Consider the following 70731-nt stretch of genomic DNA (forward strand, 5'->3'; position numbering starts at 1 on the left):
ACCCTACTACTACGTCCCCTGTCCCTGCTCTCCCTTTAATTCCTAAACCCATAACTCTCAGTCGGGACCTCATTCGTCCCCAGGTGCAGCTCCATGCACTCCAGCTGGTATTTGACATAGAGGACAACCCCTCCTCCTCTTCTCCCCTGCCTATCCTTCCTAAAGAGCCTGTACCCTTCTATTCTGGCACTCCAGTCATAGGATTCATCCACCACATCTCTGTGATGCCAATAGATGATATCCCAACAGGCGTGCACACACCTTCTAACTCCTCTTGCTTGTTCCCCATGCTGCATGCGCATTGGACATAAAGGCATTTAAGTTGGCCCCAGATGAATCTCACTTCCTGGCTGGAGCAGCTGAATTCCCCTTCTTCTGTTCTTCAGGTACTTCCAGTATATCTTTATCATTCTTGATATTATCCCCCTCCCCCTTGAATCTAGTTTAAAGCCCTGTCAATGAGCCCTGCTAGCTGTTGCGCTAAGACCCTCGTTCCCCTCTGAGAAAGACAAGTCCTATCTGGTGCCAGTAGAGCCTGGTGCCATGTGACCCATCCATTATCAAAGAAGCCGAAATTGTGGCGATGACACCAAGCATGGAGCCACGTATTAATCGATGAATGCACTTGCTTCTTCCAGTGTCATTGCTCGCAACTGGAAGGATGGACAAAAAGATTACCCGTGCCCCAGATCCTCCTATCAGCTGTCCAGGGTCCCGAAATCCCTCTTGATCGACCGTGGACTCCGTGTTTCACTTTCATCTCCACCCACATGGAAGAGCAGTAAAGGATAGTAGTCCATGGGCTGTACCAGGCTAGGAAGTTTCCTAGCGACGTCTTTAACCCAGGCTCCAGGGAACAGCAGACTTCCCTCAGAGCAGGGTCAGCCCAGCATATTGGACCTTCTGTCCCCTTCAGATGGGAGTCGCCTGTAACTACTACCCTTCTTTTCTTCCCTGTGCAGGCGGTCTTGATACAACGGGTAGTCCTCTCTGACCCTGGTGACACCTCCAGTGCAGATGGTCCCTCAGCTACACCACCCATCAACGGGCCTTCCACCTTCAGAGCCTCATACCTGTTGTGCAGGGGCACCTGGGGAGCTGAGGTAGGCAAGGAGCAGGGGAGTTGCCTGTTGCCCCGAGCACGGACTTCTTTCCATTCCTGGCTCACCTTTGACTTACTGTCTTCTGCCACGTGGGGTGAGGAATCAGAAGGCCCTTTGTTTTGGTTTACCTTTCCTGGGTCTTCCTGGTTTGTTTTTGCTTCACGTTGGGCAGTGCCCGACAACCTCCGATCTTTCTCTTTCTCAGGCGCCTTGACACTTCTCAACCTTTCTACTTCCTCCTGCAGCTCTGCGACCATGATAAGCAGATCATCCACCTGGTCACACCTCACACAGCTGTTCTCACCACTTACCATGGAGAGGCTCAGGCCACTCCCCACAGCCTGAGACCTGGACCAGCCAGGTCTTCTGTGGGAGCTCTGTCTGCGCTCCCAATCCCTCTTGCCAGGTGTGGAGGGCTTCATCTTCCGCCGGCTGGTCACCATGGCTGAGTTTTTTCTGAGAGGGTGACAGCTGACAACTAAACCTCCCCTCTCAAGCAGCAGCTCGACGGCGCCCTTCTCCCGCGCCCTTCCTCGCCAACTGCCGCGCCACGCCCTGGCTGACGCACCATGCCCTGTTTGCCCGTCCTGGTCGCTCGCGCTCCCTGGGCGGGGCTTTATAGGGGTGGGAGGGATCGCCGTTGCTCTGGCAATGCCCAGGCCATGACAGCGTCTCCCGCGAGAGCTGCTGGCTCCTGGGGGCGGTCCCTTCACTCCCTCGGCATCTCCCGACTTTTCGAGAAAAGCCCGTCTCCGCAGCGGGTTGGTCCAGCTCCGACGCATCTCCTTTGGCAACTGACCTGGTCCAACAGGACCTAAAGATGGTACCTAAATCCATGCTTACTCCTCCCAGCCACCTTCCTGTGCTACCTATGCTTGGATTGAGGGATTGAGGACTGGCTGACCGTGCTTATGATTTCCCTGAGCTTCCTTCTGTCCCTTCTTGTTCCTCTTGCCCATGTGCAGACAGCATAGGGTTGAGGTGTGTCCTGAGTAAACTTCAAAACCTTGCAAGTTCTTTTCAGGACACTCTTATCTCAAAACGAAGGCTTACTTGGGAGCACACATCGAGCTGCTCACACTCACGCACCTCTGGCCATTATTGATGGCTGAGCGACGAGGATGGCATTCGAATCCCTGCGTGCAGAGCACAATGGATTATCGGTCCATCGCCTTCACCACTCGGCCACCTCGTCAGCATACTGTTCCTGCTGCTCCTGCCACTGCTGCCAATGCCTCCTGCTGCCACTTCTGCTGCTCCTGCTGCTGTTACCGCTGCCACTGATCCTGATCTTCCAGCTCCTGCTGCTCCAGCTCCTGCTGCTCCAGCTCCACCTCCAGCTCTAGCTACTGCTGATGCTTTTAACATCTACATCTTTATACTCTTTGTCATGGGAGAGAAGGAGCCAGCCTCCAGCTTTTGCCTTTTGCGACTGGTTCTGCTCTCCTGACAGCTGACCTCTGGGGACCTTGGCACATAGCTCTCAGCTTCATGTCTGAAAATGACTGAAGAGCAGAGCTCCAGCGCTCCTTCCTGGTAGGCACATGGGAGAGTGACCTCGGAGTGGCTCAGCACCCCCCAAAGGGCTTGAGCCTGACTTTGAGACTGAATTGTCAGCAGCCGCGTTCCCCTCACATACTGAAAGGATGCCACCAGCTCATATGGACTGGCGCACTTCCCACCTCGACAGAGCATGTCCTCAGGCTCGGCCTGTGGACGCCTCTGTGCTGTTCCTCCTGGTGCTCACCCAGGATCTCATCCCAGGGCTGCTTCTCTCCCGGCACAGCTAACAGTCAGGAATGAAGAGGGAGCTGAGGGGCACCAGTCTCACTGCACACAGCCCCTCTTTTTACCTGCCAGAGCTCCAGTACTGCAGAGAGTTGGCAGCACTGCACTGGTCCCTTGAGTCCAGACCTCTCTGTGCCTGGAAGGTTGTGGAATTATACACACAGTTACAGTTAGGCTCTGTGTTCTTGACAAGTTGGGAAACACCAATAAAGAGGATAAAAAAGAAAGGGAACGTGAGAAGCTGGCATAGGGAGTGTGAGAAGCTGACAATTAGCTTAGCAGATAGATAATAATGCTTTTTTAGGCATAGCCAATAGTAGAACTAAAATAGATGGGTTCGAATCCCATCCTCGTCACTCAGCCATCACTAATGGCCAGGGAGTGTGAGTGTGAGCAACTCGATGTGTGCCTCCAAGGAAGCCTTCTTTTTGAAGCCTGAAAAGTGTGGGTTGTGCACATCCTTGCTGGGGAACGTGACTACCACTCAGTCAGGCTTTCAGCTGTGCAGCACTCCTGATGAAGACTACTCACGTGGGCCTGCTGTTGAAGGGCTGAGGCTGACCCTTAGAAACACAACTTTGGTGAGGGAGAAATCACTGGACATTTAAGAACTGGGAGCCGGGCTCTTGTGCGAATGTGTCCCGGTGATGTCATAGGCGCCAGAGCATGTAACAACCTGGTGCCCCTGCTCACTGCTCCACATGCACTTGTCCCGGTGATGTCACAGGTGCCAAAGCTCATCCCAGCCTGGCACCCCTAGTCACCGCCCCACGGGGACTCGTCCCGGTGATGTCATAGGCGCCAGAGCACGTGCCAGCCTGGTGCCCCTGCTCACCGTCCCAAGGCGACGCGTCCTGGTGATATCACAGGTGCCAGAGCGTGTCTCAGCCCGGCGTCCCTGGTCACCGCCCCAAGGGGACTCGTCCCGGTGATGTCATAGGCTCTAGAGCACGTAACAGCCTGGCATCCCAGGTCACCGTCCCACGACAGCTCATCCCCGTGATGTCACAGGCACCAGAGGGCGTCACAGCCTGGCGCCCTGGTCACCGCCTCACAGGGACTCGTCTCAATGATGTCACAGGCTGCCGTGGTTTTATAATAAAGGGACTGAGGGTCGAGACAAGAACAGAGGGAGCACCCACCAACCATGGTCCCGGGCAAAACAGACTTGGCTTTCTTAAACAAAAACTATTTATTAACAGTTGCTTAAAAAGGACAAAAGGAACAAAACCGGTTACTTGAGAGGATAAAGAGAAAACAAGGCCAGATCTTAAAAACAACATCTCCTCACTCCCTATTTTCCTTTTGTTCCCAGCTCTACCTCCCCCGCAGCGGTGGCAGGGGGACAGAGAATGGGGAGTGCAAGTCAGTTCATCCATGTTGTTACTGTCGCTCCTTTTGTAAAGGAGGAGGAGTCCTTACACCATTTTCCCTTGCTCCAATGGATCCCCTACTCACGAGGGAAACTCCACAAACTTCTCCAGCGTGAGTCCTGCCCGCAGGATGCAATCCTTCCCCATCGGATCACTCCAGTGGGAGCTTTACCACAGTCTCGGATTCTTAGGGAGTTGTGGCCACTCGCTTCGGCGTGGATCGTCCCACAGACTCTAGATGCCTCACGACCTTGTTGTGCATCCCAAGCTCCATTATTAACAGTTACTCGTCATGCATCCCATGCTCCACGACCTCTCTCAGGCTCAGGCATCTCTTCCCCGACGTGGGTTTCTCCACGGGCCGCGAGTGGGTCTCTGCTCCGCCGAGCCCATCTTGGCTGCAGGGGTCCACCTGCCATCTTGCCACCAGTTGCAAGGGAAAACTCAACTCCAGCACACCTCCTCCGGCTCCATCTTCGCTGACCTGGTGTCTGTGTGGCCATTTCTCTCAGGTCTTAGTCCTCTCTGAGTGAACTCGGCCCAGCGGGCACCCCAGGAGCAGGGTGCTCCCCAAGTTCCCCAAGCAGCTCCGTCACAGCCACCTTGAGCATGTGGCGCTGGCACGGCACGGGCAGCCGCCCGCTGGGGGCCAGGGAGCGAGGGCCGAGACCTCCTCCCTTCTGCTCACTCCTGGACAAAGCACCTTTTCTGTTCCTTTGTCCCAACTTAAATAGAGCAATTCGCAGAGGTGCCAATGATTAGCTCACACCAAGGGGTATGGGAATCTGGTGGCACAGGGAGCAAATCCCTTCTCGAACCACCAGAACCCCCTCCCCTACATCGAACTATCGCACAGGCGCCGGAGCGGTCCCCTGGGGACTCATCCCAGTGATGTACCAGGCGTCAGAGCACATCACAGCATGGTGCCCATGTTCATCACCCCACAGGGACTTGTTCCGGTGATGTCACAGCGGTTAGAGAGTGTCCCGGCCTGGCCGCCCTGGTCACCGCCCCACAGGGACATGTCCCAGTGATGTCACAGGTGCCAGAGCACGTAATAACATGGTACCCGTGGACAGCACCCCAAGGGGACTCGTCTCGGTGATGTCACAGGCGCCAGAGCGCGTCCCAGCCTGGCTCTCCTGGTCACCGCCCCACGGGGATTCATCCCGTTGATGTCACAGTCGCCAGAGCACGTAACAGCTTGGCGCCCCTGCTCACCGTCCCACGGGGATTCGTACTGGTGATATCACTGGCGCCAGAGCTCGTCCCAGCCTGGCGCTCCTGGTCACCGCCCCACGTGCACTTGTCCCAGTGATGTCACAGGCGCCAGAGCACATCACAGCCTGGTGCCCATGGTCACCACCCCACAGGGACTCATCCTGGTGATGTCACAGGCACTAGAGCACGTAACAGCCTCCTGTCCCAGGTCACCGTCCCATGGCAGCTCGTCCCAGTGATGTCACAGAGGGCATCACAACCTGTCGTTCCTGCTCACCGTCCAACACGGAGTCCTCCCGGTGATGTCACAGGCACATGACCGTGTCCCATCCTGGCGCCCCGATCAGTCCCCCACAGGGACTCGTCCCGGTGATGTCACAGGTGCCAGAGCATGTAACAGCCTGGTGCCCCTAGTCCCCGCCCCACGGGGACTCATCTTGTTGATGTCACAGGTGCCAGAGTGCGTCCCAGCCTGGCACTCCTGTTCACCGCCCCGTGGGGACTCATCTTGGTGATGTCACAGGCACCAGAGCACGTAACAGCCTGGCGTCTGATGTCACTTTCCCACTGGAACTCATCCCAGTGATGTCACAGGCACCAGAGCACGTAATAGCCTGGCACCTCTGGTCACTGCCCCACGAGGACTTGTCCCGGTTAATTGTTATCCCACAATAAGGGGTTAAAGTTTTTGTGTAAGAGTTTCATGAAGGGTTTAGCAGACAGTAGGTGCTTTACTCATACCTATAGAAACTAACGAGATGTCCATCCTTGAAGCTGTCAAGAGTGATTAAAAAGGAGACTCTTTATCAAGAACTGTCTGCCCTTGGAGGGAACATCCCAGAAACTGCATAAACTTTGTTCTCTTGTTTTTCTGAGCTGTGAACATGCAGTGACTTGGGGGAAAAGGTAATGCCGGCAGGGGGAGATCGCGACCACCAATTCTCAGACCACCTACCCTAAATACACCCCAGACCCAAAAGAAAGTGGCGGAGGAGGAAAACTGAGCTTGTGAAGTAATTTACATGTAAAGCGAGAGAAAATTAACCAATTGTTTATGTAAATATGTTATGAATTATGCATGATTGTAGTGTATAACTAATTTTCTATCCAGAAACCGGGGTGCGCACGCTAGGAGGAGAAATCCCCCGTGCACCCAGCGCTGCAATAAAGAATATCTGCTTTCTAAAACTCCAAAATGAGCCTTGGAAAGTTCAGTTTCCTTTTCAGGCATCAAGAGCTCTTGCGGAAGGAGCCCCGTTACTCATCAGCACCTCGAAAGCCACAAAGCAAAGTCTAATGCTGCACTGATTACAGCAGGGACTCAAGAGACTTCTGGATTAATGAGAGCCAATGATGGCCCTGAATACTTCATGAGGAAAGTTTTTGTTAAAATAAGTCACTCTCCCGTGTGCCTTCCAAGAAAGGAGTGTGGGGTTCTGCTCTTCAGTCATTTTCAGATGTGAACGCAGAGAGCTATGTGCCAAAGGTCCCCAGAGGTCAGCTGTCGGCAGAGCAGACCAGTTGCAAAAGGCAAAAGCTGGAGGCTGGCTCCTCTCCCATGTCAAAGAGTTTTATACATTTATAAAATGGTGTAGATGTTAGAAGCATCAGCAGTAGCTAGAGATGAAGCTGGAGGTGGAGCTAGAGCTGGAATAGGAGCTGGAGAAGCAGCAGGAGCTGGAAGATCAGGATCAGTGGCAGCGGCAGCAGCAGCAGCAGGAGCAGCAGAAGCGGCAGCAGGAGCATTGGCTGCAGTGGCAGGAGCAGCAGGAACAGTATGCTGACGAGGTGGCCGAGTGGTGAAGGCGATGGACCGATAATCCATTGTGCTCTGCACGCAGGGGTTCGAATGCCATGCTCGTCGCTCAGCCATCAATAATGGCCAGAGTGCGTGAGTGTGAGCAGCTCAATGTGTGCCCCCAAGTAAGCCTTCGTTTGAGATAAGAGTGTCCTGAAAAGAACTTGCAAGGTTTTGAAGTTTACTCAGGACACACCTCAAACCTATGCTGTCTGCACATAGGCAAGAGGTACAAGAAGGGCCAGAAGGAAGATCCAGGGAACTCATAAGCACGGTCAGCCAGTCCTCAATCCCTCAATCCAAGCATAGGTAGCACAGGAAGGTGGCTGGGAGTAGTAAGCATGGACTCACGAAGCAGAAGTCATGCTTGACCAAGCTGATAGCCTTCTACAGTGAGGCGACTAGCTTGGTGGAGAGGGGAAAAGCAGTGCATGTTGTTTACCTTGCCTCCAGTAAGGCTCAACCAGCCACGGGGACGAAAAAACTGCCCTGAGGAGCGCAGCGACCCGGAGCGGGCAAACAGGGCCGTGTCGCGGCAGAGTGAGGGGCGCGGCAGTTTGCGCGGCAGTTCGAGCAGGCAGAGCGTCGAGCCCGGTCGGAAGTCCCTGACTAACATGGTGGTCACTAGGCATAAAGCGAAGGCTGCCCCCAGCCCGGTGCCAGCCATGACCGACGCAGCCTCCCAGACGGACCCCCGCTGGGTGCACGCTGCTTGTCCCCCAAGTGTATTGGCTTAGGTCGCCACCGGGGAAGTCACTTGTGGGAGCTGTGCCAGGGTGGAGGAACTCCTCCACCTGGTGACAGAGCTCAGAGAGGAGGTAAACAGGTTGAGGGCCATCAGGGAGTGCGAGAGGGAGATTGACCAATGGCCAGTACCCTGTGCTCCCTCCCGCAGACCCAACAGGCTACCACAGCTTCTCAGACTGAGGAGCCCCCACCCTCTCCTCGCCTGGCCAGGAAGAGGAATCCAGGTGGGAATGAGCAATGGCAGCAGGTCCCTGCCCGGCGCGGCAAGCCTGCCCCCTCTGCTCCCACAACTACCTCCCAGGTTCCGTTGCACAACAGATATGAAGCTCTGCAAGTGGAACCGACCCCCAGGGAGGATGACGATACACACATGCTAGTATCCTTCCCAAGGACCGCACATAGCATTAAGACATCCTCAGTTAAGAAGAAAAGGCGGGTGATTGTTTTAGGCGACTCCCTTTTGAGGGGCGTGGAGGGCCAGATTTGTAGACCTGACCTTTACATAGGGAGGTCTGCTCCCTTCCTGGGGCAACAATCAGGGATGTGATAAAAAAAACTCCCGTCTATAGTCAGGCCCACGGATTACTATCCTCTTCTTATTTTCCAAGTTGGTATTGATGACTTCAGGAAAACAAACATCCGGACTATTAAGAAGGATCTCAGGGTTTTGGGAAGAATGTTGAAGGGATCAGGGGCCCAAGTAATATTCTCTTCTATCATACCGACTTCGGGACATGACACGGGATGGAAAACAAAGATTGAGGATTTAAATAATTGGCTACATAAGTGGTGTGAGGAACACAACCTAGGCTTCTTTAACCACGGGCTGACCTTAATGCCAGACCTTCTATCCAGGGATGGGGTGGGTTTGTCTCCATGGGGGAAAAGGCTTCTTGCTACAGAACTAGCTGGGATCGTCAATAGGGCTTTAAACTAGATGTGAAGGGGGTGGGGGGTATTGTCAGACTTGGAGGATTAACAGCCAAGGACGGCCCTGCAGTGTCTGACGAGAGGTGTGTAGGCAGGTACCTTCGGCCTGCCGCCTCCGTGAAAGTAGGGGGTGATATGTGTAGTCAGGAGCAACACACAAGTTGCCTAGAGGTAAAAGAAAATCCCCAAAATAACGGCTCAGGAAATAAAGCTTCCCCCACTAGGGGTGCAGTGGGGTCGAGAGCCCAACTTACCTGCTTCTATACGAACGCACGCAGTATGGGCAATAAACAAGAGGAACTGGAAGCCCTTGTTATCCGGGGAAACTATGACATAGTTGCCGTCACTGAAACATGGTGGGATGACTCGTATGATTGGAGCGCTACCATGGATGGCTACAAGCTCTTCAGGAGGGATAGGAGAGGTAGGAGGGGTGGCGGGGTTGCCCTTTATGTAAGGGAAGGTCTAAACTGCTTAGAATTGAATGTTGGGGATGACTTGGTAGAATGTCTGTGGGTGAAAATCAAAGGGGGGCCTATGAAGGCGGATATTGTAGTGGGAATCTGCTACAGGCCACCCTATCAGGACGGGGAGGCTGATGAACTATTCTTTAAACAACTGGGGGAAGTCTCGCGCTCACTAGCCCTTGTCCTTGTGGGTGACTTTAACCTACCTGATGTCTGTTGGAAGTATAACACGGCAGTCAGGAAACAGTCTAGGCAACTCCTGCAGAGTGTGGAGGACAACTTCCTATCACAACTGGTCAGTGAACCGACTGGAGAAGGTGCTCCCCTAGACCTGCTGTTTGTGAACAGAGAAGGTCTCGTGGGAGATGTGAAGGTTGGAGGACGCCTGGGGCATAGTGACCACGAGATAATAGAATTCTCAATTCTAGGGGAAGTTAGGAGGGGGAGCACTAAAACGGCCAAGCTGGACTTTGGGAGAGCTGACTTTGGGCTGTTTAGAAGTCTGGTTAACAAAGTCCACTGGGAGACAGCTCTCAAGGGTAAGGGGGCGCAGGAGGGATGGTTACTACTCAAAAAGGAAATTCTGGAGGCACAGGAGCGAGCTGTCCCTGTGTGCCGGAAATCGAGCCGCCGAGGTAAAAAACCAGCTTGGATGACAAAGGAGATTTGGGAACATCTCAAAAGAAAAAGGGAAGTCTATAAGTCTAGGAAGAATGGGCAGGCATCCAGGAATCAATACAGGGAGGAAGTCAGGGCATGTAGGGAGATAATCAGGGGGGCAAAAGCCCAAATGGAACTTAGACTAGCCAGCTCCGTAAAGGACAACAAAAAGTCCTTCTATAAATACATTAATAACAAAAGGAGGGCTAAAGATCACCTCCAACCCCTACTGGACACAGGGGGTACGTTAGTCACTAGGGATGAGGACAAGGCTGAGGTCCTTAATGCCTTCTTTGCCTCAGTCTTTAATAATAAGGTCAGTAGTTCCCAGGTGAGCTGGCCTATGGTGTCTGAGAGCAGGGAGGGAGAGCAAATCGAAGCTCCTGTGATCCAAGAGGAACGGGTCAAGGATCTGCTTCATCGGCTGGATGCCCACAAGTCTATGGGGCCTGATGGTATCCACCCGAGAGTCCTGAGAGAGCTGGCGGATGTCATTGCCAAACCCCTGTCCATTATCTTTGGGCAGTCTTGGCTCACTGGGGAAGTTCCGCTGGACTGGAGGCTGGCGGATGTTACCCCCATTTACAAAAAAGGGCGGAAGGAGGATCCGGGGAACTACAGGCCTGTCAGTCTGACCTCGGTGACAGGGCAAAGTCATGGAACAGGTTATCTTGAGTGCTATTAATGAGCACATACAGGTTAACCGGGTGATCAGGCCCAGTCAACATGGGTTTATGAAAGGCAGGTCTTGCCAATCAAACCTGATCACCTTCTATGACAGGGTGACCCCCCTGGTTGACGAGGGAAGGGCTGTGGATGTAGTTTTCCTTGACCTCAGTAAAGCCTTTGATACAGTTTCTCATAGTGTTCTGGTTGAGAAACTGATAACTGCTGGCCTGGATAGGCACACCCTCCTTTGGGTTAAAAACTGGCTGGATGGCCGGGCCCAAAGAGTGGTGGTAAATGGGGCTAAATCGGCTGGAGGCCGGTCACCAGTGGGGTTCCCCAGGGCTCAGTGCTGGGTCCAGTTCTGTTTAACATCTTTATCAATGACCTGGATGAGGGGATTGAATGCACCCTCAGTAAATTTGCGGACGACACCAAGTTGGGAGGCTGTGTCAATCTGCTCGAGGGTAGGGAGGCCCTTAGAGGGATTTGAACAGACTGGATCGTTGGGCTGAGGCCAATGGCATGAGCTTTAATAAGGCCAAGTGCAGAGTCCTTCACTTGGGGTATAAAAACCCCAAGCATCGCTATAGGCTCGGGGAAGAGTGGCTGGAGAGCTGCCTGGCGGAGAAGGACCTGGGGGTGTTGGTTGACTACCGGCTTGATATGAGCCAGCAGTGTGCCCAGGTGGCCAAAAAGGCCAATGGGATACTGGCGTGTATCAAGAATAGTGTGACCAGCAGGAATAGGGAAGTGATCCTGCCCCTGTACTCGGCACTGGTGAGGCCGCACCTGGAATATTGTGTCCAGTTTTGGGCCCCTCGCTTTAAGAGAGATATTGAGCTCCTGGAGCGAGTCCAAAGAAGTCCCTTGAGAAGGGATGGTGGGGAGGTGGGGGAAGGGCTCTTTACATTAGTGATGGGTGACAGAACAAGAGGAAATGGGTATAAGCTTAGTCAGGGGAGGTTCAGGTTGGATGTTAGGAAGTATTTCTTCTCTGAAAGGGTTGTCAGCCACTGGAATAGGCTGCCCAGGGAGGTGGTCGAGTCCCCATCCCTGGATGTGTTTAAGAATAGGGTGGATGATCTGGTTTAATGGGGATTAGGGACGGTTGGACTCCATGATCTCTAAGGTCTTTTCCAACCTAGAAATCTATGAAATCTGTGAAAACAAAATACGCGTAAACGACTTGCTGTCACAGAACAATTCCAGGAAGGTATTTTTTTACTTGTTCACAGAATCTGAGAATCCTTTGGTTTGGAAGAGACCTTCCAAGATTCTATAGCCCAGGACAATCGCTCCAGCAGGGCCGTCTTAGCTGGTTGCTTTAGACATAGTACAGTTGGGTTTGGAGGATCTCCAAGGATGGAGACTCCACAACCACTCTGAGCAACCTGGTCCACTGTTTGACCCCCCTCACGGTAAGAAAGTGGTTTCTTGCCTTGAGGTGGAATTTCACGTGTTTTAAGTTGTGCCCACTGCCTCTTGTGCTGCCAGCTGGTAGTACAGAGAGGAGTCGAGTTGCCTCTTCATTCCCTTCCACCAGATACGGGAAGAATCCCAGCTCTCACAGCCTCCCCTCATATTTCAGATACTCCAAGCCTTTAACCAGTTTTGTGACAAGCAGGGATCTGCAAGGAGGAGCCATGTGGAGGCAGGAATAGCAGGCAGGCAGCCATGCCACCAAGGAACGTGCTGTCCCAGGTGATCAGGAGCGACTTGGCAGGGATCAGAGGGGCAGGGACGATACAGCGTAGTTATGAAAGCCACAGAGGTGGCTGGAGCCTCTTCCTGCCCACACGACCTCTCCTCTCTCCCTGGACATCTGCCTCTTGCTCTTCCAATCCCTGGAAGTTTCCTTAGGATAACGCTTCACCACGACCATGGGCCTCTTGCTCTCCCCACCCTGCTCTCCTCTGGATGCACTCCCCAGTAGTTCTGCGCTCCCAAGGATGCCTTTTTGCTCGTGGCGCTCAGCACCTGTGAGCAGCGTGCCTGGACACACGAGCAGGCAAACAAGATGTGAGAAGAAGAGACTGGGGTTTGGTGAAAGGGCTCAGAGCTCAGAATGCTGCTGACCCCATCCCCCTTCCCACCCCGCTGCCAGCCTCGCGTATCCCTAAGGCCTGCGAGCCAGGTAGAGGGGACCACTGCCAGCCCAGCTGGCTCTGAATCCAGAGGGAGAGCATGTGGGAGATGAGAAAGAGGCTGCCGGCCGCAGAGAGGTCAGCATCCTCATCGGCACCTTGATCTTTACCTGCACAGCCTCAGGGTGGAGAACAAGAGTAGATTTCATCAACAGATGAGTGTGGTGGTTTGGACAATGCCAAAGGTTCTCTTTCTGTTTGGTGGCTGCTGAATCCAGGAGCCCAGCAGAACACAGGTTGCCAGAGCTCCATGCCGCCAGGTCCAGCCCGCAGCAAGGCTAAACATGCCGGCCAGGAGGCATACGCTCACACATCCATGCCTGTGAGACCCTAATGAAGTTCAACAAGGCCAAGTGCAAGGTCCTGCACGTAGATTGGGGCAATCTCAAGCACAAGTACAGGCTGGGCGGAGAATGGATTGAGAGCAGCCCTGAGGAAAAGGACTTGGGAGTGCTGGTTAATGGGAAGCTCAACAGGAGCCGGCAACGTGTGATGGCAGCCCAGAAAGCCACCTGTATCCTGGGCTGCATCAAAACAAGTGTGGCCATCAGGTCGAGGGAGGGGAGTCTGCCCCGCTGCTCTGCTCTCATGAGACCCCATCTAGAGTACTGCTTTCAGCTCTGGAGTCTCCAACACAAGAAGGACATGGAGCTGCTGGAACGAGTCCATAGAAGAGAAGGCTCCAGCGTGATCTTATAGCAGCCTTCCAGTACCTGAAGGGGGCCTACAGGAAAGCTGGAAAGGGGCTTTTCACAAGGGTATGTGGTGATAAGACAAGGGCAATGGCTTTAAACTGAAAGAGAGTAGATTTCGATTAGATATAAGGAAGAAATTTTTTACATTGAAGGAGGTGAGGCACTGGAACAGGTTGCCCAGAGAAGTTGTGGCTGCCCCATCCCTGGAAGTGTTCTAAGCCAAGTTGGATGAGGCTTTGAGCAACGTGGTGTAGTGGGGGGTGTTCCTGCCCATGGCAGAGGGGTTGGAACTACGTGATTTTTGAGATCCCTTGCAACCTGAACCGTGCTATGATTCGATGATTCAATGATACAACACATATACACTTGACCAACCACCCCAATCAACCCACACAGGAACACACAGCACTCAACAAATTATGATATTTAGAGGTCCCTACCAATCAAGGCAATTCTACGGTTCTGTGAATATTCGAGCTACTGTCAGACTTTGCTTTGTGGCTTTCGAGGGGCCGATGAGTAACGGGACTCCTTCCGCAAGAGCTCTCACCCCAGACTGGCCTTGTCTCCATTGCTATGGGTAGTCAGGGGTGAAAGACGAGGTGCTCTCAACCCAGGAACTATGGAGAAACCCGTAGTTTTACCAAGGGAGGAACTCTTTGGATGCTCAGCTGGTTGGGCATGGAGAAGAGGGGAGAATGAAATGCGACTCTCTTGCAAAGCTGATGCCCAGAGTCTTTATTGAGAAAATCAATGGAAAATGGAAAAGAGGAGAGCTTGAGCAATGCATTTTGGAGGCTGAGTGACGCTCAGAGAAGCACGGCCATCTGAAGGAAATCCTCCATGCCAGCGATGCTGCTTTTCCAGTTCCCCTGAAAGGCTCTGTCAATCAGGTGCCACCTAGGCCCATTGCTACAGAAGCAAGGAGGAGGTATTTCCTGGGGAGCATAAGGCAGAGCAAGAGGGGAAAAGAGAGAAGGTTCGTTGGAAAGAGGCGGAAGGCCAGCACAGGCCCCTTCCTAGAGGCGGAACGGTGGGAGCTCGGCTCCTCTGCAGACCATGGCCGCGCTCCCAGGCCCGGCTCCAGGGCTTTCCTCTAGGCTGCTGGCGCTCGACTAGGGGCAGACAATCCACGGGCTTCAGCATAAGAGATTGCCCCGTCCCAGAGGCCCGCAGAGCCCACGGCCCAGTCCGGACCACCCAAAGCCCCCCAGCCCCAGGGAGCCCCCAGAAGCAATGGGCACACTGCCAGCGCTGAGAGAGCTCCCCACGGCAGCCGACGCGGTGGATCCCACGGCTGTGCTCTGAGGGAAGGAGCTGAGGATTGGGCCCGGCAGCGTCACCAGGACTGGCGAGGGCTGGATCGCAACGCTGGAGTCAGCGCACCGGATGACGCACGGCTCGTTGCAGCTGTTGGCAAGCGGGGTTGGGCCACAGGTGGCTGGCAGGCACGGGCTATAACACGACATGTCTCGCGGAGGGAGGCGACCCTGCAAGATCGGGAGAGAGCAGAGGGCATTAGCTGCCGGGCCCTTTCAGAGCCCCAGCTTGGCTCCTCTGAGAACGGGCAGTGCCTGGGAGCTCAACGGAGAGAGATTTGAGGCGGGGAACAAGTCAAGAAAGCTGTGTCCACCAGGACGACCCACAGTGGTGCCCTGCTCTGCCTTTGGCAGAACGCCACAATGCACCCTCACCTCCGCCACTTTATCCTCCCCGCTGCCTGGTCACACCCTGCTGTATCTGAAGCCCTCTTCTCTCCCCCGCCTGTCATGTCTCACCCACAGGGACCTGGCCTCACCTGGCCAGAGTTACTTGTAACAGCCCCAGGAAATCCAGGGTCCCACTTGGCAAACCTTCTCAAAGGTGCAAGCAGTGGCATGGCCCAACTGTTGATGGACCTCCAACATCTGCAGAGAGGGGGTTTCTGGGCATTTTGGTGGGCCTGCGGTGGGTATTTATAATGGAAGGGTGATCCAAGAGGGTCCGTCCAAGTGCAAGGAAAATCCTCCTCTTCAAGTCAAGCTCCTTTGCAGCCTGTACCTTGGCCAGCCTTGCCACACTCTGGCAAGCCTGCTCCACGGAGGCACTCTGCTACCGCCAGTTGCTCCGTTACCAAGGGTGCGTCTGCAGGATGCAAGGATATTTCACAACAGCCCTTCTGCTCGGCCTTGAAGGCTTGGTAGGGAAGGCTCCCCAGAGAGAGTGCTCAGTAAGCCCCTTCCCAGTATGAGGAAATGAATGCCAGGTTTTTCTGATGAGTAGAGCATAGCCTTCATGCTGCGGCCTTAGTCAGGGAAAGATTTCTACTGCAGATCAAGAGGCTCCCCCTTCTCGTCATCGGGCTGTGTACGTCCTGATCATCAGCCCTTGTACCAGCCTCAATTTGTTCACTCAGCCAAACAAGTCTCCTGCTCTCCCCTCGCCCTCAGGGGAGCCTGGTCTTGTCAGGTCAGGCTCCTCTCACCCACCTCTCAGGACAAGACATGTCTGAGTAACATGGAACAGGGTTCCTGAAGAGAGCAGCCACTATGGAAGAAGGCATCTATGGCAGCGCTAGCTGTCCTGAGGAAGATCCCCATCATGCCAATAATGCAAAAGGAGCATTGCCGAACCACAGATGGTAGAGGAATTGCCTGGTGGTCGGTTAGAGAGTGCTGGCTGTGTGTCCTGAGCCTCGGAAAGAACCGTGGCCAGTAAAGAAACCAAGCAATGCCCTGTTTTGCATCCTAGACCATTCACTGAGGACAAGGGAGGCAAAACGCATGGAGATCTCTCCACAAAAACTGTTCTGCCAACCGAGAAGACAAGAGGCAACATGAACTGAGACTTACCAATTTCACAGAGCAGTGGAGGGCACGAGGAGAGGATAGAAGAGCTGGGAGTTGGACACACATTTATACTGCGGCTCAGAGCCCCAGGGGAGCTGAAAAATGACACAACCATGAAGCGTGTTGAGAAACAGCAATTTTGGCTTCTCAGAGCTCTGCTGGTAGATGAAAGACATGCCTCCTTTGCCTGAAAAGCTTGCCTCCCTTTTGTCCTGGGTAGCACTGAAGTGGTTTTGTTGATAGCAATTATGCTTCTTGCCTAGACCAACGCTTGTTTGAGGTCTCCTTCCAGTCACTGTTGAAGCCGTGCAGCAGATTCAGGCCATGAGCAGGTGTTGTGCACGTCCTGCCCTTCCTGGGGAACATGGCCACCACTTATTTCGAGCTTTGCCTGTGGAGCAGGCCTGAAGGCCACTCAGTGGGTCTCTCTTTGATGGACTGAGGCCAACCCTGAGCAACACCAGTGCCTGCGGGCTACGGAGTTGCTCAGAGCCCAGCCAAGACTCTGCAGGACAGCTGTTCCTCTGAGGGACAGAGAATGGAGGAGACTCAGATCCCCAGGGTGGTTGGAAGGTGATGGTCAAACAAGGCCCTCCAGTGGTCTGGAGAGGAAGCCCTTTGTGTGCAGGTAGGAGGACACCGAGGCCATTGCTGGAGCAGATCAGGCTACTCGTTGGCAGGTCTCTGCTCCCCTCGGGCCTGGGTGATGCGCAAACTATCCCGCCATGCAAAGGGAGCCCAGCAGTTCAGCTGTAGTCGTCACTCAGGAAAGGCCAGAGTGTTTTCTTTGCGACCTGCACAGCCCTTGCCTTGCCTGCCAGGACTTTACTCATGACTCTCCTGAGGAGGCGCAACGGCTCAACGTGGCCCTGGAGAGCAATGAAGGAGCCTGCTGACTCATGCCTGAAAGTGAGCCGTCACCAAGTGGAACTGTTTGCTTTGGCACAGTCTTCCCAAAAAGCACTCATCTTTGCGACGTTGCCGGGTGACTTGTTCGGGTCACTGACCCAGAGGGTCAGGGACGGATTGGCACATTCAGGGCCCTTTAATTGTAAGGTGGCACCAGCAGACAACCTTGCAGTCACCTGTGAGTCACCAAAAAGTGCTGGGACACCATGAGAGACCTCCGCTCCACCTCGGTGCGAATCATCCATGCACTGATTCAAACGTTCAGAGGACCCTACGTTCAACCTCACGTCCGCATTCCTGCAGAAATGCAGCTTTTTGTACAGGGTTGTCATGGCTGTTAGCGTCTTGCCCAACCACTTGGTGACCCCTTCAAATCCTGTCATGCTCCTTGGTGAAACAGCAGCCAAAGGAGGACAGCACGGACATGCCCTGACTTTCCCACTCCCATACGTTTCTGGCGCACAGACCAAATGGAGGAAAGTTGCCGCCCCAATTTGTCCAGGGCCTGGGGAGCCTGCTTTTTGGACAGAGCGGTGTGACAGCCCACCGGACTGATGCTGCAGCCACTGAGCGGCACCAGATGGCGCTCCCTGCTACGTTGTGAGACACAGAGGAAACTGGGTGGGTCTGGAAAGGTCTGTGGGGAGCTGGAAGGTCAGGCGCGTGCAACCAGCCCTGAGAGCTGCCTGGAAAGCCTTCTGACTGCCCGTGCTGCTTGGGAAGATGGGCCATGCTCTCACCCTGGCAATCGTGCTGTTTAGAGGAAGGGTCTTGGAAGGGAGATGTTGTCTTCTGCTGCGAAGGATCGATGGCTCTGTCTCACTTCTTGCCTTCTTGCCTTTGTTTCCAGCAAGGCCATGCTGTGGGGTTGTTGTGCCATCCTGCTGGGACGATCAACCCAGTGCCACAGCTCACAGCAGAAATGTGATGACTAAGCACAGTCAGAAACAGGTCCCAGGATTCAGTGTGGCACCAAGGTGGGAGGCACCCACTCGTGCCTCTTTTGCAAGTGGAACTGGAAGTGCACTGACAAAGTGGCCAGGGGTGCTCCTCTGGAAAGGCTCTGAGGCTCCGTGAGGAACTTGCGAGGCACTCGACCCCCCGCGTGTCTTCAACTGAAGGGCAGGGAGGTGGCTGCCTATCTCTTCCAGACCCCAAAGCCCCGAGATGTGACCCTTTGAGACGTGGCTCAGGCCCGCAGAAGAGGCACGCGTTGCCCACAGCAATCTCCGCTGGGGAAGCTGCCAGCAGGAACCAGCCCCAAGGGAAAACTCCCCAAATGGGACCACCTGCCCTATGGGCTGCTCTGTTCACAGCTGATGCACTAATGGACGAGCGCTCAAACTACTGGTGTGCGCCAGCAAACGCCAAAGGTTGCGGTGGGTAAGGAGAGAAGTTGAGTACAGCCCTGCTGCTCTTCTCTCTCCGCTCTCCCTTCTGGCAATTGAGAGGTCACGCAAAGAGGAGCAGACGCCTGGACAGAAGCTCTGCGCCTCACGTAGCCGCCTTTGCCACCAGACAGGAGCAGGACACGGCCCGTCACGGCTCTGCTACAGCAGGCAGTGAGTGCCATCGCTGGGCTGCTCTGCTCCTCGGCCTGCCACCCTGCCCCACTACTGGATGCAGGAAGGGTGGGGAGACATTCCTCTACCGCATGAGGAGCCTGGCATTTGCTGAGCCTGAGCAAAGCTGAGGCAGCGGCAGAGGGCACATGCATCCTCCTGCCTCAGCAGGCGTGTGGTAACACCTGAGGGCAGGAAGCGGACAGCACAGGCCCATCCTTGCTCCGCAAGATGCCTTATGCTTTGAACTGCAGCCACAAGAGGACATGTCCTTGCCAGGGCTGGCAAGGCAACCGAAAGTGAAAAGCACCTATGAGGTTACTCCTCAGTCACTTTGACCTTGCACCCGTGGGTGCATTCTGAAAATGACAATTTTGAGAATGACACTTGACAGATTTCCATAGAGCAAGACCTTCCCCTCCCACCCCCTTCCCCTTTTTTGCTTTGTTTTGAGGCCACCACAGAGCCACCTGGCAACCTCCAGGTCTGGTCGCAGTGCCCCATCCCTTCACGTAGTGGCACTTCTCTCCGTCTCACAGAGGGTCCTTCTTTGGCCTTCACCTTCCAACCACTGCTGGGGATCTGAGTCCCCGCCTTTCCTTGTCCCTCAGCCGGACAGGCATCCAGCCAGGGCTGGCTGATTGCTGAGCCCTTCCATAGCCCTGTGGGGCCTTGTGTTTCTCAGGGTCAGCCTCAACCCTTCAACATCAGACCCACGTGAGTAGCCTTCATCAGGAGCGCTGCACAGCTGAAAGCCTGACAGAGAGTGATAGTCACGTTCCCCAGCAAGGACGTGCACAGCCCACACAAAGGGCCTGGAGCTCCTGCAACCCTTTCCTGGGAACTGGCGTGGGACCTCAAACGACCATTGCTTTGAGGAGGCAGCATCTAATGCGTCACTGTGCTCTCACCCAATAGGGAAACGCAAGCCAGACCTTTCAGATGAAAGAGACAAGTTCTTCATCTCTTGGCTGTGCTTTGCAAGCCTCAAATTACTGTTTGTTAACATGCTTCACAAAGAAGGCATGTGCCACATGTCCTGAGGAGCTGGCTCACCATATAAAAAGCCTGTGCCACTCCAGGCCCTTCCATTAACATCTATCTCTTCCCTTGCGCTCCACAGTGAACTTGGTAAGTCTGAACGCACTCCTTCTTCTCCTGCTGGTAGGATTACTGTCATGGGACCTGCTTCTCTTCTGTGCGTAGTCTTTTTGATACATGGTCCAGGGTTGAAAACACACGGTGCTCCCCGTTCTGGGAAGTGAGTTGGTGAGGGGAGAGGGAAGGCTTTGTTCCCTTCCGAGAGAGAGTCCGTTGGGCTCTTTTATAGCAGTGGCTCTACTGAAGTCTGAGGCTGGATGACAGGTACCATCTATGTGGTCACCAGGTGCTTTCTCTCCCAACCATCGAGCAGTGACCTGCCTCTTGACCTCTTGGTCACTCTTGGCAAAGGAAGGAACTTTCCAGGGAGATGTGGCTCTACCCAGGCACTGCCCGTTCTCAGAGGAGCCAAGCTGGGGCTCTGAAAGGGCCCGGCAGCTAATGCCCTCTGCTCTCTCCCAATCTTGCAGGGTTGCCTCCCTCTGCGAGACATGTCGTGTTATAGCCCGTGCCTGCCAGCCACCTGTGGCCCAACCCCGCTTGCCAACAGCTGCAACGAGCCGTGCGTCATCCGGTGCGCTGACTCCAGCGTTGCGATCCAGCCCTCGCCGGTCCTGGTGACGCTGCCGGGCCCAATCCTCAGCTCCTTCCCTCAGAGCACAGCCGTGGGATCCACCGCGTCGGCTGCCGTGGGGAGCTCTCTCAGCGCTGGCAGTGTGCCCATTGCTTCTGGGGGCTCCCTGGGGCTGGGGGGCTTTGGGTGGTCCGGACTGGGCCGTGGGCTCTGCGGGCCTCTGGGACGGGGCAATCTCTTATGCTGAAGCCCGTGGATTGTCTGCCCCTAGTCGAGCGCCAGCAGCCTAGAGGAAAGCCCTGGAGCCGGGCCTGGGAGCGCGGCCATGGTCTGCAGAGGAGCCGAGCTCCCACCGTTCCGCCTCTAGGAAGGGGCCTGTGCTGGCCTTCCGCCTCTTTCCAACGAACCTTCTCTCTTTTCCCCTCTTGCTCTGCCTTATGCTCCCCAGGAAATACCTCCTCCTTGCTTCTGTAGCAATGGGCCTAGGTGGCACCTGATTGACAGAGCCTTTCAGGGGAACTGGAAAAGCAGCATCGCTGGCGTGGAGGATTTCCTTCAGATGGCCGTGCTTCTCTGAGCGTCACTCAGCCTCCAAAATGCATTGCTCAAGCTCTCCTCTTTTCCATTTTCCATTGATTTTCTCAATAAAGACTCTGGGCATCAGCTTTGCAAGAGAGTCGCATTTCATTCTCCCCTCTTCTCCATGCCCGACCAGCTGAGCATCCAAAAGAGTTCCTCCCTTGGTAAAAGTACGGGTTTCTCCATAGTTCCTGGGTTTGAGAGCACCTCGTCTTTCACCCCTGACTACCCATAGCAATGGAGACAAGGCCAGTCTGGGGTGAGAGCTCTTGCGGAAGGAGTCCCGTTACTCATCGGCCCCTCGAAAGCCACAAAGCAAAGTCTGACAGTAGCTCGAATGTTCACAGAACCGTAGAATTGCCTTGATTGGTAGGGACCTCTAAATATCATAATTTGTTGAGTGCTGTGTGTTCCTGTGTGGGTTGATTGGGGTGGTTGGTCAAGTGTATATGTGTTGTATCATTGAATCATCGAATCATAGCACGGTTCAGGTTGCAAGGGATCTCAAAAATCACGTAGTTCCAACCCCTCTGCCATGGGCAGGAACACCCCCCACTACACCACGTTGCTCAAAGCCTCATCCAACTTGGCTTAGAACACTTCCAGGGATGGGGCAGCCACAACTTCCCTGGGCAACCTGTTCCAGTGCCTCTCCTCCTTCAATGTAAAAAATTTCTTCCTTATATCTAATCAAAATCTACCCTCTTTCAGTTTAAAGCCATTGCCCTTGTCTTATCACCACATACCCTTGTGAAAAGCCCCTTTCCAGCTTTCCTGTAGGCCCCCTTCAGGTACTGGAAGGCTGCTATAAGATCACGCTGGAGCCTTCTCTTCTATGGACTCGTTCCAGCAGCTCCATGTCCTTCTTGTGTTGGAGACTCCAGAGCTGAACGCAGTACTCTAGATGGGGTCTCACGAGAGCAGAGCAGCGGGGCAGACTCCCCTCCCTCGACCTGATGGCCACACTTGTTTTGATGCAGCCCAGGATACAGGTGGCTTTCTGGGCTGCCATCACACGTTGCCGGCTCCTGTTGAGCTTCCCATTAACCAGCACTCCCAAGTCCTTTTCCTCAGGGCTGCTCTCAATCCATTCTCCGCCCAGCCTGTACTTGTGCTTGAGATTGCCCCAATCTACGTGCAGGACCTTGCACTTGGCCTTGTTGAACTTCATTAGGGTCTCACAGGCATGGATGTGTGAGCGTATGCCTCCTGGCCGGCATGTTTAGCCTTGCTGCGGGCTGGACCTGGCGGCATGGAGCTCTGGCAACCTGTGTTCTGCTGGGCTCCTGGATTCAGCAGCCACCAAACAGAAAGAGAACCTTTGGCATTGTCCAAACCACCACACTCATCTGTTGATGAAATCTACTCTTGTTCTCCACCCTGAGGCTGTGCAGGTAAAGATCAAGGTGCCGATGAGGATGCTGACCTCTCTGCGGCCGGCAGCCTCTTTCTCATCTCCCACATGCTCTCCCTCTGGATTCAGAGCCAGCTGGGCTGGCAGTGGTCCCCTCTACCTGGCTCGCAGGCCTTAGGGATACGCGAGGCTGGCAGCGGGGTGGGAAGGGGGATGGGGTCAGCAGCATTCTGAGCTCTGAGCCCTTTCACCAAACCCCAGTCTCTTCTTCTCACATCTTGTTTGCCTGCTCGTGTGTCCAGGCACGCTGCTCACAGGTGCTGAGCGCCACGAGCAAAAGGCATCCTTGGGAGCGCAGAACTACTGGGGAGTACATCCAGAGGAGAGCAGGGTGGGGAGAGCAAGAGGCCCATGGTCGTGGTGAAGCGTTATCCTAAGGAAACTTCCAGGGATTGAGAGAGCAAGAGGCAGATGTCCAGGGAGAGAGGAGAGGTCGTGTGGGCAGGAAGAGGCTTCAGCCACCTCTATGGCTTTCATAACTATGCTGTATCGTCTCCATCCTTGGAGATCCTCCAAACCCAACTGTACTATGTCTAAAGCAACCAGCTAAAGACGGCCCTGCTGGAGCGATTGTCCTGGGCTATAGAATCTTGGAAGGTCTCTTCCAAACCAAAGGATTCTCAGATTCTGTGAAAAAGTAAAAAAATACCTTCCTGGAATTGTTCTGTGACAGCAAGTCGTTTACGCGTATTTTGTTTTCACAGATTTCATAGATTTCTAGGTTCGAAAAGACCTTAGAGATCATGGAGTCCAACCGTCCCTAATCCCCATTAAACCAGATCATCCACCCTATTCTTAAACACATCCAGGGATGGGGACTCGACCACCTCCCTGGGCAGCCTATTCCAGTGGCTGACAACCCTTTCAGAGAAGAAATACTTCCTAACATCCAACCTGAATCTCCCCTGACTAAGCTTATACCCATTTCCTCTTGTTCTATCACCCAACACTAATGTAAAGAGCCCTTCCCCCACCTCCCCACCATCCCTTCTCAAGTATTTGTAGGCTGTAATCAGGTCTCCCCTCAGCCTCCTCTTCTCCAGGCTAAACAGCCCCAACTCCCTCAGCCGCTCCCCATAAGTTTTATTTTCCAGCCCCTTGAGCAGTTTAGTCGCCCTTCTCTGGACTCGCTCCAGGAGCTCAATATCTCTCTTAAAGCGAGGGGCCCAAAACTGGACACAATATTCCAGGGGCGGCCTCACCAGTGCCGAGTACAGGGGCAGGATCACTTCCCTGTTCCTGCTGGTCACACTGTTCTTGATACACGCCGGTATCCCATTGGCCTTTTTGGCCACCTGGGCACACCGCTGGCTCATATCAAGCCGGTAGTCAACCAACACCCCCAGGTCCTTCTCCGCCAGGCAGCTCTCCAGCCACTCTTCCCCGAGCCTATAGCGATGCTTGGGGTTTTTATACCCCAAGTGAAGGACTTTGCACTTGGCCTTATTAAAGCTCATGCCATTGGCCTCAGCCCAACGATCCAGTCTGTTCAAATCCCTCTGAAGGGCCTCCCTACCCTCGAGCAGATCGACACAGCCTCCCAGCTTGGTGTCGTCCGCAAATTTACTGAGGGTACATTCAATCCCCTCATCCAGGTCATTGATAAAGATGTTAAACAGAACTGGACCCAGCACTGAGCCCTGGGGAACCCCACTGGTGACCGGCCTCCAGCCGGATTTAGCCCCATTTACCACCACTCTTTGGGCCCGGCCATCCAGCCAGTTTTTAACCCAAAGGAGGGTGTGCCTATCCAGGCCAGCAGTTACCAGTTTTGAAACCAGAACACTATGAGAAACTGTATCAAAGGCTTTACTGAGGTCAAGGAAAACTACATCCACAGCCCTTCCCTCATCAACCAGGCGGGTCACGCTGTCGTAGAAGGTGATCAGGTTTGATTGGCAAGACCTGCCTTTCATAAACCCATGTTGACTGGGCCTGATCATAGAATCATAGAATCATAGAATGGTTAGGGCTGGAAGGGACCTTCAAAGGTCATCTAGTCCAACCCCCCTGCAAGGAACAGGGATATCTCCAACTAGATCAGGTTGCTCAGGGCCTCATCCAACCTGGCCTTGAACGTCTCCAGGGATGAAGCATCCACCACCTCTCTGGGCAACCTGTTCCAGTGTTCTACAACTCTCATGGTAAAAAATTTTTTCCTAATATCCAATCTGAATCTACCTCCCTCTATTTTAAAACCATTACCCCTTGTCCTATGACAACCGCCCTCCTGAACAGCCTCTCCCCATCTTTCTTGTAGGCCCCCTTGAGGTACTGGAAGACCGCTATAAGGTCACCCCGGAGCCTCCTCTTCTCCAGGCTGAACAGCCCCAACTCTTTCAGCCTGTCCTCATAGGAAAGGTGCTCCAGCCCTCTTATCATCTTCGTGGCCCTCCTCTGGACCCTCTCCAACTGGTCCATGTCCTTCTTATGTTGGGGACTCCAGAACTGGACGCAATACTCCAGGTGAGGTCTCAGAAGGGCAGAGTAGAGGGGGAGAATCACCTCCCTCAACCTGCTGGCCACGCTCCTCTTGATGCAGCCCAGGATGCGGTTGGCCTTCTGGGCTGCAAGAGCACATTGACGGCTCATACTGAGCTTCTCGTCCACCAGTACTCTCAAGTGCTTCTCCTCAGGGCTGCTCTCGATCCATTCACCACCCAGTCTGTATTTGTGCCTGGGATTGCCACAACCCAGATGTAGGACCTTGCACTTGGCCTGGTTAAACTTCATGAGGTTGGCACGGGCCCACCTCTCCAGCCTGTCGAGGTCCCTCTGGATGGCATCCCCTCCCTTCCAGCGTGTCAACGGCACCACACAGCTTGGTGTCATCGGCGAACTTGCTGAGGGTGCACTCCAGGCCACTGTCCACGTCACCGACAAAGATGTTGAAGAGGGCCGGGCCCAACACGGACCCCTGAGGGACGCCACTCGTGACCAGTCTCCACTTGGACATTGAGCCATTGACCACTACTCTCTGAGTGCGGCCATTGAGCCAATTCCTTATCCACCGAGTGGTCCATCCATCAAACCCTTGCCTCTCTAGTTTAGAGAGAAGAATGTCGTGCGGGACAGTGTCAAAAGCTTTGCACAAGTCCAGTGCATGATCACTCGGTTAACCTGTATGTGCTCATTAATAGCACTCAGGATAACCTGTTCCATGACTTTGCCTGTCACCGAGGTCAGACTGACAGGCCTGTAGCTCCCTGGATCCTCCTTCCGCCCTTTTTTGTAAATGGGGGTAACACCTGCCAGCCTCCAGTCCAGCGGAACTTCCCCAGTGAGCCAAGACTGCCCAAAGATAATGGACAGGGGTTTGGCAATGACATCCGCCAGCTCTCTCAGGACTCTCGGGTGGATACCATCAGGCCCCATAGACTTGTGGGCATCCAGTCGATGAAGCAGATCCTTGACCCGTTCCTCTTGGAACACAGGAGCTTCGATCTGCTCTCCCTCCCTGCTCTCAGACACCGAAGGCCAGCTCACCTGGGAACTGCTGACCTTATTATTAAAGACTGAGGCAAAGAAGGCATTAAGGACCTCAGCCTTGTCCTCATCCCTAGTGACTAACGTACCCCCTGTGTCCAGTAGGGGCTGGAGGTGATCTTTAGCCCTCCTTTTGTTATTAATGTATTTATAGAAGGACTTTTTGTTGTCCTTTACGGAGCTGGCTAGTCTAAGTTCCAGTTGGGCTTTTGCCCCCCTGATTATCTCCCTACATGCCCTGACTTCCTCCCTGTATTGATTCCTGGACGCCTGCCCATTCTTCCAAGACTTATAGACTTCCCTTTTTCTTTTGAGATGTTCCCAAATCTCCTTTGTCATCCAAGCTGGTTTTCTACCCCGGCGGCTCGATTTCCAGCACACAGGGACAGCTCACGCCTGTGCCTCCAGAATTTCCTTTTTGAGTAGTAACCATCCCTCCTGCGCCCCCTTACCCTTGAGAGCTGTCTCCCATTGGACTTCATTAACCAGACTTCTAAACAGATCTCAAAAATCACGTAGTTCCAACCCCTCTGCCATGGGCAGGAACACCCCCCACTACACCACGTTGCTCAAAGCCTCATCCAACCTGGCTTAGAACACTTCCAGGGATGGGACAGCCACAACTTCTCTGGGCAACCTGTTCCAGTGCCTCACCTCCTTCAATATAAAAAATTTCTTCCTTATATCTAATCAAAATCTACCCTCTTTCAGTTTAAAGCCATTGCCCCTTGTCTTATCACCACATACGCTTGTAAAAAGCCCCTCTCCAGCTTTCCTGTAGGCCCCCTTCAGGTACTGAAAGGCTGCCATAAGATCACACTGGAGCCTTCTCTTCTCCAGGCTGATCATTCCCAACTCTCTCAGCCTGTCTTCATAGCAGAGGGGCTCCAGCCCTCGGATCATCTTTGTGGCCCTCCTCTGGATTCGTTCCAGCAGCTCCACGTCCTTCTCGTGTTGGGGACTCCAGAGCTGAAAGCAGTATTTCGGGGGGAGTCTCACGAGAGCAGAGCAGAGGGGCAGAATCCCGTCCCTCGACCTGATGGCCACGCTGCTTTTGATGCAGCCCAGGATAAGGGTGGCTTTCTGGGCTGCCAGTGCACATTGCCAGCTCATGTTGAGATTCTCATCCACCAGCACTCCCAAGTCCTTTTTCTCAGGGCTGCTCTCAATCCATTCTCTGCCCAGCCTGTACTTGTGCTTGGGATTGCCATGACCCACGTGCAGGACCTTGCACTTGGCCTGGTTGAACTTTATGAGGTTCTCACAGGCCCACCTCTCCAGCCTGTCAAGGTCCCTCTGGATGGCATCCCTTCCCTCCAGCGTGTCCACAACACCACAGAATTTCATGTCATCTGCAACCTTGCTGAGAGTGCACTCGATCCCATAGTCCAGGTCACCAACAAAGATGTTAAATAGCACTGGTCCCAGTACCGACCCCTGAGGAACACCATTCGTCACTGGCCTCCACGTGGACATTGAACCGTTGACCACAACTCTTTGAGAGTGACCATCCAGCCAATTCCTTATCCGCTGAGTGGTCCATCCATGAAAACCATGTCTTTCCAGTTTAGAGACAAGGATGCCGTGTGGGACAGTGTCAAATGCTTTGGACAAGTCCAGGTAGACAATGTCAGTTGCTCTTCCCCAATCCATCACTGCTGTAATCTCATCATAGAAGGCCACCAAATTAGTCAGGCAGGATTTGCCCTTAGTGAAGCCATGTTGGCTGTCACCAATCACCTCCTTGTTTTCTATGTGCCTTAGCATAGTCGCCAGGAGGATCTGCTCCATGATTTTGCCGGGCACAGAGGTGAGACTGACTGGCCGGTAGTTCCCTGGGTCTTCTTTTTTTCCCTTTTTAATATGGGGACTATGTTTCCCCTTTTTCAGTCATAGGGAACTTCACCAGATTGCCACGACTTCTGAAATATGATGGATAGTGGCTGAGCAACTTCATCTGCCAGCTTCCTCAGGACCCACGGATTCACCTCATCAGGTCCCATGGACTTGTCCACCTTCAGGTTCTTTAGATGGTCTCGAACCTGATCTTCTCCTACAGTGGGCAGTTCTTCATTCTCCCAGTCCCTGCCTTTGCCTTCTGTGACTTGGGCTGTGCCGCTGGAGCTCTCGCCAGTGAAGACTGAGGCAAAGTCATTGAGAACCCCAGCCTTTTCCATATTCCAGGTAGCCAGGTCCTCCGTTTCCTTCCGGAGAGGGCCTACCTTTTCCCTAGATCTCTTTTTATCACTGACATATCTATAGAAGTCTTTCTTGTTGCCCTTGATGTCCCTGGCCAGATTTAACTATCAGGGCTTTAGCTTTCCTAACCTGATCTCTGGTTGCTCGGACAATCTCTCTGTATTCTTCCCCGGCTACCTGTCCTTGCTTCCACCCTCTAGAGGCCTTCTTTTTGTGCCCGAGTTGGTCCAGGAGCTCCTTGTTCATCCATGCAAGCCTCCTGGTGTTCCTACCTGACTTTCTCTCTGTTGGGATGCACCACTCCTGAGCTTGGAGGAGGTGATCCTTGAATATTAACCAGCTTTCTTGTGCCCCTCTTCCCTCCAGGGTTTCATCCCATGTACTTTAGCGAGGATATCCCTGAAGAGGCCAAAGTTCTGCTCTCCTGAAATCTAGGGTAGGGAGCCTCCTGTGCACCCTCCTTGCTTCCCTAAGTATCTTGAATTCCACCATTTCACAGTGCTCTTCTTGAGCATCACGTTCCCCACCAGCCCTTCTTTGTTAGTGAGAACAAGGTCCAGGAAAGCACCTCTCTTCGTTGGTTCCTTTTCCACTTGGAGAAGGAAGTTATCATCCATGCATTCCAGGAACCTCCTGGATTGCCTATGCCTTGCTGTGTTGTCCTTCCAACAGATATCGGGGTGGTTGAAGTCCTCCATGAGGACTGGGGCTCGTGAACGTGAGGCTGCTCCTGTCTGTCTGTAGAGGGCCTCATCCAGCCGGTCCTCCTGGTCAGGGGGTCTGTAGCAGACCCCTACTACTACGTCCCCTGTCCCTGCTCTCCCTTTAATTCTAACCCATAAACTCTCAGTCGGGACCTCATTCGTCCCCAGGTGCAGCTCCATGCACTCCAGCTGGTATTTGACATAGAGGACAACCCCTCCTCCTCTTCTCCCCTGCCTATCCTTCCTAAAGAGCCTGTACCCTTCTATTCTGGCACTCCAGTCATAGGATTCATCCCACCACATCTCTGTGATGCCAATAAGATGATATCCCAACAGGCGTGCACACACTTCTAACTCCTCTTGCTTGTTCCCCATGCTGCATGCATTGGCATAAAGGCATTTAAGTTGGGCCCCAGATGAATCTCACTTCCTGGCTGGAGCAGCTGGAATTCCCCTCTTCTGTTCTTCAGGTACTTCCAGCATATCTTTATCATTCTCAATATTACCCCCCTCCGCCTTTGCATCTAGTTTAAAGCCCTGTCAATGAGCCCTGCTAGCTGTTGCGCTAAGACCCTCGTTCCCCTCTGAGAAAGACAAGTCCTATCTGGTGCCAGTAGGCCTGGTGCCATGTGGCCCATGCATTATCAAAAAAGCCGAAATTGTGGCGATGACACCAAGCATGGAGCCACGTATTAATCGACTGAATGCACTTGCTTCTTCCAGTGTCATTGCTCGCAACTGGAAGGATGGACAAAAAGATTACCCGTGCCCCAGATCCTTCTATCAGCTGTCCCAGGGTCCTGAAATCCCTCTTGATCTGTCAGGGAAGTTTCCCGGCTGCTACATGAGAAGCACCTGTGCCTCATCAAGACAGGTGCTGAGTCACGTTGGTTGGCCGGAGGCCACGTGACCTATGGGAAGCTTAAAGGCGGGGCACACCCAAGAGGGAGTGGGGCATTTCCCTCCTGGAGTTTGGAGTGGCAGGAGCCTCCGAGAGAGTGAGAGCTCTCTGTTGGACTAAGATAGCAGTGAGTTTAGAAGAGCCTTCTGATTGTGGAATACGTTGTGGTCGCAACAGCTGTTTGGTTGCGACCCATTGGAAGAAGACACAGGCAGTCCGCGACATCTGGTGACCCCGACGTGATTTGTCGAAACGCGAACTGCCTGAACCGCAGGGTGAACTGCGGTGGAGATAAAACCCAGCGAAGCTTGAGAGCAGCAGGAGCTGCGGATTGACCAGTTTTGACCTAGACACCTGGAACAAGGTGAGCCGCTGGGAATGGACATGAGACAGAACTCTGTAAAGGAAGGCCAGACTTTTGCATTTCTTGAATCTGCGATAATGGCTGCGGGGGCCAATATAAGAAGCAAGGATCTATATAATTTACTTAACTGGGTGGCGGAGCAGTGAAGACCTAGTGAGTCTCAATACGTCCTTTAGCCTTGAGCTATGGAAGAAGTTGGGGGATAAGTTGCTTTATGAAGTAGTCTTTGAGAATAAGGACTCGACCAAAACTGACCTGTTGCGTACATGGGGGGCCTTGGATAATATAATTCAAGCAACAGATTATGTATCAATGGGCAAAGGTTTTGAGGAAGACGACGAACTGTCTGAGGGAGGACTGGCCTCAGACAGCACGGACAGTGAATTGGGTCTATCTTCACTGTTCAAGGAGATCAAGGAAGTTGCGGGGACTGTGCAGGGACTTTGCCCCACCCTGCAGGAGGTGTTAAAACGTCCCCCACCCTTTGCCCCAACAGCCCCCCCTTCCCCCATTATTATGCCTACGGCTCCGCCATTTGAGCAATTGGCCCCACCCTTGGCAACTTCATATCCCGCGGTGTCTGGTTATCCGGCCCAGGTACGCTTGGCGCAGCCAATAATACTACAGCAAGTTATGATAATGCTGCAAGGTATTTCCCAGCAGTTAGTAACCGTAGTGAAGACGCTGCAGCAGGCCATGACCCACCCTGCAGCAAGAGAGACTGCAGGAGAAACCTTTGAAGCAAGTGATAGTTCTGCTGGGAAGTTACCAACCGCACCTAGACCAAGGAGAAAGTCGCCAGAATCCGCCTGTTTATTGGAATCAGACCCCTTGGGAGCGACTACAGTAACAGTTCAGCCTCATGACCCAGTTCGCTTCTGGGACGAGGTTAGAACAAAAGCAATAGAGGCCAGGGACTGGGACCTGGCTAAAGCTCTGGGGGTACCAGTTAACAATAAAGAATCGTCTATAACAGAAATGAGGGGAGGGCCTAGTGCGTTCCCCGTGGCACTAGCCCTTCTGGGTTCCCTGCGTGTTAGGAAGCAGAAGTGTTATAGATGTGGAAACCTGGGACATATAAAATCGGAATGCCCAGGACGAAAGGGTCAAAGGCGGACAATAAATACCGGAAAAGTTAATGGCTTGGTTAATTGCCATAAATATGGAAAACAGAGATGTTACAGGTGCGGGAAAATAGGCCATATTGCTAGGCAATGCAATTCAGAGTTTTACACTAACGGCTGGCTGAGAAATAAAAGAATGAGAAAGTCTATGCAGATGCATAATGGTTTGGACAAAACTTTTGTGGGAGCGTTATGGCAGCCACAGGTTGATCAACAGAAAAAGCAGCCACAGCAGCCAAGGTGGATGTATCCGTCGTCGCCGGATCAATGGATATACCCGCCGTCACGTTACGACAAAAAATGAGAATGACTTACAAACGGCGACAGAAAATGGAATTGAAATGTTGGAAACCCCCAAAGGCTGCGAGGCATTTTTTTTTAAAAAAAGAAAAGGGGGAATTGTCGGGGAAGTTTCCCGGCTGCTACATGAGAAGCACCTGTGCCTCATCAAGACAGGTGCTGAGTCACGTTGGTTGGCCGGAGGCCACGTGACCTATGGGAAGCTTAAAGGCGGGGCACTCCCAAGAGGGAGTGGGGCATTTCCCTCCTGGAGTTTGGAGTGGCAGGAGCCTCCTAGAGAGTGAGAGTTGGAGCTCTCTGTTGGACTAAGATAGCAGTGAGTTTAGAAGAGCCTTCTGATTGTGGAATACGTTGTGGTCGCAACAGCCGTTTGGTTGCGACCCATTGGAAGAAGACACAGGCAGTCCGCGACATTGATCGACCGTGGACTCTGTGTTTCACTTTCATCTCCACCCACATGGAAGAGCAGTAAAGGATAGTAGTCCATGGGCTGTACCAGGCTAGGAAGTTTCCTAGCGACGTCTTTAACCCAGGCTCCAGGGAACAGCAGACTTCCCTCAGAGCAGGGTCAGCCCAGCATATTGGACCTTCTGTCCCCTTCAGATGGGAGTCGCCTGTAACTACTACCCTTCTTTTCTTCCCTGTGCAGGCGGTCTTGATACAACGGGTAGTCCTCTCTGACCCTGGTGACACCTCCAGTGCAGAAGGTCCCTCAGCTACACCATCCATCAATGGGCCTTCCACCTCCAGAACCTCATACCTGTTGTGCAGGGGCACCTGGGGAGCTGAGGTAGGCAAGGAGCAGGGGAGTCGCCTGTTGCCCCGAGCACGGATTTCTTTCCATTCCTGGCTCACCTTTGACTTACTGTCTTCTGCCATGTGGGGTGAGGAATCAGAATGCCCTTTGTTTTGGTTTACCTTTCCTGGGTCTTCCTGGTTTTGTTTTTGCTTCACGTTGGGCAGTGCCCGACACCTCCGATCTTTCTCTTTCTCAGGCTCCTTGATACTTCTCAACCTTTCTACTTCCTCCTGCAGCTCTGCGACCAGGATAAGCAGATCATTCACCTGGTCACACCTCACACAGCTGTTCTCACCACTTACCATGGAGAGGCTCAGGCACTCCCCACAGCCTGAGACCTGGACAGCCAGGTCTTTCTGTGGGAGCTCTGTCTGCGCTCCCACATCCCTCTTGCCAGGTGTGGAGGGCTTCATCTTCCGCCGGCTGGTCACCATGGCTGAGTTTTTTCTGAGAGGGTGACAGCTGACAACTAAACCTCCCTCTCAAGCAGCAGCTCGACTGCGCCCTTCTCCCGCGCCCTTCCTCGCGAACTGCCGCGCCACGCCCTGGCTGACGCACCATGCCCTGTTTGCCCGTCCTGGTCGCTCGCGCTCCCTGGGCGGGGCTTTTATAGGGGTGGGAGGGATCGCCGTTGCTCTGGCAATGCCCAGGCCATGTCAGCGTCTCCCGCGAGAGCTGCTGGCTCCTGGGGGGCGGTCCCTTCACTCCCTCGGCATCTCCCGACTTTTCGAGAAAAGCCCGTGCTCCGCAGCGGGTTGGTCCAGCTCCGACGCATCTCCTTTGGCAACTGACCTGGTCCAACAGGACCTAAAGATGGTTACCTAAATCCATGCTTACTACTCCCAGCCACCTTCCTGTGCTACCTATGCTTGGATTGAGGGATTGAGGACTGGCTGATCGTGCTTATGATTTCCCTGAATCTTCCTTCTGTCCCTTCTTGTTCCTCTTGCCCACGTGCAGACAGCATAGGGTTGAGGTGTGTCCTGAGTAAACTTCAAAACCTTGCAAGTTCTTTTCAGGACACTCTTATCTCAAAACGAAGGCTTACTTGGGAGCACACATCGAGCTGCTCACACTCACGCACTCTGGCCATTATTGATGGCTGAGCGACGAGCATGGCATTCGAACCCCTGCGTGCAGAGCACAATGGATTATCGGTCCATCGCCTTCACCACTCGGCCACCTCGTCAGCATACTGTTCCTGCTGCTCCTGCCACTGCTGCCAATGCTCCTGCTGCCACTTCTGCTGCTCCTGCTGCTGCTGCTGCCGCTGCCACTGATCCTGATCTTCCAGCTCCTGCTGCTCCAGCTCCTGTTCCAGCTCCACCTCCAGCTCTAGCTACTGCTGATGCTTTTAACATCTACATCTTTTTATACTCTTTGTCATGGGAGAGAAGGAGCCAGCCTCCAGCTTTTGCCTTTTGTGACTGGTCTGCTCTCCTGACAGCTGACCTCTGGGGACCTTTGGCACATAGCTCTCAGCATTCATGACTGAAGAGCAGAGCTCCACGCTCCTTCCTGGGTAGGCACATGGGAGAGTGACCTCGGAGTGGCTCAGCACCCCCAAAGGGCTTGAGCCTGACTTTGAGACTGAATTGTCAGCAGCCGCGTTCCCCTCACATACTGAAAGGATGCCACCAGCTCATATGGACTGGCGCACTTCCCACCTCGACAGAGCATGTTCCTCAGGCTCGGCTGTGGACGCCTCTGTGCTGTTCCTCTTGGTGCTCACCTAGGATCTCATCCCAGGGCTGCTTCTCTCCCGGCACAGCTAACAGTCAGGAATGAAGAGGGAGCTGAGGGGCACCAGTCTCACTGCACACAGCCCCTCTTTTTACCTGCCAGAGCTCCAGTACTGCAGAGAGTTGGCAGCACTGCACTGGTCCCTTGAGTCCAGACCTCTCTGTGCCTGGAAGGTTGTGGAATTATACACACAGTTACAGTTAGGCTCTGTGTTCTTGACAAGTTGGGAAACACCAATAAAGAGGATAAAAAGGAAAAGAGAACGTGAGAAGCTGGCATAGGGAGTGTGAGAAGCTGACAATTAGCTTAGCAGATAGATAATAATGCTTTTTTAGGCATAGCCAATAGTAAAACTAAAATAGATGGGTTCGAATCCCATCCTCGTCACTCAGCCATCACTAATGGCCAGGGAGTGTGAGTGTGAGCAACTCGATGTGTGCCTCCAAGGAAGCCTTCTTTTTGAAGCCTGAAAAGTGTGGGTTGAGCACATCCTTGCTGGGGAACGTGACTACCACTCAGTCAGGCTTTCAGCTGTGCAGCACTCCTGATGAAGACTACTCACGTGGGCCTGCTGTTGAAGGGCTGAGGCTGACCCTTAGAAACACAACTTTGGTGAGGGAGAAATCACTGGACATTTAAGAATTGGGAGCCGGGCTCTTGTGCGAATGTGTCCCGGTGATGTCATAGGCGCCAGAGCATGTAACAACCTGGTGCCCCTGCTCACTGCTCCACATGCACTTGTCCCGGTGATGTCACAGGTGCCAAAGCTCATCCCAGCCTGGCACCCCTAGTCACCACCCCACAGGGACTCGTCCCGGTGATGTCATAGGCGCCAGAGCACGTGCCAGCCTGGTGCCCCTGCTCACCGTCCCAAGGCGACGCGTCCTGGTGATATCACAGGTGCCAGAGCGTGTCTCAGCCTGGCGTCCCTGGTCACCGCCCCAAGGGGACTCGTCCCGGTGATGTCATAGGCTCTAGAGCACGTAACAGCCTGGCATCCCAGGTCACCGTCCCACGACAGCTCATCCCAGTGATGTCACAGGCACCAGAGGGCGTCACAGCCTGGCGCCCCTGGTCACCGCCTCACAGGGACTCGTCTCAATGATGTCACAGGCTGTCGTGGTTTTATAATAAAGGGACTGAGGGTCGAGACAAGAACAGAGGGAGCACCCACCAACCATGGTCCCGGGCAAAACAGACTTGGCTTTCTTAAAACAAAAACTATTTATTAACAGTTGCTTAAAAAGGACAAAAGGAAACAAAACCGGTTACTTGAGAGGATAAAGAGAAAACAAGGCCAGATCTTAAAAACAACATCTCCTCACTCCCTATTTTCCTTTTGTTCCAAGCTCTACCTCCCCCGCAGCGGTGCAGGGGGACAGAGAATGGGGGAGTGCAAGTCAGTTCATCCCTGTTGTTACTGTCGCTCTTTTCTTAAAGGAGGAGGAGTCCTTACACCATTTTCCCTTGCTCCAATGGATCCCCTACTCACGAGGGAAACTCCACAAACTTCTCCAGCGTGAGTCCTGCCCGCAGGATGCAATCCTTCCCCATTGGATCGCTCCAGTGGGAGCTTTACCACAGTCTCGGATTCTTAGGGAGTTGTGGCCGCTCGCTTCGGCGTGGATCGTCCCACAGACTCTAGATGCCTCACGACCTTGTTGTGCATCCCAAGCTCCATTATTAACAGTTACTCGTCATGCATCCCATGCTCCACGACCTCTCTCAGGCTCAGGCATCTCTTCCCCGACGTGGGTTTCTCCACGGGCCGCGAGTGGGTCTCTGCTCCGCCGAGCCCATCTTGGCTGCAGGGGTCCACCTGCCATCTTGCCACCAGTTGCAAGGGAAAACTCAACTCCAGCACACCTCCTCCCGCTCCATCTTCGCTGGCCTGGTGTCTGTGTGGCCATTTCTCTCAGGTCTTAGTCCTCTCTGAGTGAACTCGGCCCAGCGGGCACCCCAGGAGCAGGGTGTTCCCCAAGCAGCTCCGTCACGGCCACCTTGAGCATGTGGCGCTGGCACGGCACGGGCAGCCGCCCGGCTGGGGGCCAGGGAGCGAGGGCCGAGACCTCCTCCCTTCTGCTCACTCCTGGACAAAGCACCTTTTCTGTTCCTTTGTCCCAACTTAAATAGAGCAATTCGCAGAGGTGCCAATGATTAGCTCAACACCAAGGGGGATGGGAATCTGGTGGCACAGGGAGCAAATCCCTTCTCGAACCACCAGAACCCCCTCCCCTACATCGAACTATCGCACAGGCGCCGGAGCGGTCCCCTGGGGACTCATCCCAGTGATGTACCAGGCATCAGAGCACATCACAGCATGGTGCCCATGTTCATCACCCCACAGGGACTTGTTCCGGTGATGTCACAGCGGTTAGAGAGTGTCCCGGCCTGGCCGCCCTGGTCACCGCCCCACAGGGACATGTCCCAGTGATGTCACAGGTGCCAGAGCACGTAATAACATGGTACCCGTGGACAGCACCCCAAGGGGACTCGTCTCGGTGATGTCACAGGCGCCAGAGCGCGTCCCAGCCTGGCTCTCCTGGTCACCGCCCCACGGGGATTCATCCCGTTGATGTCACAGTCGCCAGAGCACGTAACAGCTTGGCGCCCCTGCTCACCGTCCCACGGGGATTCGTACTGGTGATATCACTGGTGCCAGAGCTCGTCCCAGCCTGGCGCTCCTGGTCACCGCCCCACGTGCACTTGTCCCAGTGATGTCACAGGCGCCAGAGCACATCACAGCCTGGTGCCCATGGTCACCACCCCACAGGGACTCATCCTGGTGATGTCACAGGCACTAGAGCACGTAACAGCCTCCTGTCCCAGGTCACCGTCCCATGGCAGCTCGTCCCAGTGATGTCACAGAGGGCATCACAACCTGTCGTTCCTGCTCACCGTCCAACACGGAGTCCTCCCGGTAATGTCACAGGCACATGACCGTGTCCCATCCTGGCGCCCCGATCAGCCCCCCACAGGGACTCGTCCCGGTGATGTCACAGGTGCCAGAGCATGTAACAGCCTGGTGCCCCTAGTCCCCGCCCCACGGGGACTCATCTTGTTGATGTCACAGGTGCCAGAGTGCGTCCCAGCCTGGCACTCCTGTTCACCGCCCCGCGGGGACTCATCTTGGTGATGTCACAGGCACCAGAGCACGTAACAGCCTGGCGTCTGATGTCACTTTCCCACTGGAACTCATCCCAGTGATGTCACAGGCACCAGAGCACGTAATAGCCTGGCACCTCTGGTCACTGCCCCACGAGGACTTGTCCCGGTTAATTGTTATCCCACAATAAAGGGGTTAAAGTTTTTGTGTAAGAGTTTCATGAAGGGTTTAGCAGACAGTAGGTGCTTTACTCATACCTATAGAAACTAACGAGATGTCCATCCTTGAAGCTGTCAAGAGTGATTAAAAAGGAGACTCTTTATCAAGAACTGTCTGCCCTTGGAGGGAACATCCCAGAAACTGCATAAACTTTGTTCTCTTGTTTTTCTGAGCTGTGAACATGCAGTGACTTGGGGGAAAAGGTAATGCCGGCAGGGGGAGATCGCGACCACCAATTCTCAGACCACCTACCCTAAATACACCCCAGACCCAAAAGAAAGTGGCGGAGGAGGAAAACTGAGCTTGTGAAGTAATTTACATGTAAAGCGAGAGAAAATTAACCAATTGTTTATGTAAATATGTTATGAATTATGCATGATTGTAGTGTATAACTAATTTTCTATCCAGAAACCGGGTGCGCACGCTAGGAGGAGAAATCCCCCGTGCACCCAGCGCTGCAATAAAGAATATCTGCTTTCTAAAACTCCAAAATGAGCCTTGGAAAGTTCAGTTTCCTTTTCAGGCATCGAGAGCTCTTGCGGAAGGAGCCCCGTTACTCATCAGCACCTCGAAAGCCACAAAGCAAAGTCTAATGCTGCACTGATTACAGCAGGGACTCAAGAGACTTCTGGATTAATGAGAGCCAATGATGGCCCTGAATACTTCATGAGGAAAGTTTTTGTTAAAAATAAGTCACTCTCCCGTGTGCCTTCCAAGAAAGGAGTGTGGGGTTCTGCTCTTCAGTCATTTTCAGATGTGAACGCAGAGAGCTATGTGCCAAAGGTCCCCAGAGGTCAGCTGTCGGCAGAGCAGACCAGTTGCAAAAGGCAAAAGCTGGAGGCTGGCTCCTCTCCCATGTCAAAGAGTTTTATACATTTATAAAATGGTGTAGATGTTAGAAGCATCAGCAGTAGCTAGAGACGAAGCTGGAGGTGGAGCTAGAGCTGGAATAGGAGCTGGAGAAGCAGCAGGAGCTGGAAGATCAGGATCACTGGCAGCGGCAGCAGCAGCAGCAGGAGCAGCAGAAGCGGCAGCAGGAGCGTTGGCAGCAGTGGCAGGAGCAGCAGGAACAGTATGCTGACGAGGTGGCCGAGTGGTGAAGGCGATGGACCGATAATCCATTGTGCTCTGCACGCAGGGGTTCGAATGCCATGCTCGTCGCTCAGCCATCAATAATGGCCAGAGTGCGTGAGTGTGAGCAGCTCGATGTGTGCCGCCAAGTAAGCCTTCGTTTTGAGATAAGAGTGTCCTGAAAAGAACTTGCAAGGTTTTGAAGTTTACTCAGGACACACCTCAAACCTATGCTGTCTGCACATAGGCAAGAGGTACAAGAAGGGCCAGAAGGAAGATCCAGGGAACTCATAAGCACGGTCAGCCAGTCCTCAATCCCTCAATCCAAGCATAGGTAGCACAGGAAGGTGGCTGGGAGTAGTAAGCATGGACTCACGAAGCAGAAGTCATGCTTGACCAAGCTGATAGCCTTCTACAGTGAGGCGACTAGCTTGGTGGAGAGGGGAAAAGCAGTGCATGTTGTTTACCTTGCCTCCAGTAAGGCTCAACCAGCCACGGGGACGAAAAAACTGCCCTGAGGAGCGCAGCGACCCGGAGCGGGCAAACAGGGCCGTGTCGCGGCAGAGTGAGGGGCGCGGCAGTTTGCGCGGCAGTTCGAGCAGGCAGAGCGTCGAGCCCGGTCGGAAGTCCCTGACTAACATGGTGGTCACTAGGCATAAAGCGAAGGCTGCCCCCAGCCCGGTGCCAGCCATGACCGACGCAGCCTCCCAGACGGACCCCCGCTGGGTGCACGCTGCTTGTCCCCCAAGTGTATTGGCTTAGGTCGCCACCGGGGAAGTCACTTGTGGGAGCTGTGCCAGGGTGGAGGAACTCCTCCACCTGGTGACAGAGCTCAGAGAGGAGGTAAACAGGTTGAGGGCCATCAGGGAGTGCGAGAGGGAGATTGACCAATGGGCCAGTACCCTGTGCTCCCTCCCGCAGACCCAACAGGCTACCACAGCTTCTCAGACTGAGGAGCCCCCACCCTCTCCTCGCCTGGCCAGGAAGAGGAATCCAGGTGGGAATGAGCAATGGCAGCAGGTCCCTGCCCGGCACGGCAAGCCTGCCCCCTCTGCTCCCACAACTACCTCCCAGGTTCCGTTGCACAACAGATATGAAGCTCTGCAAGTGGAACCGACCCCCAGGGAGGATGACGATACACACATGCTAGTATCCTTCCCAAGGACCGCACATACCATTAAGACATCCTCAGTTAAGAAGAAAAGGCGGGTGATTGTTTTAGGCGACTCCCTTTTGAGGGGCGTGGAGGGCCAGATTTGTAGACCTGACCCTTTACATAGGGAGGTCTGCTCCCTTCCTGGGGCAACAATCAGGGATGTGATAAAAAAAACTCCCGTCTATAGTCAGGCCCACGGATTACTATCCTCTTCTTATTTTCCAAGTTGGTATTGATGACTTCAGGAAAACAAACATCCGGACTATTAAGAAGGATCTCAGGGTTTTGGGAAGAATGTTGAAGGGATCAGGGGCCCAAGTAATATTCTCTTCTATCATACCGACTTCGGGACATGACACGGGATGGAAAACAAAGATTGAGGATTTAAATAATTGGCTACATAAGTGGTGTGAGGAACACAACCTAGGCTTCTTTAACCACGGGCTGACCTTAATGCCAGACCTTCTATCCAGGGATGGGGTGGGTTTGTCTCCATGGGGGAAAAGGCTTCTTGCTACAGAACTAGCTGGGATCGTCAATAGGGCTTTAAACTAGATGTGAAGGGGGTGGGGGGTATTGTCAGACTTGGAGGATTAACAGCCAAGGACGGCCCTGCAGTGTCTAACAAGAGGTGTGTAGGCAGGTACCTTCGGCCTGCCGCCTCCGTGAAAGTAGGGGGTGATATGTGTAGTCAGGAGCAACACACAAGTTGCCTAGAGGTAAAAGAAAATCCCCAAAATAACGGCTCAGGAAATAAAGCTTCCCCCACTAGGGGTGCAGTGGGGTCGAGAGCCCAACTTACCTGCTTCTATACGAACGCACGCAGTATGGGCAATAAACAAGAGGAACTGGAAGCCCTTGTTATCCGGGGAAACTATGACATAGTTGCCGTCACTGAAACATGGTGGGATGACTCGTATGATTGGAGCGCTACCATGGATGGCTACAAGCTCTTCAGGAGGGATAGGAGAGGTAGGAGGGGTGGCGGGGTTGCCCTTTATGTAAGGGAAGGTCTAAACTGCTTAGAATTGAATGTTGGGGATGACTTGGTAGAATGTCTGTGGGTGAAAATCAAAGGGGGGCCTATGAAGGCGGATATTGTAGTGGGAATCTGCTACAGGCCACCCTATCAGGACGGGGAGGCTGATGAACTATTCTTTAAACAACTGGGGGAAGTCTCGCGCTCACTAGCCCTTGTCCTTGTGGGTGACTTTAACCTACCTGATGTCTGTTGGAAGTATAACACGGCAGTCAGGAAACAGTCTAGGCAACTCCTGCAGAGTGTGGAGGACAACTTCCTATCACAACTGGTCAGTGAACCGACTGGAGAAGGTGCTCCCCTAGACCTGCTGTTTGTGAACAGAGAAGGTCTCGTGGGAGATGTGAAGGTTGGAGGACGCCTGGGGCATAGTGACCACGAGATAATAGAATTCTCAATTCTAGGGGAAGTTAGGAGGGGGAGCACTAAAACGGCCAAGCTGGACTTTGGGAGAGCTGACTTTGGGCTGTTTAGAAGTCTGGTTAACAAAGTCCACTGGGAGACAGCTCTCAAGGGTAAGGGGGCGCAGGAGGGATGGTTACTACTCAAAAAGGAAATTCTGGAGGCACAGGAGCGAGCTGTCCCTGTGTGCTGGAAATCGAGCCGCCGAGGTAGAAAACCAGCTTGGATGACAAAGGAGATTTGGGAACATCTCAAAAGAAAAAGGGAAGTCTATAAGTCTAGGAAGAATGGGCAGGCATCCAGGAATCAATACAGGGAGGAAGTCAGGGCATGTAGGGAGATAATCAGGGGAGCAAAAGCCCAACTGGAACTTAGACTAGCCTGCTCCGTAAAGGACAACAAAAAGTCCTTCTATAAATACATTAATAACAAAAGGAGGGCTAAAGATCACCTCCAACCCCTACTGGACACAGGGGGTACGTTAGTCACTAGTGATGAGGACAAGGCTGAGGTCCTTAATGCCTTCTTTGCCTCAGTCTTTAATAATAAGGTCAGTAGTTCCCAGGTGAGCTGGCCTATGGTGTCTGAGAGCAGGGAGGGAGAGCAAATCGAAGCTCCTGTGTTCCAAGAGGAACGGGTCAAGGATCTGCTTCATCGGCTGGATGCCCACAAATCTATGGGGCCTGATGGTATCCACCCGAGAGTCCTGAGAGAGCTGGCGGATGTCATTGCCAAACCCCTGTCCATTATCTTTGGGCAGTCTTGGCCCACTGGGGAAGTTCCGCTGGACTGGAGGCTGGCGGACGTTACCCCCATTTACAAAAAAGGGCGGAAGGAGGATCCAGGGAACTACAGGCCTGTCAGTCTGACCTCGGTGACAGGCAAAGTCATGGAACAGGTTATCCTGAGTGCTATTAATGAGCACATACAGGTTAACTGGGTGATCATGCCCAGTCAACATGGGTTTATGAAAAGCAGGTCTTGCCAATCAAACCTGATCACCTTCTATGACGGGGTGACCGCCTGGTTGACGAGGGAAGGGCTGTGGATGTAGTTTTCCTTGACCTCAGTAAAGCCTTTGATACAGTTTCTCATAATGTTCTGGTTGAGAAACTGATAACTGCTGGCCTGGATAGGCACACCCTCCTTTGGGTTAAAAACTGGCTGGATGGCCGGGCCCAAAGAGTGGTGGTAAATGGGGCTAAATCGGCTGGAGGCCGGTCACCAGTGGGGTTCCCCAGGGCTCAGTGCTGGGTCCAGTTCTGTTTAACATCTTTATCAATGACCTGGATGAGGGGATTGAATGCACCCTCAGTAAATTTGCGGACGACACCAAGCTGGGAGGCTGTGTCGATCTGCTCGAGGGTAGGGAGGCCCTTTAGAGGGATTTGAACAGACTGGATCGTTGGGCTGAGGCCAATGGCATGAGCTTTAATAAGGCCAAGTGCAGAGTCCTTCACTTGGGGTATAAAAACCCCAAGCATCGCTATAGGCTCGGGGAAGAGTGGCTGGAGAGCTGCCTGGCGGAGAAGGACCTGGGGGTGTTGGTTGACTACCGGCTTGATATGAGCCAGCAGTGTGCCCAGGTGGCCAAAAAGGCCAATGGGATACTGGCGTGTATCAAGAACAGTGTGACCAGCAGGAATAGGGAAGTGATCCTGCCCCTGTACTCGGCACTGGTGAGGCCGCCCCTGGAATATTGTGTCCAGTTTTGGGCCCCTCGCTTTAAGAGAGATATTGAGCTCCTGGAGCGAGTCCAAAGAAGTCCCTTGAGAAGGGATGGTGGGGAGGTGGGGGAAGGGCTCTTTACATTAGTGATGGGTGACAGAACAAGAGGAAATGGGTATAAGCTTAGTCAGGGGAGGTTCAGGTTGGATGTTAGGAAGTATTTCTTCTCTGAAAGGGTTGTCAGCCACTGGAATAGGCTGCCCAGGGAGGTGGTCGAGTCCCCATCCCTGGATGTGTTTAAGAATAGGGTGGATGATCTGGTTTAATGGGGATTAGGGACGGTTGGACTCCATGATCTCTAAGGTCTTTTCCAACCTAGAAATCTATGAAATCTGTGAAAACAAAATACGCGTAAACGACTTGCTGTCACAGAACAATTCCAGGAAGGTATTTCTTCACTTGTTCACAGAATCTGAGAATCCTTTGGTTTGGAAGAGACCTTCCAAGATTCTATAGCCCAGGATAAGCGCTCCAGCAGGGCCGTCTTTAGCTGGTTGCTTTGGACATAGTACAGTTGGGTTTGGAGGATCTCCAAGGATGGAGACTCCACAACCACTCTGAGCAACCTGGTCCACTGTTTGACCCCCCTCACGGTAAGAAAGTGGTTTCTTGCCTTGAGGTGGAATTTCACGTGTTTTAAGTTGTGCCCACTGCCTCTTGTGCTGCCAGCTGGTAGTACAGAGAGGAGTCGAGTTGCCTCTTCATTCCCTTCCACCAGATACGGGAAGAATCCCAGCTCTCACAGCCTCCCCTCATATTTCAGATACTCCAAGCCTTTAACCAGTTTTGTGACAAAGCAGGGATCTGCAAGGAGGAGCCATGTGGAGGCAGGAATAGCAGGCAGGCAGCCATGCCACCAAGGAACGTGCTGTCCCAGGTGATCAGGAGCGACTTGGCAGGGATCAGAGGGGCAGGGACGATACAGCGTAGTTATGAAAGCCACAGAGGTGGCTGGAGCCTCTTCCTGCCCACACGACCTCTCCTCTCTCCCTGGACATCTGCCTCTTGCTCTTCCAATCCCTGGAAGTTTCCTTAGGATAACGCTTCACCACGACCATGGGCCTCTTGCTCTCCCCACCCTGCTCTCCTCTGGATGCACTCCCCAGTAGTTCTGCGCTCCCAAGGATGCCTTTTTGCTCGTGGCGCTCAGCACCTGTGAGCAGCGTGCCTGGACACACGAGCAGGCAAACAAGATGTGAGAAGAAGAGACTGGGGTTTGGTGAAAGGGCTCAGAGCTCAGAATGCTGCTGACCCCATCCCCCTTCCCACCCCGCTGCCAGCCTCGCGTATCCCTAAGGCCTGCGAGCCAGGTAGAGGGGACCACTGCCAGCCCAGCTGGCTCTGAATCCAGAGGGAGAGCATGTGGGAGATGAGAAAGAGGCTGCCGGCCGCAGAGAGGTCAGCATCCTCATCGGCACCTTGATCTTTACCTGCACAGCCTCAGGGTGGAGAACAAGAGTAGATTTCATCAACAGATGAGTGTGGTGGTTTGGACAATGCCAAAGGTTCTCTTTCTGTTTGGTGGCTGCTGAATCCAGGAGCCCAGCAGAACACAGGTTGCCAGAGCTCCATGCCGCCAGGTCCAGCCCGCAGCAAGGCTAAACATGCCGGCCAGGAGGCATACGCTCACACATCCATGCCTGTGAGACCCTAATGAAGTTCAACAAGGCCAAGTGCAAGGTCCTGCACGTAGATTGGGGCAATCTCAAGCACAAGTACAGGCTGGGCGGAGAATGCATTGAGAGCAGCCCTGAGGAAAAGGACTTGGGAGTGCTGGTTAATGGGAAGCTCAACAGGAGCCGGCAACGTGTGATGGCAGCCCAGAAAGCCACCTGTATCCTGGGCTGCATCAAAACAAGTGTGGCCATCAGGTCGAGGGAGGGGAGTCTGCCCCGCTGCTCTGCTCTCATGAGACCCCATCTAGAGTACTGCGTTCAGCTCTGGAGTCTCCAACACAAGAAGGACATGGAGCTGCTGGAACGAGTCCATAGAAGAGAAGGCTCCAGCGTGATCTTATAGCAGCCTTCCAGTACCTGAAGGGGGCCTACAGGAAAGCTGGAAAGGGGCTTTTCACAAGGGTATGTGGTGATAAGACAAGGGCAATGGCTTTAAACTGAAAGAGAGTAGATTTCAATTAGATATAAGGAAGAAATTTTTTACATTGAAGGAGGTGAGGCACTAGAACAGGTTGCCCAGAGAAGTTGTGGCTGCCCCATCCCTGGAAGTGTTCTAAGCCAAGTTGGATGAGGCTTTGAGCAACGTGGTGTAGTGGGGGGTGTTCCTGCCCATGGCAGAGGGGTTGGAACTACGTGATTTTTGAGATCCCTTGCAACCTGAACCGTGCTATGATTCGATGATTCAATGATACAACACATATACACTTGACCAACCACCCCAATCAACCCACACAGGAACACACAGCACTCAACAAATTATGATATTTAGAGGTCCCTACCAATCAAGGCAATTCTACGGTTCTGTGAATATTCGAGCTACTGTCAGACTTTGCTTTGTGGCTTTCGAGGGGCCGATGAGTAACGGGACTCCTTCCGCAAGAGCTCTCACCCCAGACTGGCCTTGTCTCCATTGCTATGGGTAGTCAGGGGTGAAAGACGAGGTGCTCTCAAACCCACGAACTATGGAGAAACCCGTAGTTTTACCAAGGGAGGAACTCTTTTGGATGCTCAGCTGGTTGGGCATGGAGAAGAGGGGAGAATGAAATGCGACTCTCTTGCAAAGCTGATGCCCAGAGTCTTTATTGAGAAAATCAATGGAAAATGGAAAAGAGGAGAGCTTGAGCAATGCATTTTGGAGGCTGAGTGACGCTCAGAGAAGCACGGCCATCTGAAGGAAATCCTCCACGCCAGCGATGCTGCTTTTCCAGTTCCCCTGAAAGGCTCTGTCAATCAGGTGCCACCTAGGCCCATTGCTACAGAAGCAAGGAGGAGGTATTTCCTGGGGAGCATAAGGCAGAGCAAGAGGGGAAAAGAGAGAAGGTTCGTTGGAAAGAGGCGGAAGGCCAGCACAGGCCCCTTCCTAGAGGCGGAACGGTGGGAGCTCGGCTCCTCTGCAGACCATGGCCGCGCTCCCAGGCCCGGCTCCAGGGCTTTCCTCTAGGCTGCTGGCGCTCGACTAGGGGCAGACAATCCACGGGCTTCAGCATAAGAGATTGCCCCGTCCCAGAGGCCCGCAGAGCCCACGGCCCAGTCCGGACCACCCAAAGCCCCCCAGCCCCAGGGAGCCCCCAGAAGCAATGGGCACACTGCCAGCGCTGAGAGAGCTCCCCACGGCAGCCGACGCGGTGGATCCCACGGCTGTGCTCTGAGGGAAGGAGCTGAGGATTGGGCCCGGCAGCGTCACCAGGACTGGCGAGGGCTGGATCGCAACGCTGGAGTCAGCGCACCGGATGACGCACGGCTCGTTGCAGCTGTTGGCAAGCGGGGTTGGGCCACAGGTGGCTGGCAGGCACGGGCTATAACACGACATGTCTCGCGGAGGGAGGCGACCCTGCAAGATCGGGAGAGAGCAGAGGGCATTAGCTGCCGGGCCCTTTCAGAGCCCCAGCTTGGCTCCTCTGAGAACGGGCAGTGCCTGGGAGCTCAACGGAGAGAGATTTGAGGCGGGGAACAAGTCAAGAAAGCTGTGTCCACCAGGACGACCCACAGTGGTGCCCTGCTCTGCCTTTGGCAGAACGCCACAATGCACCCTCACCTCCGCCACTTTATCCTCCCCGCTGCCTGGTCACACCCTGCTGTATCTGAAGCCCTCTTCTCTCCCCCGCCTGTCATGTCTCACCCACAGGGACCTGGCCTCACCTGGCCAGAGTTACTTGTAACAGCCCCAGGAAATCCAGGGTCCCACTTGGCAAACCTTCTCAAAGGTGCAAGCAGTGGCATGGCCCAACTGTTGATGGACCTCCAACATCTGCAGAGAGGGGGTTTCTGGGCATTTTGGTGGGCCTGCGGTGGGTATTTATAATGGAAGGGTGATCCAAGAGGGTCCGTCCAAGTGCAAGGAAAATCCTCCTCTTCAAGTCAAGCTCCTTTGCAGCCTGTACCTTGGCCAGCCTTGCCACACTCTGGCAAGCCTGCTCCACGGAGGCACTCTGCTACCGCCAGTTGCTCCGTTACCAAGGGTGCGTCTGCAGGATGCAAGGATATTTCACAACAGCCCTTCTGCTCGGCCTTGAAGGCTTGGTAGGGAAGGCTCCCCAGAGAGAGTGCTCAGTAAGCCCCTTCCCAGTATGAGGAAATGAATGCCAGGTTTTTCTGATGAGTAGAGCATAGCCTTCATGCTGCGGCCTTAGTCAGGGAAAGATTTTCTACTGCAGATCAAGAGGCTCCCCCTTCTCGTCATCGGGCTGTGTACGTCCTGATCATCAGCCCTTGTACCAGCCTCAATTTGTTCACTCAGCCAAACAAGTCTCCTGCTCTCCCCTCGCCCTCAGGGGAGCCTGGTCTTGTCAGGTCAGGCTCCTCTCACCCACCTCTCAGGACAAGACATGTCTGAGTAACATGGAACAGGGTTCCTGAAGAGAGCAGCCACTATGGAAGAAGGCATCTATGGCAGCGCTAGCTGTCCTGAGGAAGATCCCCATCATGCCAATAATGCAAAAGGAGCATTGCCGAACCACAGATGGTAGAGGAATTGCCTGGTGGTCGGTTAGAGAGTGCTGGCCGTGTGTCCTGAGCCTCGGAAAGAACCGTGGCCAGTAAAGAAACCAAGCAATGCCCTGTTTTGCATCCTAGACCATTCACTGAGGACAAGGGAGGCAAAACGCATGGAGATCTCTCCACAAAAACTGTTCTGCCAACCGAGAAGACAAGAGGCAACATGAACTGAGACTTACCAATTTCACAGAGCAGTGGAGGGCACGAGGAGAGGATAGAAGAGCTGGGAGTTGGACACACATTTATACTGCGGCTCAGAGCCCCAGGGGAGCTGAAAAATGACACAACCATGAAGCGTGTTGAGAAACAGCAATTTTGGCTTCTCAGAGCTCTGCTGGTAGATGAAAGACATGCCTCCTTTGCCTGAAAAGCTTGCCTCCCTTTTTGTCCTGGGTAGCACTGAAGTGGTTTTGTTGATAGCAATTATGCTTCTTGCCCAGACCAACGCTTGTTTGAGGTCTCATTCCAGTCACTGTTGAAGCCGTGCAGCAGATTCAGGCCATGAGCAGGTGTTGTGCACGTCCTGCCCTTCCTGGGGAACATGGCCACCACTTATTTCGAGCTTTGCCTGTGGAGCAGGCCTGAAGGCCACTCAGTGGGTCTCTCTTTGATGGACTGAGGCCAACCCTGAGCAACACCAGTGCCTGCGGGCTACGGAGTTGCTCAGAGCCCAGCCAAGACTCTGCAGGACAGCTGTTCCTCTGAGGGACAGAGAATGGAGGAGACTCAGATCCCCAGGGTGGTTGGAAGGTGATGGTCAAACAAGGCCCTCCAGTGGTCTGGAGAGAAAGCCCTTTGTGTGCAGGTAGGAGGACACCGAGGCCATTGCTGGAGCAGATCAGGCTACTCGTTGGCAGGTCTCTGCTCCCCTCGGGCCTGGGTGATGCGCACACTATCCCGCCATGCAAAGGGAGCCCAGCAGTTCAGCTGTAGTCGTCACTCAGGAAAGGCCAGAGTGTTTTCTTTGCGACCTGCACAGCCCTTGCCTTGCCTGCCAGGACTTTACTCATGACTCTCCTGAGGAGGCGCAACGGCTCAACGTGGCCCTGGAGAGCAATGAAGGAGCCTGCTGACTCATGCCTGAAAGTGAGCCGTCACCAAGTGGAACTGTTTGCTTTGGCACAGTCTTCCCAAAAAGCACTCATCTTTGCGACGTTGCCGGGTGGCTTGTTCGGGTCACTGACCCGGAGGGTCAGGGACGGATTGGCACATTCAGGGCCCTTTAATTGTAAGGTGGCACCAGCAGACAACCTTGCAGTCACCTGTGAGTCACCAAAAAGTGCTGGGACACCATGAGAGACCTCCGCTCCACCTCGGTGCGAATCATCCATGCACTGATTCAAACGTTCAGAGGACCCTACGTTCAACCTCACGTCCGCATTCCTGCAGAAATGCAGCTTTTTGTACAGGGTTGTCATGGCTGTTAGCGTCTTGCCCAACCACTTGGTGACCCCTTCAAATCCTGTCATGCTCCTTGGTGAAACAGCAGCCAAAGGAGGACAGTACGGACATGCCCTGACGTTCCCACTCCCAGACGTTTCTGGCGCACAGACCAAATGGAGGAAAGTTGCCGCCCCAATTTGTCCAGGGCCTGGGGAGCCTGCTTTTTGGACAGAGCGGTGTGACAGCCCACCGGACTGATGCTGCAGCCACTGAGCGGCACCAGATGGCGCTCCCTGCTACGTTGTGAGACACAGAGGAAACTGGGTGGGTCTGGAAAGGTCTGCGGGGAGCTGGAAGGTCAGGCGCGTGCAACCAGCCCTGAGAGCTGCCTGGAAAGCCTTCTGACTGCCCGTGCTGCTTGGGAAGATGGGCCATGCTCTCACCCTGGCAATCGTGCTGTTTAGAGGAAGGGTCTTGGAAGGGAGATGTTGTCTTCTGCTGCGAAGGATCGATGGCTCTGTCTCACTTCTTGCCTTCTTGCCTTTGTTTCCAGCAAGGCCATGCTGTGGGGTTGTTGTGCCATCCTGCTGGGACGATCAACCCAGTGCCACAGCTCACAGCAGAAATGTGATGACTAAGCACAGTCAGAAACAGGTCCCAGGATTCAGTGTGGCACCAAGGTGGGAGGCACCCACTCGTGCCTCTTTTGCAAGTGGAACTGGAAGTGCACTGACAAAGTGGCCAGGGGTGCTCCTCTGGAAAGGCTCTGAGGCTCCGTGAGGAACTTGCGAGGCACTCGACCCCCCGCGTGTCTTCAACTGAAGGGCAGGGAGGTGGCTGCCTATCTCTTCCAGACCCCAAAGCCCCGAGATGTGACCCTTTGAGACGTGGCTCAGGCCCGCAGAAGAGGCACGCGTTGCCCACAGCAATCTCCGCTGGGGAAGCTGCCAGCAGGAACCAGCCCCAAGGGAAACTCCCCAAATGGGACCACCTGCCCTATGGGCTGCTCTGTTCACAGCTGATGCACTAATGGACGAGCGCTCAAACTACTGGTGTGCGCCAGCAAACGCCAAAGGTTGCGGTGGGTAAGGAGAGAAGTTGAGTACAGCCCTGCTGCTCTTCTCTCTCCGCTCTCCCTTCTGGCAATTGAGAGGTCACGCAAAGAGGAGCAGACGCCTGGACAGAAGCTCTGCGCCTCACGTAGCCGCCTTTGCCACCAGACAGGAGCAGGACACGGCCCGTCACGGCTCTGCTACAGCAGGCAGTGAGTGCCATCGCTGGGCTGCTCTGCTCCTCGGCCTGCCACCCTGCCCCGCTACTGGATGCAGGAAGGGTGGGGAGACATTCCTCTACCGCATGAGGAGCCTGGCATTTGCTGAGCCTGAGCAAAGCTGAGGCAGCGGCAGAGGGCACATGCATCCTCCTGCCTCAGCAGGCGTGTGGTAACACCTGAGGGCAGGAAGCGGACAGCACAGGCCCATCCTTGCTCCGCAAGATGCCTTATGCTTTGAACTGCAGCCACAAGAGGACATGTCCTTGCCAGGGCTGGCAAGGCAACCGAAAGTGAAAAGCACCTATGAGGTTACTCCTCAGCCACTTTGACCTTGCACCCGTGGGTGCATTCTGAAAATGACAATTTTGAGAATGACACTTGACAGATTTCCATAGAGCAAGACCTTCCCCTCCCACCCCCTTCCCCTTTTTTGCTTTGTTTTCAGGCCACCACAGAGCCACCTGGCAACCTCCAGGTCTGGTCGCAGTGCCCCATCCCTTCACGTAGTGGCACTTCTCTCCGTCTCACAGAGGGTCCTTCTTTGGCCTTCACCTTCCAACCACTGCTGGGGATCTGAGTCCCCGCCTTTCCTTGTCCCTCAGCCGGACAGGCATCCAGCCAGGGCTGGCTGATTGCTGAGCCCTTCCATAGCCCTGTGGGGCCTTGTGTTTCTCAGGGTCAGCCTCAACCCTTCAACATCAGACCCACGTGAGTAGCCTTCATCAGGAGCGCTGCACAGCTAAAGACTGACAGAGAGTGATAGTCACATTCCCCAGCAAGGACGTGCACAGCTCACACAAAGGGCCTGGAGCTCCTGCAACCCTTTCCTGGGAACTGGCGTGGGACCTCAAACGACCATTGCTTTGAGGAGGCAGCATCTAATGCGTCACTGTGCTCTCACCCAATAGGGAAACGCAAGCCAGACCTTTCAGATGAAAGAGACAAGTTCTTCATCTCTTGGCTGTGCTTTGCAAGCCTCAAATTACTGTTTGTTAACATGCTTCACAAAGAAGGCATGTGCCACATGTCCTGAGGAGCTGGCTCACCATATAAAAAGCCTGTGCCACTCCAGGCCCTTCCATTAACATCTATCTCTTTCCTTGCGCTCCACAGTGAACTTGGTAAGTCTGAACGCACTCCTTCTTCTCCTGCTGGTAGGATTACTGTCATGGGACCTGCTTCTCTTCTGTGCGTAGTTTTTTGATACATGGTCCAGGGTTGAAAACACACGGTGCTCCCCGTTCTGGGAAGTGAGTTGGTGAGGGGAGAGGGAAGGCTTTGTTCCCTTCCGAGAGAGAGTCCGTTGGGCTCTTTTATAGCAGTGGCTCTACTGAAGTCTGAGGCTGGATGACAGGTACCATCTATGTGGTCACCAGGTGCTTTCTCTCCCAACCATCGAGCAGTGACCTGCCTCTTGACCTCTTGGTCACTCTTGGCAAAGGAAGGAACTTTCCAGGGAGATGTGGCTCTACCCAGGCACTGCCCGTTCTCAGAGGAGCCAAGCTGGGGCTCTGAAAGGGCCCGGCAGCTAATGCCCTCTGCTCTCTCCCAATCTTGCAGGGTTGCCTCCCTCTGCGAGACATGTCGTGTTATAGCCCGTGCCTGCCAGCCACCTGTGGCCCAACCCCGCTTGCCAACAGCTGCAACGAGCCGTGCGTCATCCGGTGCGCTGACTCCAGCGTTGCGATCCAGCCCTCGCCGGTCCTGGTGACGCTGCCGGGCCCAATCCTCAGCTCCTTCCCTCAGAGCACAGCCGTGGGATCCACCGCGTCGGCTGCCGTGGGGAGCTCTCTCAGCGCTGGCAGTGTGCCCATTGCTTCTGGGGGCTCCCTGGGGCTGGGGGGCTTTGGGTGGTCCGGACTGGGCCGTGGGCTCTGCGGGCCTCTGGGACGGGGCAATCTCTTATGCTGAAGCCCGTGGATTGTCTGCCCCTAGTCGAGCGCCAGCAGCCTAGAGGAAAGCCCTGGAGCCGGGCCTGGGAGCGCGGCCATGGTCTGCAGAGGAGCCGAGCTCCCACCGTTCCGCCTCTAGGAAGGGGCCTGTGCTGGCCTTCCGCCTCTTTCCAACGAACCTTCTCTCTTTTCCCCTCTTGCTCTGCCTTATGCTCCCCAGGAAATACCTCCTCCTTGCTTCTGTAGCAATGGGCCTAGGTGGCACCTGATTGACAGAGCCTTTCAGGGGAACTGGAAAAGCAGCATCGCTGGCGTGGAGGATTTCCTTCAGATGGCCGTGCTTCTCTGAGCGTCACTCAGCCTCCAAAATGCATTGCTCAAGCTCTCCTCTTTTCCATTTTCCATTGATTTTCTCAATAAAGACTCTGGGCATCAGCTTTGCAAGAGAGTCGCATTTCATTCTCCCCTCTTCTCCATGCCCGACCAGCTGAGCATCCAAAAGAGTTCCTCCCTTGGTAAAACTACGGGTTTCTCCATAGTTCCTGGGTTTGAGAGCACCTCGTCTTTCACGTCTTTGAGTGCTGTGTGTTCCTGTGTGGGTTGATTGGGGTGGTTGGTCAAGTGTATATGTGTTGTATCATTGAATCATCGAATCATAGCACGGTTCAGGTTGCAAGGGATCTCAAAAATCACGTAGTTCCAACCCCTCTGCCATGGGCAGGAACACCCTCCACTACACCACGTTGCTCAAAGCCTCATCCAACTTGGCTTAGAACACTTCCAGGGATGGGGCAGCCACAACTTCCCTGGGCAACCTGTTCCAGTGCCTCTCCTCCTTCAATGTAAAAAATTTCTTCCTTATATCTAATCAAAATCTACCCTCTTTCAGTTTAAAGCCATTGCCCCTTGTCTTATCACCACATACCCTTGTGAAAAGCCCCTTTCCAGCTTTCCTGTAGGCCCCCTTCAGGTACTGGAAGGCTGCTATAAGATCACGCTGGAGCCTTCTCTTCTATGGACTCGTTCCAGCAGCTCCATGTCCTTCTTGTGTTGGAGACTCCAGAGCTGAACGCAGTACTCTAGATGGGGTCTCACGAGAGCAGAGCAGCGGGGCAGACTCCCCTCCCTCGACCTGATGGCCACACTTGTTTTGATGCAGCCCAGGATACAGGTGGCTTTCTGGGCTGCCATCACACGTTGCCGGCTCCTGTTGAGCTTCCCATTAACCAGCACTCCCAAGTCCTTTTCCTCAGGGCTGCTCTCAATGCATTCTCCGCCCAGCCTGTACTTGTGCTTGAGATTGCCCCAATCTACGTGCAGGACCTTGCACTTGGCCTTGTTGAACTTCATTAGGGTCTCACAGGCATGGATGTGTGAGCGTATGCCTCCTGGCCGGCATGTTTAGCCTTGCTGCGGGCTGGACCTGGCGGCATGGAGCTCTGGCAACCTGTGTTCTGCTGGGCTCCTGGATTCAGCAGCCACCAAACAGAAAGAGAACCTTTGGCATTGTCCAAACCACCACACTCATCTGTTGATGAAATCTACTCTTGTTCTCCACCCTGAGGCTGTGCAGGTAAAGATCAAGGTGCCGATGAGGATGCTGACCTCTCTGCGGCCGGCAGCCTCTTTCTCATCTCCCACATGCTCTCCCTCTGGATTCAGAGCCAGCTGGGCTGGCAGTGGTCCCCTCTACCTGGCTCGCAGGCCTTAGGGATACGCGAGGCTGGCAGCGGGGTGGGAAGGGGGATGGGGTCAGCAGCATTCTGAGCTCTGAGCCCTTTCACCAAACCCCAGTCTCTTCTTCTCACATCTTGTTTGCCTGCTCGTGTGTCCAGGCACGCTGCTCACAGGTGCTGAGCGCCACGAGCAAAAAGGCATCCTTGGGAGCGCAGAACTACTGGGGAGTGCATCCAGAGGAGAGCAGGGTGGGGAGAGCAAGAGGCCCATGGTCGTGGTGAAGCGTTATCCTAAGGAAACTTCCAGGGATTGAGAGAGCAAGAGGCAGATGTCCAGGGAGAGAGGAGAGGTCGTGTGGGCAGGAAGAGGCTTCAGCCACCTCTATGGCTTTCATAACTATGCTGTATCGTCTCCATCCTTGGAGATCCTCCAAACCCAACTGTACTATGTCTAAAGCAACCAGCTAAAGACGGCCCTGCTGGAGCGATTGTCCTGGGCTATAGAATCTTGGAAGGTCTCTTCCAAACCAAAGGATTCTCAGATTCTGTGAACAAGTAAAAAATACCTTCCTGGAATTGTTCTGTGACAGCAAGTCGTTTACGCGTATTTTGTTTTCACAGATTTCATAGATTTCTAGGTTCGAAAAGACCTTAGAGATCATGGAGTCCAACCGTCCCTAATCCCCGTTAAACCAGATCATCCACCCTATTCTTAAACACATCCAGGGATGGGGACTCGACCACCTCCCTGGGCAGCCTATTCCAGTGGCTGACAACCCTTTCAGAGAAGAAATACTTCCTAACATCCAACCTGAATCTGCCCTGACTAAGCTTATACCCATTTCCTCTTGTTCTATCACCCAACACTAATGTAAAGAGCCCTTCCCCCACCTCCCCACCATCCCTTCTCAAGTATTTGTAGGCTGTAATCAGGTCTCCCCTCAGCCTCCTCTTCTCCAGGCTAAACAGCCCCAACTCCCTCAGCCGCTCCCCATAAGTTTTATTTTCCAGCCCCTTGAGCAGTTTAGTCGCCCTTCTCTGGACTCGCTCCAGGAGCTCAATATCTCTCTTAAAGCGAGGGGCCCAAAACTGGACACAATATTCCAGGGGCGGCCTCACCAGTGCCGAGTACAGGGGCAGGATCACTTCCCTGTTCCTGCTGGTCACACTGTTCTTGATACACGCCAGTATCCCATTGGCCTTTTTGGCCACCTGGGCACACCGCTGGCTCATATCAAGCCGGTAGTCAACCAACACCCCCAGGTCCTTCTCCGCCAGGCAGCTCTCCAGCCACTCTTCCCCGAGCCTATAGCGATGCTTGGGGTTTTTATACCCCAAGTGAAGGACTCTGCACTTGGCCTTATTAAAGCTCATGCCATTGGCCTCAGCCCAACGATCCAGTCTGTTCAAATCCCTCTGAAGGGCCTCCCTACCCTCGAGCAGATCGACACAGCCTCCCAGCTTGGTGTCGTCCGCAAATTTACTGAGGGTACATTCAATCCCCTCATCCAGGTCATTGATAAAGATGTTAAACAGAACTGGACCCAGCACTGAGCCCTGGGGAACCCCACTGGTGACCGGCCTCCAGCCGGATTTAGCCCCATTTACCACCACTCTTTGGGCCCGGCCATCCAGCCAGTTTTTAACCCAAAGGAGGGTGTGCCTATCCAGGCCAGCAGTTACCAGTTTTGAAACCAGAACACTATGAGAAACTGTATCAAAGGCTTTACTGAGGTCAAGGAAAACTACATCCACAGCCCTTCCCTCATCAACCAGGCGGGTCACGCTGTCGTAGAAGGTGATCAGGTTTGATTGGCAAGACCTGCCTTTCATAAACCCATGTTGACTGGGCCTGATCATAGAATCATAGAATCATAGAATGGTTAGGGCTGGAAGGGACCTTCAAAGGTCATCTAGTCCAACCCCCCTGCAAGGAACAGGGATATCTCCAACTAGATCAGGTTGCTCAGGGCCTCATCCAACCTGGCCTTGAACGTCTCCAGGGATGAAGCATCCACCACCTCTCTGGGCAACCTGTTCCAGTGTTCTACAACTCTCATGGTAAAAAATTTTTTCCTAATATCCAATCTGAATCTACCTCCCTCTATTTTAAAACCATTACCCCTTGTCCTATGACAACCGCCCTCCTGAACAGCCTCTCCCCATCTTTCTTGTAGGCCCCCTTGAGGTACTGGAAGACTGCTATAAGGTCACCCCGGAGCCTCCTCTTCTCCAGGCTGAACAGCCCCAACTCTTTCAGCCTGTCCTCATAGGAAAGGTGCTCCAGCCCTCTTATCATCTTCGTGGCCCTCCTCTGGACCCTCTCCAACTGGTCCATGTCCTTCTTATGTTGGGGACTCCAGAACTGGACGCAATACTCCAGGTGAGGTCTCAGAAGGGCAGAGTAGAGGGGGAGAATCACCTCCCTCAACCTGCTGGCCACGCTCCTCTTGATGCAGCCCAGGATGCGGTTGGCCTTCTGGGCTGCAAGAGCACATTGACGGCTCATACTGAGCTTCTCGTCCACCAGTACTCTCAAGTGCTTCTCCTCAGGGCTGCTCTCGATCCATTCACCACCCAGTCTGTATTTGTGCCTGGGATTGCCACAACCCATATGTAGGACCTTGCACTTGGCCTGGTTAAACTTCATGAGGTTGGCACGGGCCCACCTCTCCAGCCTGTCGAGGTCCCTCTGGATGGCATCCCCTCCCTTCCAGCGTGTCAACGGCACCACACAGCTTGGTGTCATCGGCGAACTTGCTGAGGGTGCACTCCAGGCCACTGTCCACGTCACCGACAAAGATGTTGAAGAGGGCCGGGCCCAACACGGACCCCTGAGGGACGCCACTCGTGACCAGTCTCCACTTGGACATTGAGCCATTGACCACTACTCTCTGAGTGCGGCCATTGAGCCAATTCCTTATCCACCGAGTGGTCCATCCATCAAACCCATGACTCTCTAGTTTAGAGAGAAGAATGTCGTGCGGGACAGTGTCAAAAGCTTTGCACAAGTCCAGTGCATGATCACTCGGTTAACCTGTATGTGCTCATTAATAGCACTCAGGATAACCTGTTCCATGACTTTGCCTGTCACCGAGGTCAGACTGACAGGCCTGTAGCTCCCTGGATCCTCCTTCCGCCCTTTTTTGTAAATGGGGGTAACACCCGCCAGCCTCCAGTCCAGCGGAACTTCCCCAGTGAGCCAAGACTGCCCAAAGATAATGGACAGGGGTTTGGCAATGACATCCGCCAGCTCTCTCAGGACTCTCGGGTGGATACCATCAGGCCCCATAGACTTGTGGGCATCCAGTCGATGAAGCAGATCCTTGACCCGTTCCTCTTGGAACACAGGAGCTTCGATTTGCTCTCCCTCCCTGCTCTCAGACACCGAAGGCCAGCTCACCTGGGAACTGCTGACCTTATTATTAAAGACTGAGGCAAAGAAGGCATTAAGGACCTCAGCCTTGTCCTCATCCCTAGTGACTAACGTACCCCCTGTGTCCAGTAGGGGCTGGAGGTGATCTTTAGCCCTCCTTTTGTTATTAATGTATTTATAGAAGGACTTTTTGTTGTCCCTTACGGAGCTGGCTAGTCTAAGTTCCAGTTGGGCTTTTGCCCCCCTGATTATCTCCCTACATGCCCTGACTTCCTCCCTGTATTGATTCCTGGACGCCTGCCCATTCTTCCAAGACTTATAGACTTCCCTTTTTCTTTTGAGATGTTCCCAAATCTCCTTTGTCATCCAAGCTGGTTTTCTACCCCGGCGGCTCGATTTCCAGCACACAGGGACAGCTCACGCCTGTGCCTCCAGAATTTCCTTTTGAGTAGTAACCATCCCTCCTGCGCCCCCTTACCCTTGAGAGCTGTCTCCCATTGGACTTCATTAACCAGACTTCTAAACAGATCTCAAAAATCACGTAGTTCCAACCCCTCTGCCATGGGCAGGAACACCCCCCACTACACCACGTTGCTCAAAGCCTCATCCAACCTGGCTTAGAACACTTCCAGGGATGGGACAGCCACAACTTCTCTGGGCAACCTGTTCCAGTGCCTCACCTCCTTCAATATAAAAAATTTCTTCCTTATATCTAATCAAAATCTACCCTCTTTCAGTTTAAAGCCATTGCCCCTTGTCTTATCACCACATACGCTTGTAAAAAGCCCCTCTCCAGCTTTCCTGTAGGCCCCCTTCAGGTACTGAAAGGCTGCCATAAGATCACACTGGAGCCTTCTCTTCTCCAGGCTGATCATTCCCAACTCTCTCAGCCTGTCTTCATAGCAGAGGGGCTCCAGCCCTCGGATCATCTTTGTGGCCCTCCTCTGGATTCGTTCCAGCAGCTCCACGTCCTTCTCGTGTTGGGGACTCCAGAGCTGAAAGCAGTATTTCGGGTGGAGTCTCACGAGAGCAGAGCAGAGGGGCAGAATCCCGTCCCTCGACCTGATGGCCACGCTGCTTTTGATGCAGCCCAGGATAAGGGTGGCTTTCTGGGCTGCCAGTGCACATTGCCAGCTCATGTTGAGATTCTCATCCACCAGCACTCCCAAGTCCTTTTTCTCAGGGCTGCTCTCAATCCATTCTCTGCCCAGCCTGTACTTGTGCTTGGGATTGCCATGACCCACGTGCAGGACCTTGCACTTGGCCTGGTTGAACTTTATGAGGTTCTCACAGGCCCACCTCTCCAGCCTGTCAAGGTCCCTCTGGATGGCATCCCTTCCCTCCAGCGTGTCCACAACACCACAGAATTTCATGTCATCTGCAACCTTGCTGAGAGTGCACTCGATCCCATAGTCCAGGTCACCAACAAAGATGTTAAATAGCACTGGTCCCAGTACCGACCCCTGAGGAACACCATTCGTCACTGGCCTCCACGTGGACATTGAACCGTTGACCACAACTCTTTGAGAGTGACCATCCAGCCAATTCCTTATCCGCTGAGTGGTCCATCCATGAAAACCATGTCTTTCCAGTTTAGAGACAAGGATGCCGTGTGGGACAGTGTCAAATGCTTTGGACAAGTCCAGGTAGACAATGTCAGTTGCTCTTCCCCAATCCATCACTGCTGTAATCTCATCATAGAAGGCCACCAAATTAGTCAGGCAGGATTTGCCCTTAGTGAAGCCATGTTGGCTGTCACCAATCACCTCCTTGTTTTCTATGTGCCTTAGCATAGTCGCCAGGAGGATCTGCTCCATGATTTTGCCGGGCACAGAGGTGAGACTGACTGGCCGGTAGTTCCCTGGGTCTTCTTTTTTTCCCTTTTTAATATGGGGACTATGTTTCCCCTTTTTCAGTCATAGGGAACTTCACCAGATTGCCACGACTTCTGAAATATGATGGATAGTGGCTGAGCAACTTCATCTGCCAGCTTCCTCAGGACCCACGGATTCACCTCATCAGGTCCCATGGACTTGTCCACCTTCAGGTTCTTTAGATGGTCTCGAACCTGATCTTCTCCTACAGTGGGCAGTTCTTCATTCTCCCAGTCCCTGCCTTTGCCTTCTGTGACTTGGGCTGTGCCGCTGGAGCTCTCGCCAGTGAAGACTGAGGCAAAGTCATTGAGAACCCCAGCCTTTTCCATATTCCAGGTAGCCAGGTCCTCCGTTTCCTTCCGGAGAGGGCCTACCTTTTCCCTAGATCTCTTTTTATCACTGACATATCTATAGAAGTCTTTCTTGTTGCCCTTGATGTCCCTGGCCAGATTTAACTATCAGGGCTTTAGCTTTCCTAACCTGATCTCTGGTTGCTCGGACAATCTCTCTGTATTCTTCCCCGGCTACCTGTCCTTGCTTCCACCCTCTAGAGGCCTTCTTTTTGTGCCCGAGTTGGTCCAGGAGCTCCTTGTTCATCCATGCAAGCCTCCTGGTGTTCCTACCTGACTTTCTCTCTGTTGGGATGCACCACTCCTGAGCTTGGAGGAGGTGATCCTTGAATATTAACCAGCTTTCTTGTGCCCCTCTTCCCTCCAGGGTTTCATCCCATGTACTTTAGCGAGGATATCCCTGAAGAGGCCAAAGTTCTGCTCTCCTGAAATCTAGGGTAGGGAGCCTCCTGTGCACCCTCCTTGCTTCCCTAAGTATCTTGAATTCCACCATTTCACAGTGCTCTTCTTGAGCATCACGTTCCCCACCAGCCCTTCTTTGTTAGTGAGAACAAGGTCCAGGAAAGCACCTCTCTTCGTTGGTTCCTTTTCCACTTGGAGAAGGAAGTTATCATCCATGCATTCCAGGAACCTCCTGGATTGCCTATGCCTGCTGTGTTGTCCTTCCAACAGATATCGGGGTGGTTGAAGTCCTCCATGAGGACTGGGGCTCGTGAACGTGAGGCTGCTCCTGTCTGTCTGTAGAGGGCCTCATCCAGCCGGTCCTCCTGGTCAGGGGGTCTGTAGCAGACCCCTACTACTACGTCCCCTGTCCCTGCTCTCCCTTTAATTCTAACCCATAAACTCTCAGTCGGGACCTCATTCGTCCCCAGGTGCAGCTCCATGCACTCCAGCTGGTATTTGACATAGAGGACAACCCCTCCTCCTCTTCTCCCCTGCCTATCCTTCCTAAAGAGCCTGTACCCTTCTATTCTGGCACTCCAGTCATAGGATTCATCCCACCACATCTCTGTGATGCCAATAAGATGATATCCCAACAGGCGTGCACACACTTCTAACTCCTCTTGCTTGTTCCCCATGCTGCATGCATTGGCATAAAGGCATTTAAGTTGGGCCCCAGATGAATCTCACTTCCTGGCTGGAGCAGCTGGAATTCCCCTCTTCTGTTCTTCAGGTACTTCCAGCATATCTTTATCATTCTCAATATTACCCCCCTCCGCCTTTGCATCTAGTTTAAAGCCCTGTCAATGAGCCCTGCTAGCTGTTGCGCTAAGACCCTCGTTCCCCTCTGAGAAAGACAAGTCCTATCTGGTGCCAGTAGGCCTGGTGCCATGTGGCCCATGCATTATCAAAAAAGCCGAAATTGTGGCGATGACACCAAGCATGGAGCCACGTATTAATCGACTGAATGCACTTGCTTCTTCCAGTGTCATTGCTCGCAACTGGAAGGATGGACAAAAAGATTACCCGTGCCCCAGATCCTTCTATCAGCTGTCCCAGGGTCCTGAAATCCCTCTTGATCTGTCAGGGAAGTTTCCCGGCTGCTACATGAGAAGCACCTGTGCCTCATCAAGACAGGTGCTGAGTCACGTTGGTTGGCCGGAGGCCACGTGACCTATGGGAAGCTTAAAGGCGGGGCACACCCAAGAGGGAGTGGGGCATTTCCCTCCTGGAGTTTGGAGTGGCAGGAGCCTCCGAGAGAGTGAGAGTTGGAGCTCTCTGTTGGACTAAGATAGCAGTGAGTTTAGAAGAGCCTTCTGATTGTGGAATACGTTGTGGTCGCAACAGCTGTTTGGTTGCGACCCATTGGAAGAAGACACAGGCAGTCCGCGACATCTGGTGACCCCGACGTGATTTGTCGAAATGCGAACTGCCTGAACCGCAGGGTGAACTGCGGTGGAGATAAAACCCAGTGAAGCTTGAGAGCAGCAGGAGCTGCGGATTGACCAGTTTTGACCTAGACACCTGGAACAAGGTGAGCCGCTGGGAATGGACATGAGACAGAACTCTGTAAAGGAAGGCCAGACTTTTGCATTTCTTGAATCTGCGATAATGGCTGCGGGGGCCAATATAAGAAGCAAGGATCTATATAATTTACTTAACTGGGTGGCGGAGCATGAAGACCTAGTGAGTCTCAATACGTCCTTTAGCCTTGAGCTATGGAAGAAGTTGGGGGATAAGTTGCTTTATGAAGTAGTCTTTGAGAATAAGGACTCGACCAAAACTGACCTGTTGCGTACATGGGGGGCCTTGGATAATATAATTCAAGCAACAGATTATGTATCAATGGGCAAAGGTTTTGAGGAAGACGACGAACTGTCTGAGGGAGGACTGGCCTCAGACAGCACGGACAGTGAATTGGGTCTATCTTCACTGTTCAAGGAGATCAAGGAAGTTGCGGGGACTGTGCAGGGACTTTGCCCCACCCTGCAGGAGGTGTTAAAACGTCCCCCACCCTTTGCCCCAACAGCCCCCCCTTCCCCCATTATTATGCCTACGGCTCCGCCATTTGAGCAATTGGCCCCACCCTTGGCAACTTCATATCCCGCGGTGTCTGGTTATCCGGCCCAGGTACGCTTGGCGCAGCCAATAATACTACAGCAAGTTATGATAATGCTGCAAGGTATTTCCCAGCAGTTAGTAACCGTAGTGAAGACGCTGCAGCAGGCCATGACCCACCCTGCAGCAAGAGAGACTGCAGGAGAAACCTTTGAAGCAAGTGATAGTTCTGCTGGGAAGTTACCAACCGCACCTAGACCAAGGAGAAAGTCGCCAGAATCCGCCTGTTTATTGGAATCAGACCCCTTGGGAGCGACTACAGTAACAGTTCAGCCTCATGACCCAGTTCGCTTCTGGGACGAGGTTAGAACAAAAGCAATAGAGGCCAGGGACTGGGACCTGGCTAAAGCTCTGGGGGTACCAGTTAACAATAAAGAATCGTCTATAACAGAAATGAGGGGAGGGCCTAGTGCGTTCCCCGTGGCACTAGCCCTTCTGGGTTCCCTGCGTGTTAGGAAGCAGAAGTGTTATAGATGTGGAAACCTGGGACATATAAAATCGGAATGCCCAGGACGAAAGGGTCAAAGGCGGACAATAAATACCGGAAAAGTTAATGGCTTGGTTAATTGCCATAAATATGGAAAACAGAGATGTTACAGGTGCGGGAAAATAGGCCATATTGCTAGGCAATGCAATTCAGAGTTTTACACTAACGGCTGGCTGAGAAATAAAAGAATGAGAAAGTCTATGCAGATGCATAATGGTTTGGACAAAACTTTTGTGGGAGCGTTATGGCAGCCACAGGTTGATCAACAGAAAAAGCAGCCACAGCAGCCAAGGTGGATGTATCCGTCGTCGCCGGATCAATGGATATACCCGCCGTCACGTTACGACAAAAAATGAGAATGACTTACAAACGGCGACAGAAAATGGAATTGAATGTTGGAAACCCCCAAAGGCTGCGAGGCATTTTTTTTTAAAAAAGAAAAGGGGGAATTGTCGGGGAAGTTTCCCGGCTGCTACATGAGAAGCACCTGTGCCTCATCAAGACAGGTGCTGAGTCACGTTGGTTGGCCGGAGGCCACGTGACCTATGGGAAGCTTAAAGGCGGGGCACTCCCAAGAGGGAGTGGGGCATTTCCCTCCTGGAGTTTGGAGTGGCAGGAGCCTCCTAGAGAGTGAGAGTTGGAGCTCTCTGTTGGACTAAGATAGCAGTGAGTTTAGAAGAGCCTTCTGATTGTGGAATACGTTGTGGTCGCAACAGCCGTTTGGTTGCGACCCATTGGAAGAAGACACAGGCAGTCCGCGACATTGATCGACCGTGGACTCTGTGTTTCACTTTCATCTCCACCCACATGGAAGAGCAGTAAAGGATAGTAGTCCATGGGCTGTACCAGGCTAGGAAGTTTCCTAGCGACGTCTTTAACCCAGGCTCCAGGGAACAGCAGACTTCCCTCAGAGCAGGGTCAGCCCAGCATATTGGACCTTCTGTCCCCTTCAGATGGGAGTCGCCTGTAAATACTACCCTTCTTTTCTTCCCTGTGCAGGCGGTCTTGATACAACGGGTAGTCCTCTCTGACCCTGGTGACACCTCCAGTGCAGAAGGTCCCTCAGCTACACCATCCATCAATGGGCCTTCCACCTCCAGAACCTCATACCTGTTGTGCAGGGGCACCTGGGGAGCTGAGGTAGGCAAGGAGCAGGGGAGTCGCCTGTTGCCCCGAGCACGGATTTCTTTCCATTCCTGGCTCACCTTTGACTTACTGTCTTCTGCCATGTGGGGTGAGGAATCAGAATGCCCTTTGTTTTGGTTTACCTTTCCTGGGTCTTCCTGGTTTTGTTTTTGCTTCACGTTGGGCAGTGCCCGACACCTCCGATCTTTCTCTTTCTCAGGCTCCTTGATACTTCTCAACCTTTCTACTTCCTCCTGCAGCTCTGCGACCAGGATAAGCAGATCATTCACCTGGTCACACCTCACACAGCTGTTCTCACCACTTACCATGGAGAGGCTCAGGCACTCCCCACAGCCTGAGACCTGGACAGCCAGGTCTTTCTGTGGGAGCTCTGTCTGCGCTCCCACATCCCTCTTGCCAGGTGTGGAGGTCTTCATCTTCCGCCGGCTGGTCACCATGGCTGAGTTTTTTCTGAGAGGGTGACAGCTGACAACTAAACCTCCCTCTCAAGCAGCAGCTCGACTGCGCCCTTCTCCCGCGCCCTTCCTCGCGAACTGCCGCGCCACGCCCTGGCTGACGCACCATGCCCTGTTTGCCCGTCCTGGTCGCTCGCGCTCCCTGGGCGGGGCTTTTATAGGGGTGGGAGGGATCGCCGTTGCTCTGGCAATGCCCAGGCCATGTCAGCGTCTCCCGCGAGAGCTGCTGGCTCCTGGGGGGCGGTCCCTTCACTCCCTCGGCGTCTCCCGACTTTTCGAGAAAAGCCCGTGCTCCGCAGCGGGTTGGTCCAGCTCCGACGCATCTCCTTTGGCAACTGACCTGGTCCAACAGGACCTAAAGATGGTTACCTAAATCCATGCTTACTACTCCCAGCCACCTTCCTGTGCTACCTATGCTTGGATTGAGGGATTGAGGACTGGCTGACCGTGCTTATGATTTCCCTGAATCTTCCTTCTGTCCCTTCTTGTTCCTCTTGCCCACGTGCAGACAGCATAGGGTTGAGGTGTGTCCTGAGTAAACTTCAAAACCTTGCAAGTTCTTTTCAGGACACTCTTATCTCAAAACGAAGGCTTACTTGGGAGCACACATCGAGCTGCTCACACTCACACACTCCAGCCATTATTGATGGCTGAGCGACGAGGATGGCATTCGAACCCCTGCGTGCAGAGTACAATGGATTATCGGTCCATCGCCTTCACCACTCGACCACCTCGTCAGCATACTGTTCCTGCTGCTCCTGCCACTGCTGCCAACGCTCCTGCTGCCACTTCTGCTGCTCCTGCTGCTGTTGCCGCTGCCACTGATCCTGATCTTCCAGCTCCTGCTGCTCCAGCTCCACCTCCAGCTCTAGCTACTGCTGATGCTTTTAACATCTACATCTTTTTATACTCTTTGTCATGGGAGAGAAGGAGCCAGCCTCCAACTTTTGCCTTTTGTGACTGGTCTGCTCTCCTGACAGCTGACCTCTGGGGACCTTTGGCACATAGCTCTCAGCATTCATGTCTGAAAATGACTGAAGAGCAGAGCTCCACGCTCCTTCCTGGGTAGGCACATGGGAGAGTGACCTCGGAGTGGCTCAGCACCCCCAAAGGGCTTGAGCCTGACTTTGAGACTGAATTGTCAGCAGCCGCGTTCCCCTCACATACTGAAAGGATGCCACCAGCTCATATGGACTGGCGCACTTCCCACCTCGACAGAGCATGTTCCTCAGGCTCGGCCGTGGACGCCTCTGTGCTGTTCCTCCTGGTGCTCACCCAGGATCTCATCCCAGGGCTGCTTCTCTCCCGGCACAGCTAACAGTCAGGAATGAAGAGGGAGCTGAGGGGCACCAGTCTCACTGCACACAGCCCCTCTTTTTACCTGCCAGAGCTCCAGTACTGCAGAGAGTTGGCAGCACTGCACTGGTCCCTTGAGTCCAGACCTCTCTGTGCCTGGAAGGTTGTGGAATTATACACACAGTTACAGTTAGGCTCTGTGTTCTTGACAAGTTGGGAAATGTCACAATGCAAATGTGTTGCTGTTGCAACGTACCGCAACCAAAAGGCTTTCGGATGTCATCACAAGAGAGCTTCAGACTGCTACTTCCAAGCAGGCTAACGCTCCTCCAACATCCAGGAGGGAAATGCCCCACTTCCAGGGATAAGTGCATCACTTTTAATCAACCACAAATCACGTGGTCTGCCAGATGGGTCAAGGCTGTTGGCCACTTGAACATCCATCTCCCAGAGTGATTTACAACACCTGTTTAACAATCCACAGGTGTTTCTTAGCTAGCCTGCATAGCAGCTGGAAGACTTCTCCACAGGGAAACACCGATAAATAGGATAAAAATGAAACGGGAACGTGAGAAGCTGGCATAGGGAGTGTGAGAAGCTGACAATTAGCTTAGCAGATAGAAAATAATGCTTTTTTAGGCATAGCCAATAGTAGAACTAAAGTAGATGAGTTTGAATCCCATCCTCGTCACTCAGCCATCACTAATGGCAAGAGTGTGTTAGTGTGAGCAATGTGATGTGTGCCTCCAAGGAAGCCTTCTTTTTGAAGCCTGAAAAGTGTGAGTTGTGCACATCCTTGCTGGGGAACGTGACTACCACTCTCAGTCAGGCTTTCAGCTGTGCAGCGCTCCTGATGAAGGCTACTCACGTGGGTCTGCTGTAGAAGGGCTGAGGCTGACTCTTAGAAACACACCTTTGCTGTGGGAGGAATCACTGGACGTTTAAGAATTTGAAGCTGAGATCTTCTGCAAAAGAGAAAGTGAAGGGTGCTTCAGGTGACTAAGGAAAGGACAGAGCCCAGAGTCCCAGTTCTCTTGGTGCATTCCCTAGAGGGAAAAGAGCTAGTGAGAATCAGCCAAGCTTTGCCTTATTGACAGCTTTGGTGTGGGATGATCACTGGACGTTTAAGAATAGGGAGCTGGGCTCTTGTGCGAATGTGAATGTATCCCTGTGATGTCACAAGCGCCAGAGCACATAATATCCTGGCACCCCTGGTCCATGCCCCAAGGGGACTCATCCCAGTGATGTCACAGGTGCCTGAGCACATCACAGCCTGGTGCTCCTGTTCACCACTCCATGGGGACATGTCCTGATGATGTCTAAGGCGCCAAAAGACTTAATATCCTGGCACCCCGGTCAACACCCCGTGGGGACTCGTCTTGGTGATGACGCTGGCACCAGAGCACATCACAGACTGGAACACCTGGATACTGTCTGTCTCCCAGAGACTTGTCCCAGTGATGTCAAAGGTGCCAGAGCGCATCACAGACTGGCACTACTGGTCACCACCCCATGGGGACTTGTCCTGGTGATGACACGGGCACCATAGAGCATCACAGACTGGCACCCCTGGATACTGTCCCCCAGGGAGTTGTCCCGGTGATGTCACAGGTGCCAGAGCACATCACAGCTTTGTGCCCCTGTTCACCTGTCCTGGTTTTAGCTGAGACAGAGTTAGTTCTTCTTTTTAGCAGCTAGAAGAGCTCCGTGTTTTGGTTTTACTCAGAGGCTCACTTTGAGAAGAATGTTGATAGCACGTTGATGTTTGTAGTTGGCCAAGGACTTTTCAGTGTGCCATGTTCTGGCCGGAGTGCAGAAGCATGGCGGGATAAGGGGGGAGCATAGCTGGGACAAGGGGGTCACGATTCCCCTTGTTATTTGTGGTGGAACTTCAGATTGAGGGAAAAACTGGCCAATTAGTATTCCATATCATGCAGTGTCATGCCCAGTAAAAGTGAGGGACAGCCGGAAAGAAGGGCTTTTTGCACTTTGGCTCTTTTGCGATTCTGCGCTTTTGCTCTATTGCTTTTTTTTGCCTCTCTCCCAGTACTCCCTCTCTGGGAGTACTGTCTCTCTCTGCCCCTCTCTATTTTGGGGCCTTGTGTTCGTCCGGGATTGCAGCTTCGGGACTGTTGAGGGTTATGCTGGTCCCCCCCCACAGTCGTTGACTCACCCTCCCTCAGTCCCAGGGATAAGGGAGAGAATTAAAGGAGAAACGGGAATCCCATGGGTTGAGATAAGAACAATTTAATACAGATGATTTAATACACAGTGTAGATGCTCACCACCCCCTCGTATGCGAAGCCCATCTCATCCCAAAGCTGCAATCCCGGACGAACGCGAGGCCCCGAAATAGAGAGGGGCAGAGAGAGAGAGAGAGAGTGCTCTGAGAGTGGGAGTGCTGGGAGAGAGGGGGAAAAAAGCCATAGAGCAAAAGAGCAAAAGCAGCGAAAGAGCCAAAGCGCAAAAGCCCTTCTCTCCAGCTGACCCTCAGTCTTATACTGGGCATGATGCTGCATGATATGGAATACTAATTGGCCAGTTTGGCCTCAATCTTAAGTTCCAAGACAAATCACAAGGGGAATCGTGGCCCCCTTGTCCCGGCTATGCTCCCCCCTTATCCCGCTGTGCTTCTGCACTCCGGCACACTGAAAAGTCCTTGGAGTTTCACGTCCAACCACAAACATCAACTTGCTATCAACATTCTTCTCAGAGTGAGCCTCTGAGTAAAACCAAAACATAGAGATTTCTAGCTGCTAAAAAGAAGAGCTGACTGTCCCAGCTAAAACCAGGACAGTATCCACCCCTTATTCCATACTATTTTGCACGTCATGCTCAAACCTTACATATATACTATTCCCTTAGCCATGGGTCATCCCTGCAAAATGTGTCTTCATCTGTTATAGCAGTCTCTCAAGGCAGGAAAGATGATGTGGAATTCGCTCAGTCGGTAGAATGGATGACATTCAGATTGATCCACCTGAGCCACTTTAATCTTAGCGGCGTGATCCACCTGTTGATTTTTTTCATGTTCTTCCATGGCCCGACTCTTGGGTACATGGGCATGTAAGTCATGTCTACATGACGTACTTTTACAACCAGCTTCTCTACTCAAGCAGCAAAGTCTTTCCACAATGGGGCAGCCCAGATGGGTTTACCTCTGCGTTGCCAGCTGCTCTGCTTCCATTGCCGTAGCCATCCCCACAGGGCATTTGCTACCATCCAAGAGTCGGTATAGAGATAGAGCATTGGCCGCTTTTCTCGTTCAGCGATGTCTAAAGCCAGTTGGATGGCTTTCACCTCTGCGAACTGACTTGATTCGCCTTCTCCTTCGGTAGCTTCTGCTACCCGTCGAGTAGGACTCCATACAGCAGCTTTCCATTTTTGATGTTTTCCTACAAGGCGACAGGATCCATCAGTAAACAGAGCGTATTTCTTCTCATTGTCTGATAGTTCATTATAAGGTGGAGCCTCCTGAGCACGTGTCACCTCCTCCTCCTCCGGTGACATTCCAAAGTCTTTACCTTCAGTCCAGTTAGTGATCACTTCCAAAATTCCCGGGCGATTGAGGTTTCCTATCCGAGCTCTTTGTGTAATCAGCGCGATCCACTTGCTCCATGTGGCATCAGTTGCGTGGTGTGTAGACGGGACGCTCCCTTTGAACATCCAGCCGAGCACTGGCAATCGGGGTGCCAGGAGCAACTGTGCTTCCGTACCAATCACTTCAGAAGCAGCTCTGACTCCTTCCTATGCTGCCAATATCTCTTTTTCAGTTGGAGTGTAGTTGGTTTCGGATCCTTTGTATCCTCGACTCCAAAACCCAAGAGGTCGACCTCGCGTCTCCCCTGGCGCTTTTTGCCAGAGACTCCAGGTAGGACCATTCTCCCTGGCTGCAGTGTAGAGCACGTTTCTGACATCTTGTCCTGTCCGGACTGGTCCCAGGGCTACCGCATGGACTATTTCTTGTTTAATTTGTTCAAAGGCTTGTTTTTGCTCTGGGCCCCATTCAAAACTATTCTTCTTTCGGGTTATTTGATAGAGGGGTTTTACAATCTGGCTGTAGTCGGGAATATGCATTCGCCGGAAACCCACAATGCCTAAGAAAGCTTGTGCTTCCTTTTTGTTGGTTGGTGGGGACATAGCTGTTATTTTATTAATCACGTCCATCGGAATCTGACGACGCCCATCTTGCCATTTGATTCCCAAAAACTGAATCTCCTGGGCAGGTCCCTTGACCTTACTCCATTTTATGGCAAAGCCTGCTTTCAGAAGGATTTGGATTATCTTTTCACCTTTCTCAAAAACGTCTTCTGCTGTATTGCCCCATGCAATGATGTCATCAATGTATTGCAAATGTTCTGGGGCTTCACCCTGTTCCAGTGTGGTCTAGATCAGTCCATGGCAAATAGTGGGGCTGTGTTTCCACCCCTGGGGCAGTCGATTCCAGGTATACTGGATGCCCCTCCAAAAGAAAGCAAATTGTGGCCTGCATTCCGGTGCCAAAGGAATTGAGAAAAACGCATTAGCGATATCACTTGTAGCGTACCACCTGGCTGCCTTTGACTGCAGTTCATACTGAAGTTCCAGCATATCTGGCACGGCAGCACTCAGTAGTGGCGTAACTTCATTCAAGCCACGAGAGTCTAATGTCAGTCTCCACTCGCCATTGGACTTATGCACAGGCCATATGGGGCTGTTAAAAGGTGAGCGGGTCTTTGTGATGACTCCTTGACTCTCCAGTTGACGAATCAACTTATGGATAGGAATTAGAGAGTCTCGGTTGGTACGATATTGCCGTCGGTGCACTGTTGTAGTAGCAATTGGCACCCATTGTTCTTCGACCCTCAGTAACCCCACAGCAGAAGGGTCTGTTGAGAGACCAGGCAAAGTAGACAGCTGTCTGCCTTCTTCTGTCTCTATTGCCACTATGCCAAAAGCCCACCGATACCCTTTTGGGTCCTTGTAATACCCTCTCTTAAGATAATCTATGCCAAGGACGCATGGGGCTTCTGGGCCAGTTACAATAGGGTGTTTTTGCCACTGCTCTCCAGTTAGGCTCACTTCAGCCTCTAACACAGTCAGTTGTTGAGACTCCCCTGTCACTCCAGAAATACAGATGGATTCTGCCCCTCTGATATTCGGTGGTATCAAGGTGCATTGGGCACCAGTGTCCACTAGAGCCTTATATTTTTTGGGGGGTCTGATGTGCCAGGTCACCGAATCCACACAGTCCAGTAAACTCGATTGTCCCTTTCCACCACCTGGCTGGAGGCAGGGCCCCTCTAGTGCCTGATTCATCAGACAAATCAGCAGGATTAGAGTCAGGATGGCTAGGAGGATCAGCCTCCCATTTTGACTAGTGGACTGCTCACTGTAGACTGGGGTAACAGC

The 70731-nt window shown here is 53.3% G+C and overlaps 4 non-coding genes across 4 annotated transcripts; 2 read left to right on the top strand and 2 right to left on the bottom strand.

The window, feature by feature from the left end:
- Positions 1-2216: 2216 nt before the first annotated feature.
- TRNAI-GAU (transfer RNA isoleucine (anticodon GAU)) lies at positions 2217-2298 on the bottom strand. The gene has a single exon. It is a non-coding gene; the product is annotated as a tRNA-Ile (tRNA).
- A 4969-nt stretch (positions 2299-7267) lies between these two features.
- TRNAI-GAU (transfer RNA isoleucine (anticodon GAU)) lies at positions 7268-7349 on the top strand. The gene has a single exon. It is a non-coding gene; the product is annotated as a tRNA-Ile (tRNA).
- A 26197-nt stretch (positions 7350-33546) lies between these two features.
- Positions 33547-33628, bottom strand: TRNAI-GAU (transfer RNA isoleucine (anticodon GAU)). The gene has a single exon. It is a non-coding gene; the product is annotated as a tRNA-Ile (tRNA).
- A 4958-nt stretch (positions 33629-38586) lies between these two features.
- TRNAI-GAU (transfer RNA isoleucine (anticodon GAU)) lies at positions 38587-38668 on the top strand. The gene has a single exon. It is a non-coding gene; the product is annotated as a tRNA-Ile (tRNA).
- Positions 38669-70731: the final 32063 nt, after the last annotated feature.

Source organism: Tauraco erythrolophus, chromosome 20, assembly GCF_009769465.1.
Source record: "Tauraco erythrolophus isolate bTauEry1 chromosome 20, bTauEry1.pri, whole genome shotgun sequence".
In the NCBI taxonomy this organism is placed as follows: Eukaryota; Metazoa; Chordata; class Aves; order Musophagiformes; family Musophagidae; genus Tauraco; species Tauraco erythrolophus.